The following is a 72089-nucleotide window of genomic DNA, read 5'->3' as shown; positions in this document are numbered from 1 at the left end:
CCTTGTTAGAATTAGTATGTTTGGTCTTTTTGGTTAAGAATAATCATTTGTATTATATTTTGTGTAATATTTTGGTCCACACAACAATGATTTCATGTTTGAAATATTTTTCATTTTCACTTTAACTTTTTTTTTTTTTTTTTATTGTCCAGTTGTCCGATTTTCACATTTACATGTAAGGATGTGAAATGGTACATTTTCACAAGATTATGCATAATCAATCAGTCCAACAAATCTTTGTGTACATAAATCCAAATTCCAGGTCTTTGTTGACATGCATTTTCTGGACCTTTTTTTTTTTTTTTTTTTTTTTTTGGCTACTCAAGGAACCAGGAAAAGGAACTTTTTACATCAAGAGAGAAAGTGATACAGAAGGAGATGAGAAAATAAGTAATTAAAAAGGGGAAAAAAGGAATGAATAATAATAGTCCAATCAAAACAGAAATGGCAGTTTTCATCATCCAATTTGCAAAAGACAACAATCATGTATTAAGAAGAGGAGAAAAAAAACATAAGCACTGACAAAATTGCCGAAGCCTGCGCTCCCTCACTGTGCAATGTTTACAAAATCAGGTCTCAGAGGCCTAACATATTGCACCCACTTTGTCCAATGCAATTTAAATTTTTCCAGTTTTAAATTGTTGTCACATCTATCCAGTTGTTAATTGTGGGTTCAACAAGTGTCATCCATCTTTTAGTAAGAGCCTTCTTACCTGCTGTCAACAAAACAGCAATCAAATAATTATCAATACCTTTTATTTCAGGAGAGATATTATTAAGATATATGGTTTTGAAATCAAAGGGTATTTTGGTCTTTAAAATATCTTGTATTGCTGTATGTATTTCTTTCCAGTACTTCGTATTTTTTGGCATTCCCAAAAAATATGGAAATGATTTGCATTTTGACAACCACATTTCCTCCAACACTGAGAGCTGCCATTGTCATATTTTACTTTAATATGTGGAGTAATAAAGAAACAGATATCATTTGTCCCGCAAAATTCCTTCCATGCATGAGATTTCATACTTTTCCATTGAAAGGAACACATATCCTGCCATTCTGTATCTGTTATCTTCAGAGTGCTTTCTTTCTCCCATCTTTCCTTTACATACTTAGTGGAATTAGTGTTTAGGTTCTGAAGGCTTTTATATAACAGAAATAATACCTCTTTTAACATCAGATTTATATGCATTCACAAACAACTGGATAAAGGGTTTACTGGCTTCTCTAGTCTCTTTCTTTTTGATTTTTTGGTTGTAATAATGTCTTAATTGGAGGTACCTAAAGAAATCTTGCTGTTCCAGAGAGAAGATCTCCTTGAATGTCTGAAAACACATGACTTCTTCTTTCTGTACAATGTTGCATATAGCTGTTATACCTTTACAAATCCAATATTTGTATCTATTATTGAAGTTATTTGGAGAGAAGTCAGAATCATAAGCACACCAACTTATGATTTTAATGTCATCATCTAACTTGTAGTCTTTTATCACTTCTTTCCATAACTTCAAGACAGATTTTACCCAGGGATTTTCTAGTCTCTGTAACTCTGCAGGTTTTTATCTGGTAACACTGCCTGTAAATGAACGTTAGACATTAAATTACATTCTATATCTTTCCATTGTGCATTGTAAACCAGATTGCACCAACACAGTAGTGTGCGGATCTGAGCTGAGATATAATATAATTTCAGGGATGGTAGACCCCATCCTCCTTTGTCTTTTGATAATTGTGGTGTTTTATTTTGTACTCTTGGCCTTTTTCCCTGCCAGATAAATCTTGATATCATCTTGTCCCATTCTGTGAAATGATTTTTATTTACTGTTAATGGGAGGGACTGAAAAAGATATAAAAATCTTTAAAAATTTTAATTTTTTCATGCTTTACACCCAACACTGTTCATGACATGCTGCAGACAGCAGCATGTGAGGGCTGCAAGTCCAAGACATATTGCAGGTAGGACAACACAAAACAGGATGCAAAGAATAATGCTATTAAAGAGGTCATTATTTTTACACAAATATGCAACTGATTTTAGATCTGGCTGAAATGCTTTATGTCATGTAAATATATACCTAGTGAATGTTACCCCCTGACCTGTCATTGCCTGACAATAAGAAGAGGATACTCAAGTTGCATCGGGGGAAGGTATCTTGATAAGCCTTATTGGCTTGTAACTTATGTTGCGTTCCAGGCAACCTGTAACTCGTGTTTTTCCCACCTGTAACTCTTGAATGTGCACTGGAACAGCAGTCGAACTCATAACTTCCCACCCGTGAACTCGTACCAGATCGATGTACTCCGAGTTACAACTTGTGATGTCACATCACTGCCTCTAACGTTAGAAAAATGTTTATCATAGCAAGCTCTAACGTTTTTCATCTGCTAATGTTAACGCATCATTGGCAGCTGCTCTGGCGTTAGCTACTTTTCAGTGCATTAATCAATACAAAATACGTTTCAAAATAACGACAATTACCGTAAAATATAAAGTATAAGCTTCTGTTACCTTATGCGCTGTTTCCCCTCCTCCGTTTCACTCAAATGAGCAAGTTGCAGGATCCTTTGGTGATTGAAATGATTAAGCATAAATCTTATAATGTCTGCCATGTTGGTTTGTTTACATACCAGAATTCCTTGCGCTCAAACCGAAGTCGTAATTTGCCTGGAACGCTTTCAGGTCGGAACTTGGAGATTTCAACTGGGAAATTTCCGGGTTACGAGTTGCCTGGAACACAGCATTACCCTGCATGGTGTCTTTCTGAAAGTATACGTCATTGTTCTTATTTGTTTAACAATATGCAAATAAACCACCTTAAGCCTCATGTCGTGTTCTGGTCAAATTTGACCTTTTTAAAAGTTTTATCTCTGAAAAATGTAGTGAATTTGATCAGACTGACTTAAGATTCCATGACTTTGTCCACAAAGAGGATTTCAACTCACAAGATAAAATATATGTAACTGCATACAACTTTTTGCTTTTTATTCTCATTTTCTACACTCTTGGTGTTCTTGGTCAAAAATGACCTGTCATTAGAAAATGAATGGGGGAACTACAGTTCGTGTAACAAAAAATCTGAGCTCAAGTGCATTCTCATTTGTCAGATGGACACACACACACACACACACACACATCACCTACACATACACACCCCCACACACAACACCAGGGTTCCCTGGAAACCACTACAGGAACCTGTATCCAGTAGAGTCTCTCTCCTACGGGAGCATTACATGTTGGTAGTTCTCACAGACATTTGCAACATTGTTTCTATAATATTGAACTTTTCTCATAGCTTTGGTATTTAAGGCTTTTTTGAGGCCTTGCTCAGTTCATTTTGTGGCATTACCATGTTAAGCTGACATACAGTAAGTGAGGCTCTTGAGTAGATATTTGATCTCCAATTGGTGTTGAGGAGAGAGGACAGGAAACTGGCAGTGAGGATGGATCAGTGGATGAGCGTCTGGTTGCTTTTAGGGGATGCTGCCCTTTCAAACAGTATATGCCAAGCAAGCCGTCTAAATATGGCATAAAGATATGGGCAACATGTGACACCAGGACAAGTTATTGTTACAGATGGAGGTAATCTGTGACCTCCAGCACTCCTAACGAGCCTCTCACTCAGCTCACCTGTCCTCATTGCACTCAGCTGGTGCTCATCAGCCTGGGTAGTCTATAAAAGGAGGTTCTTTCCCTCAGTTTGGTGTGTGATACCAAAGAGCCAACACCTTCAGTTGGTTTCTCTTGGTTTGTGTGATGAGTGTTTTTGAGAGTGGTTATGTGTTGAGGGAAAGAGGGTAAATTCTAGAGTTTTTGTAAGGGTTGAGCTCTAAGGAGATTTTTGCACTTAGTGTTTTCTCCCCAACAAGCGATTCTACCTCTGTTTGAGGCCTTTTTACTTTAGTTTGCCAACGTTTGGCAAAATTAGTGGGTGGCTGTGGAGAAGCATAACTCCACTCCATCTTTTAGACCCCAAAGGCCTTATTTTTGTTTTGTATAAAGGTGCAGATTTTCTTTTTGTTACTTTCCCTGTCCATGACCCCTGTCCTTCACATCATGCGACTTGCAGAAACGTGACATTATGCTTGGAACATGCAGGTTCATACCGGCAAACCTGCCAGTGGTGTCCCTGAAAAGAACCAAGGGAAGCTTGTGGTTCTGGAGATGACAGAAGGTCTCAAGGGACACAACATAATGTGATAATTTCTTCACCTCCTACGCTTTTGGTCACAGAGCTAAACCTCCCCTTTTTTATATATATATATATATATATATATATATATATAAAAATGAACCTAGGCGATGCTTGAACTAGATCCGTTGTGCAGGCGCTCCGTAGAGAAATGCATCCATACCGTCCTAAGCTCTGGCATCGGCATTTTGTGCAAGTGCCACGGCTGAATCAGCTGCAGCTCTTTCTGCCTCCTCAGGCAGAAACAATATTTCTTCACCATTGTTTGACTGACAGTCGCGGTGGCTTGTCTTCCTGCACGTACTCCATTGTTGAAGACTTGATGGATAACAATGTCTCTTCTGTCTCCCGTGATCAATGCAGCGGCTCTTGGATTAAACTCAGATGCAAAGCCCCGCATAAACTCTACCAAGTTTGGGAACTTACCGGCTTGGAACAATGCAGGCTTGGGCAGCTCTAAGAAATGAACGAATGGGCCATAATCTCCTAGTGCTGCATGAGCATATTAGGCCTCTTTATAAAGTGTCAAATCACTGGTAAACAACAGAAAGGTCAGCTCTGGCAGTCGATTGACAACGAGCAGATCCCGAATAAGCAAGTAGACAGCTATACCAGAATCCTGCAGGTAGGTGGACAAGTGCTCTACCATTTTCATCCAGGGCTCAGTGTGTTCTAGCCAGACGCTTAATGAGAGTCCAACGATGAGCCAGCGCAAAGTCATCTGCCCACAGATGAGGTGTGCGATGGTATTCATCATGTGCACTGCAAGATGGTAGCCGGGATCTATGCTACCATCTCGAGAGGTATTTCCATGTATCATGAATCCAGTTCGTGCAAGAGCATGATGTATTACAGCAGCGGGGCATGAGACCGCCTTGCTTGTAATCGCAAACACATAGGCACAGATGGCTGTCAGTACAGCGTTGGTTGTCATCCTAGTAGCGTCAAATGGCCCCATGAGTCGAATGCTTTCCATGTTTCCACCTTGGAAAGCGCAAATGGCAACTGCCATAGCACGGTTTATGGATCCCGCAATGGGGTCATGTGGGTCGGCCAACACAAGGACATTTCTCCTTAACGTTAGGGCAACAGGCCTAGAAGAGCAGCCGATCTTTCGACTGACCCCTTGAAAGAAAGTTCTAAGATTCTCAATTCCCACGGTGATCACCACTTTTTTTTTTTTTTTTTTTTTAAATTGCCTTGTTGGTTTTTGTTGATGTTCTGTAATGTTCTTTTTTGTGTGTTCTGTACTCTTTAAGCTGAAAAGTAAAAATAAAGAATTAAAAAAAAAAAGAAAGTGTCACCACAGAGCTAAACCTCCCCCTCTCCTCCCCCCTTTGACTCCATTAAATGGAAGCTGAAGAGACAGGCTCCAGGGGAGGGAACATGCAGCCAGGACGTGACTCTGACTGCTGAATGTAAATACAGCATACTTCTACATTCATGCAACTGCTCCCCCAGAAAAGATCCAAATCAAGATTCACTATCACTCGCTCAAATGAATGAACTGCAGGGGTAAAACAGGATGGGTTGGTACCTAACACAAGTGGCACTCTGCCTCTGTGCAGGATGTCTGTGCTGATCTCCAGTAAGAAACGAACACAAGGGGTAAGAAAGTAGAAAAAAAAACTGAAGCATTTAGGCTGTTAGCACTCCGCATATTTATATCAGTTTAACTGTTTCCTTTCTTCATTTCTGCAATTCTCTCTGACATAAAATAAATACAGATGCGTATGTATGCAAACTGGTGAGACTGGGTTGAATAAACCACTATTTCTATTCTCTGGTGTCCTCCTTAGCAGGAGGCAGTTGTCAGAGAAGGCCTGAAGAAGACTTTGGACCCCCCTGTTTGGTACTTCTGGCTTGTGGATGCCAGTTCTTAAATAACAATAGATGATTGGCATTAGACAAAGAGAGATTTTATTGTTTGTTCGCTATTTTGTCTGCAAACAAAAGAGGCACTCAGTTTAGTTGAGGCATGATTAGGCTTTTTCCTGAGAAGGCCAGGTAATTCCCACTAATTATGCCCTCAGAGAGAGAGAGAGAGACTTGGGATTGGCTGACTACTGGCTGATGAAGGCCCTAATATGGGAAAATGTCTTAATGCTTGCTTTCAACATTACAGAGTACAGACCCAGCAGATAAATGTTCCAGATGAATAAAAAGAGACATTCATTTGAAACATTGCAAGGAGTATTTTCTTGTAGATGTCATCCAGCATTTCACCGTTCTTTAAATAGTTCTGTTGAATGGCTTAATGCTCCAAAATATTGAATACATTGCACATCAGAGGTTCCAATAATTCTCCAGCAGAGGGCACCATGGAGACCTTCTATTTATAGTAGTTGGGTAAGATTTCTAAAGGGGATTAGAGGCTTCCTGGGGATGCATTGCTCTGTTCTCAGGGAAAAGGCCTTTTTTTATCCTAATCACAGCATTAGATGATGCTGTAATTCAAAAGAGTAACTCTTTGAGTGGATTTCATAATAGCACTAACTGTTTAGTGTTTACATAGCAGCATTATTTTGCATATGATCTTAAAAAACAGTGAGGCTGCATTCTTTAAATACACATTATCTTTAACACTGTAATATTGAGTATTTTAGTTCAATGTGAAGTTGTCTGGATGTAAAATGTAAAAAAAGAATCTTTCACACATGTCACCATTTCTGGAAAGACTTTAACCTAAACCATTTTTGGTAGCACTAAACTTGGCTCAGTTGCTATGGATACAGATGATGTTTTCTTTTTCTCTTTTCAACCATTTTTTTTTCTGTGTCCATGACAACAAAATGTTACAGGAAATTGTATTCATTTTAAGATCATGAAGATGGAGGAGGGATACTGTCCTCTTTAGTTTTTTTAGTCTATGATAGGTGTGGAATGTTTTTTTTTTTTTTTTTTTTTTTTTTGCATAAATGTGCTGTTCATTTTAACTCTGTATGTTGATATGGGTTCTCATCAAATTTAAAAATTGCAATATGTGAGAGATTGAAATAATTCACTATGTATGGGGAATTTCTATTTTTTTTTATTTTGCTTGTTTCTTATCCTCATCTGTGAGACAAACATAAACTGAAGGGGATGAGGTATGCCAGTATATCTCTGATGATTATATATCATTGTTTTGCTCTTTGATTGTTTGTCGGGATTCACAGATAAAGATGTATGTTCATCCAACAAATCACTTACATCATCTTACATCAAATGCCGTGTATTCAACCCTGAAAATAATTCATTTCAAACACACCATTAGTACTTCATACAGATTAAATTAAGCACATTATCCTTCTATCCATTATTACCACTTATCCAATTAGATGTTGCAGGGATCTGGAGCCAAGCCCAGTCGTCACTGTGCAAGAGGTAGGGTACACTCTCAATCACAGGGCTGGTATATAGAGACAAACATTCATGCTCACTCTCACACATATGGGCAATTCCGTCTCCAGTTAACCCAGTCAACATGTCTAGTCAATGGGAGGAAACTGCAGAACCCTGTGTGCGCTGGATGTGAAACATACACTATATTGCCAAAAGTATTCACTTACCCATCCAAATGATTGAAATCAGGTGTTTCAGTCACTTCCATTGCCACAGGTATATTAAATCAAGCACCTAAGTGTTACAGGCCTCAGGATTTCACACAGTTGCTTGTGTAGCTTGTTCTGACATTTTCATTGCCTGCTAGCTCTTTTATCTTTTGCCAGAACTAAGACTTCTTGTTCCTGTGTGTGCAGAGCACCAGCTTCTGGACAAACTGAATATAGCACATAAGCTTCACAGGTATTGGTTAATTCAATGACTTTTCCTTTTATAAAATACACATGAATTTACACAAACAACAACTTTAACATTTTTAAAGACTTTTTAACGAACTTGGTAATTTAAATGAAATGCAATTTCAAGACCTGTACATAGGCATACAGACTGTTTCTACAAACATTTGCGAAAGAATGGCTCGCTCTCAGGAGCTCAGTAAATTCCAGCGTGGTACTGTGATAGGATGCCACCTGTGCAACAAGTCCAGTCGTGAAATTTCCTTGCTCCTAAATATTCCACAGTCAACTGTCAGTGGTATTATAACAAAGTGGAAGCAATTGGGAATGACAGCAACTTAGCCATGAAGTGGTACGCCACGTAAAATGATGGAGTGGGGTCGGTGAATGCTGAGAAGCATAGTGCACAGAGGTTGCCAACTTTCTGCAGAATCAATTGTTACAGACCTCCAAACTTCATGTGTTCTTCAGATTAGCTCAAGAACAGTGCATAGAGAGCTTCATGGAATGGGTCTCCATGGCTGAGCAGCTGCATCCAAGCCATACATCATCACGTGCAATGCAAAGCATCGGATGCAGTGGTGTAAAGTACACTGGACTCCAGAGCAGTGGAGACACATTCTCTGGAGTGACAAATTGCGCATATTTATCTGGCAATCTGATGGATGAGTCTGGGTTTGGCGGTTGGATAACGGTATTTGTCTGACTGCATTGTGCCAAGTGTAAAGTTTGGTGGAGGGCGAATTATGTTGTGGAGTTGTTTTTCAGGAGCTGGGCTTGGCCCCTCAGTTCCAGTGAAAGGAACTCTGAATGCTTCAACATACCAAGAGATTTTGGACAACTCCATGCTCCCAACTTTGTGGGAACAGTTTGGGGATGGCCCCTTCCTGTTCCGACATGACTGTGCACCAGTGAACAAAGTAAGGTCCATAAAGACATGGATGAGAGAGTTTGGTGTGGATGAACCTGACTGGCCTGCACAGAGTCTTGACCTCAACCTGATAGAACACCTTTGGGATGAATTACAGTGGAGACTAAGAGCCAGGCCTTCTCTCCCAACATCAGTGTGTGACCTCACAAATGTACTTGTGGAAGAATGGTCAAAAACTCCCATAAACACACTTCTAAACCACGTGGAAAGCCTTCTCAGAAGAGTTGAAGCTGTTATGGCTGCAAAGGGTGGACCAACGTTATATTAAACCCTATGGATTAAGAATGGACTGTCACTTAAGTTCATATGCAAGTCAAGGCAGGGGACCGAAAACTTTTGGCAATATAGTGTATCTAATGCAATGGATTTTTGAAATAATCTATCTGGCATGTCAGGCTATTGTTATTAGGACTCCAATGAGTATCCTTTTTGTGGTGAGGTCACCATGTAGCCTGGACCAAATTATGTAGCTACCAAGCATTAGGTGTTGCAAAAGAGGGTATAAAGACTTCAGTCAAAAAGAGATTACAGTGTTGATTCTAGATAAAACTAACTCTATAAAGACTATCAGTCTTTTTTTATTATTAAAGGTCAGTTAATAAAAGACCCATAATAAAACATTTTTCATAAAATTATCCTCATAAATGCATGAAAAGTGCTTGTGGGCCCATAAATTTAAAAAAGTGATTACTACTTTGTTGTACCATCCAACAAGCTTTATTTTTATTGTTTCTTTCATGGTTACACATTTTGAAGTTTATTCATAGGGCACATTTAGCAACCTCAGCTGACCATATTGCTGCACATGCCTAAACAATTCAAAAATAGCAATGGAAGCTCCATAAAAAAAAAATAGAACACAGTGAGTAGGAGCATAACAGAAATTTCAATGTCAAGCTCAGCACAAATGGGTGTATCTTAAACAAGGATTTAAAACTTGGATTGAACAGCTTATTTACAGATAAACCGTTCTACCGTTTTGAAGCAGCCACTAAAAATGCTCCATCACCTCTGGTATTAAGTCTGCACCTTGGAAGATATAAAATTCTCTGCTGTGTTGACTGCGTTGCTCTGACTGGAGCATGTCAGTGCAATAACTCAGATAAGAAGGTGCAAACCTGTAAAAAATGTTAATGATAAGGAATAAAATCTTGATCTGGATCCTGAAGCCTTATTTTGCACCAGCTGCAAAAAACAAGGGATGACTGATCTACATAAACAAAAAAATCATCTGAACGTTAAGTGACAAACGTATAAATGAACCTCTCAAAAGGACATTTGGGAGTACGTAAACACATATACTTCCCACTAAAAGTATTAGAACAGTGAGGCCAATTCCTTTATTTTTGCTATAGATTGAAAACATTTGGGTTTGACACAAAAAGATGAATGCGAGACAAGAGATCAACAATTTAGCTTTTATTTCCAGGTATTAAAATCTGGGTCTGACACAACACTAAGATAGCATTATTTGTAACCGAACACCAAATTTTTAGGTGAGCAAAAATATTGGAACGAAGAAACTTAGAATAGATTCAAGTTAATAAGGCTTAATATTGAGTTAAAAATCCTTTGATTGCAATATCTGCATCAAGCCTGTGACCCACTGACATCACCAAACTTTAGCATTCTTCTTTTGTGATGCTTTTCCAGGCCTTTACTGCAGCCTCTTTCAGTTGTTGTTCCTTAAAATCCTTTCAGTCTCCTCTTTAGAAGGTAATATGCTCTATAGGGTTTAAGTCTACAGATTGATTTGGCCAGTCTAAAACCTTCCACTTCCTGCCTCTGATGAACTCCTTTGTTGTTTTGGCAGTGTGTTTTGGGTCGTTAATTTGCTGTATGATGAAAGAACTCCCAATCAGTTTGGTTGCATTTTTCTTTAAATTGGCAGACAAAATGTTTCTGTAGACTTCTGAGTTCATTTCTGCTGCCATTATGTGTTACATCAATTAAAATTAATGAGCCCTTCCCAGAAGAAGCCATACAAGCCCAAGCCATGACATTACCTCCACTGTTTCACAGATGAACTTGTATGTTTGGGATCATAAGCAGATCCTTTCTTTCTACAAACTTTAGCTTTTCCATCACTTTAGTAAAGGTTCATCTTTGTCTCATCAGTCCATAAAACTTTGTCCCAGAATTTTTCACAGTGGTCTCTGTTCTCTTCAACAAATTCCAGCCTGGCCTTTCTGTTCCTCTTGCTAATGAGTGGTTTGCATCTTCTGGTGTAGCCTCTGTACTTTTGTTCATGAAGTCTTCAGTGAATAGTAGATGGTGATACATTCACTCCTGTCCTCTGGAGGTTGTTGCTGATGTCACTAACAGTTGTTTTAGGGTCTTTTTTTACAGCTCTTACAATGTTTTTGTTGTCAACTGCTGCTGTTTTCCTTGGTCTACCCGTTCGACATCTGTTACTGAGTACACCAGTGGTTTCTTTCTTCTTCAGGACATTCCACATGGTTGTACTGGTTATGGCCAATGTTTGTGAAATGGCTCTGATGATTTTACATCTTCTCTCAGCTTCACAATTGCTTGTTTTTCACCCATTGACAGCTCTCTGGTTTTCATGTTGGTTACACCTCTGACTATAAATGCAGTCTGCACTGGCAAAACCCGAATCTGAAACTGAGTGTAGATACTCAGCACTATTTATTGTGTGACTGATAAATGTAATAGGACACACCTGGGCAACAAAACACACCTATCAGTCACATGTTTCAATACTTTTGCTCACATGAAAAATGGGCCAGTTCAATCAAAAGGTGCCATCTTCTAAGTTGTGTATCAGATCCAGATGTAAATACCTGCAAAGAAACGCTGAAATGTTGATCTCCTGTCTCATACTCATCCTTTGATGTCAAATCCAAATGTTTTCAGTCTACAGTAAAAGTAAAGGAATTGGCCTCACCATTCCAATACTTTTAGAGGGGAGTGTAAGGATGTAGAAGGCATATATGGAGAGACTGTTTCTGTCAACCATTTATACCACGAAGACCCTGTAAATGATGAGCATTAACCATTGATATACACTAAAATGTCCTTACACATGTTAACAACCATATCACACAATGCTTTAAATCAATTTTTAATTCAGATTAAAATTAAGTCACATTTTCAGAAAATTTGTCATAGTTATTTCAAGCAACTTTAAGGACCACTAGATGGCAGTGTAAAGTCAACCTTTGGTCAGGTTGGAGCTGTGTGGCCACCTGGCTCATTATTAGCACATGATGAGGCTGCACTTCTTCAGGGAAGCAAAGGCAGTCTACCAGATGAATATTTAGAAGGGATAAAGAGAACGATCCGAGTTGCAGCAGATTCCATAAAACTGGACATCCAAGGTCACAGTGAAATGAGAGCAAATGTTTAGATATTTTCATCTCAGAGCAATAAAAGCCTGGTGTGTAATACAGTTAGTAGTATTTAGAGCATGGACTAAAACATATATTGTAATACTGCCTTTGAAGAAGAAATGTGATAATTTTGGCAAACATGAAAATAATGACGGAGGATGTTCAGGACACATAGACTAATTCCTTTTAAATAGTAAAAGGCTCAGGATGTTTACATTCCTCACAAAAGATTCTGTAACAATATTGTAGAGCTGACATGTAGTTCTTTCATAATAAAAAAAGCAAAGCAATGTCACACTGACTGATAATCATTCTTTCTCCACTGACTAAATAGCCTTTAAGACAATGTTTAGGCATTAAAAAGTTTTCCAGTTGAAGTATCTCAACAAGTATCTGATTAAGGATAATACTGTCAGACTCTTTTGAATTTCAAAGGGATGTTTCTGGAAAAATATCCCCATACAACCAGCACAATATGCAAATTTGATCTCCATGTCGTCATACCATGTGCTTTAAACAGTGTCACATCTGAGGCATCAAAGAAATGAGAGTTGAGAGCAAACAAATGATAAGGTTCCTAAGTATGAGCTTGATTTCAGGCAATTCTTTTACTTGGAGAATCATTTCCATATGACGTATGGAAGACTTATGACAGCAGCGTGTTCATTTTACATGTTGTTTGTGACACATTCACAAGAATGATAAAGGAGCCAAAAAAAGGCACATAGAAGGGCATATTCACAAAATGCTGCAGTAAAAATAGAGAGAAAGGGGGTATTAAGGATCACAACCTCAAATATCAACTCTGCACAGTGTTGCCAAGTCCTGTTGCTATGGAGATTGCATCCTACTGCGGGTGTGAGTAACGACAGAGGAAGTCGACTGTGCTTCCCTTTCTATGTCTCTTTCTGCTCCTCTGTATCTTACATGGTTCTTGCTGCATGTGTGAGCCCATGTGAGTGTATGTGTGAGAGTTCCCAGCGCAGACTCACTAATAAGCAGGCTTGACGACTAACCTTAGGCTATGTGTAAAACGTGCATGTGTTGTCTTTTTTTGTCCTTACTTCCTGTGATCTCTTTGCTCTTTATAGACACCAGTAGATCATAGTTTGAAGCTTCATCATTTGCAAATATGAACATCATTTTCTTTTTCTGCCACTGTGATGGGGAAGTCTCCCAAAAGGCGACAGTGGAAGACCTCTGAACTGTGCAAATGTAATTAGCCCTAAGGCAGGATGTGCATAGTGTAGGCTGAAATAAACAGATTCAGGCATCTGCACACTGCTTGAAGATCTCCAGTGAACCAAGATGGCATTGCTTTGCTTCAGCACTATTGGAGGAAATCCTGTCACAATAGCTGAAAGATCAGACCCAGCAGGATGGGAAATAACTCTTTCCAAAAATCTTTTTTATTCATTTATTTGTTATTCTAAAATGCTGTGGCATCACTGTGCATTAGAAGTTCTATTAAAAAAAATCCTAAATGTAAGTAAAATAGAATAAAAAAAATGGTCTGATCAGCAGCAAAATTCAAGTTTGTGAGGATTTCTACTTCAAATAAATTGACAGATTTTTTATTGTTGTTTGTACAAAGCAATTAAACTGATTATTTCCCCTTGGGCACATGAAATTTTTAAAGATGTGGCCAAAACTTTCCAAGGTTTAATACATCAAAATTAGTCAACCAACCAAAAATAGTGTCAAATTTGAGCTATGAAATGGTTGCAGCCTTCAAGTCCCTGTCTAAATTTTACAATGCATTAAAAACATTCAGTTTAAAGTGGAACTTCTATTTCTTTCCACAAGAATTACACCCTCACATTGACTTGTCCAGTTCTATCAGATTTGGAGCTGTTGTTATGCACTGCAGGCTGCTGCTGCTCGGCCTCCTTGTGGCTTTGTAGCTTTGAGTCTAACTGAGGCGGACTGAGAGAGGCTTATTAGTCCCAGGGCTGTAGCATCATTCTGAAGGCCACAGTCATGGAAAAAAATATATCACTCACTATGTGACATAGAAAGACCTCTAATGATGATCAACCAAACATACAGGATGAAGTACAGATGTTATGGTCCTCCATCCTTGATCCAGGCTTGTTGTTAATAGAGGCTGGCATTTTCTCTGTTCATTGCTCAGTCGCTCTGTGCAAGCTTTGGTGAGCCTGCACATTTGTATCATAATGCATAAAATCTTGTCCAAGTGTCTAAATTTGTTTAGAAATGCGTTTTGAACTAAAGAAAAAAAATAAAGATAACTTTCCATAGTGAAAGAAAAGTGAGATTGTTTCAATACAGGACCAAAGCAACAAGAAGACAATGAAACCAAAGAATAAAGAAAGAAAGATTCAAAAGATTTTATCATCATTATTGGCAAGACTAGAAATACTTTTCCCCTCTTGGAGCTGCCACCTTATCATGGTGGAAGGGTTTGTGTGTCTCAATGGTCCTAGGAGCTAAGTTGGTGGGGGATTCATGCCCCTGGTAGGGTCTCCCAAGGCAAACAGGTCCTAGGTGAGGGACCAGCTGACATGCGGCTCAAAAACCTCATATGGCGGAACAGCGGGGTGGATTCCACTCTCCTCCGCCCAGATGCGGGTCACCGGGGCCCCCTCCTGGAGCCAGGCCTGGGAGTGGGACTCGATGGCGAGTGCCTGGTGGCCAGGCCTGCACCCATGGGGCCCGGCTTGACACAGCCCTAAGAGGCAACATGGCCCCCGCCTCCCATGGACTCACCACCATTAGGAGGGGCTATAGAGGTTGGGTGCAATGTGAGCTGGGTGGCAGCCAAAGGCGGGGGCGCTGGCGGTCTGATCCTTGGCTGCAGAAGCTGACTCTAGGGGCATGGAATATCACCTCTCTGGTGGGGAAAGAGCCTGAGCTTGTGCGTGAGGCTGAGCGGTACCAGCTAGATATAGTTGGTCTCACCTTAACGCACAGTTTGGGCTCTGGAACCAATCCTCTTGAGAGGGGTTGGACTCTCTTCCACTCTGGAGTTGCCCTTGGTGAGAGGCTCCAAGCAGGTGTGGGCATACTGATTGGCCCCGGGCTGGCAGCCTGTACATTGAGGTTTACCCCGGTGGATGAGAGGGTAGCCTCCCTCCACCTTTGGGTGGGGGGACGGGTCCTGACTGTTGTTTATGCGTATGCACCAAATGGCAGCGCAGAGTACCCACCCTTTCTGGAGTCGCTGGAGGGGGTGCTGGAGAGTGCTCCTTCTGGGTACTCCCTCGTTCTGCTGGGAGACTTCAATGCTCACGTGGGCAATGACAGTAAGACCTGGAAGGGGGTGATTGGGAGCAACCACCTCCCTGATTTGAACCTGAGTGGTGTTCTGTTGCTGGACTTTTTTGTTTGTCATAGATTGTCCATAAGGAACACCATGTTCAGGCATAAGGGTGTCCACATGTGCACTTGGCACCAGGACACCCTAGGTCGCAGTTTGATGATTGACTTTGTAGTCGTATCAGCAGACTTGTGGCCACATGTCCTGGACACTTGGGTAAAGAGAGGGGCGGAGCTGTCAACTGATCACCACCTGGTGGTGAGTTGGCTCTGCCGGTTGGGGGAGGATGCTGGTCAGACCTGGCAGGCCCAAACGTATTGTGAGGGTCTGCTGGGAATGTCTGGCGGAGTCCCCTGTCAGAAGGTGCTTCAACTCACAACAACAGAGCTTCAACCATGTTCAGGGGGAGGTGGGGACATTGAGTCCGAGTGGGCCATGTTCCGTACCTCTATTGTCGAGGCGGCTGATAGGAGCTGTGGCTGTAAGGTGGTCAGTGCTTGTCATGGCGGTAACCCCTGAACCCGCTGGTGGGCACTGGTGGTGAGGGATGCCGTCAAGCTGAAGAAGTAGTCTTATCGGGCCTTTTTGGCCTGTGGGACTCCAGAGGCAGCTGACAGGTACCAGCAGGCCAAGCAGTTGGCAGCTTCAGAGGTTGCTTAGGCAAAAAGTCAAACATGGGAGGAGTTCGGAGAGGCTATTGAGAACGGCTTTCATCCGGTGTCTCAGGAGGGGGAAGCAGTGCACTGTCAACACCTTGTATGGTGGGGATGGCATGCTGTTGACCCCGACTCGGGATGTTGTGGGTCTGTGGAAGGAATACTTTGAAGACCTTCTCAATCCCATCGACACGCCTTCCAATGAGGAAGCAGAGTCTGGGGCTTGGGTGTGGGCTCTTCTATCTCTGGGGCTGAGGTTGCCGAGGTGGTCAAAAAGCTCCTTGGTGGCAGGGCCCCGGGGTTGGATGAGATCCTCCTGAGTTCCTCAAGGCTCTGGATGTCGTAGGGCTGTCTTGGTTGACACGCCTTTGTAGCATCGCGTGGACATCAGGGACGGTGCCCCTGGACTGGCAGACTGGGGTGGTGGTTCCCCTCTTTAAGAAGGGGGACCGGAGGGATCCAATTACAGGGGGATCACACTTCTCAGCCTCCCTGGAAAGGTCTGGAGGGGAGGGTCTGTCAGATAGCCAATCCCCAGATCCAGGAGGAGCAATGAGGTTTTCACCCCGGTCGTGGAACAGTGGATCAGCTCTGCACTCTCAGCAGGGTCCTGGAGGGTGCATGGGAGTAGCTACATGTGTTTTGTGGACCTTGAGAAGGCATTCGACTGTGTCCCTCTGGGAATCCTGTGGAGGGTGCTCTGGGAGTATGGGGTACCGGGCCCCCTGATAAGAGCTGTTCAGTCCCTGTATGACCGGTGTCAGAGCTTGGTCCGCATTGCCAGAAGTAAGTCGGACTCGTTTCCGGTGCGAGTTGGAATTTCAGAATTTCTAGGCGCAGCCGGGGCGTTGATGGGGTCTGGTTTGGTGGTCTCGGGATTAGGTCTCTGCTTTTTGTGAATGATGTGGTTCTGTTGGCTTCATCAGGCCGCAACCTTCAGCTCTCACTGGAACAGTTTGCAACTGAGTGTGAAGCTGCTGGGATGAGAATCAGCACCTCCAAATCTGAGGCCATGGTCCTCTGTCGGAAAAGGGTGCAATGCCCCCTCCAGGTTGGGAGTGAGATCCTGCCCCAGAAAAAGCCGAAGAAGATGGATGGATGGATTAAAATACTTTTTCGTGAAAATTGTTGGACATGACCCAAAAAAAGACCCTGACCAAAGAACGTTGATGTGGAAAAAAAATGTATTAGTTTAATCTAATCAGTAGCACATTGAAGAAGAAACAGGTTGATATTTAATTAGATATTGGCTGCCAATGACTGTGGCAGATAACTTAAACTCAGTACAGGTTTGTGTACATAATAACCACAGTCATCCACAATGGTCATTCTACACAGGAGAAACTCAAACAAAATGGATTTATAAGTGAAGTATGTGCATTTATTCTGCATATCTGATGTACAGTATTTAGATGGCTAAGAGCAAAGTTCTCTAATGTACCCCATCAGTAAATATGTTTAAATTCACACTACTGCAATGATCATTATTCCATTTCTGGAGTCACCTGATATCTCAAGACTCTTGTAAACGTCTTGATCTGATTATCTCAAGGGCCATTTGCAGATTATGAAAAGGCTGATAAACACATCAACTGGCAGCCCAAGAGCCACATCAGGCTCCACACAACTTTCCAACGGGACCTCTGAAGATTATTAGATACAGAAAATGTTTGGTGAAGAAACACATTGTGGTATTGAGGGAAACATTTTTAATCCATGTAAAGCTATTAAAGCAACCCCCAGAACGACTGATATTGAAGCAGTTTTATTAAAACATATCATGTTTTTCCATTTTATATGAATCCATCTGTCAGTCATTAGTGTATATGATGCATAATAAATATAAAGTCATCAGTTCATTTGTGATAAAACTGCTGTTCTCCACATCAACTTTCTACTTCAGGCTCTTTGAGAGTACATTTTTCACAGCCTGAGGAAACTTAAGATCTGTTTCCTGCAAAAGTTTTTCCTGAGTCACAACACAATATGTTTGGATCAAACACAGTGATCGGCAACAAGACAACCCGGGAAACTAGGTATCTAAAGTATCTTAACAGCCCCCTTGCAACTGGCTGCATTGTAGGCTGTGTGAAGGGACAGATCTCACTGGTGCATTTGAAAAAAAAAAAAGATCTAAATATTTCAGCTTTAATATAATAATGAGACCAAAATGTTGAATTATTCTAGGTTGTTTGAAAGTCTGGCATCCACAGATAAAGCTGGCCCTTGTACAAAAGTAGTTGATGATCCCTGCTCTAGGGCATGTTTACTGTTTAATCTGGTTTCTCTCATGAGCAGTAGATAGCGATGGGAATTATGGCTCTTTGGTGATCCAGAGCACTTGGCTCCTCTCAGCAAGAGGGGCCATCTCTTTCGGTTCCCAAACTGCTGTTCATTTTGTGCCTTTTTGGCATCACTGAATCAGTTTCTTCTATGTGGTTGAAATGTATGCATGTGTTAATGAAAATCTAATTTTCCTCTGTAAGCTGTCTTTCATAAAGCCAGAGGAATTTCATTTTTGGGTTGTCCAGTCGTTCCCTCTGTCTGTCCAACCAGTTCTTGTGAATGTAATATCACAAGAAACATCCAAGGGATTGTGTTAAAACTTCACACAAATGTCCACTATATCTCAAGCATCATCTGTTTGATTCTAGAGGTCATTGGTCAAAGCTCAAGGTCATTAAGCCTCATGTTTTCTTCATGCAATATTTCAAGAATCCTTGAGGGGTTTCCATTAAGCTTTGCACAAACAACCACCCTGACTCATGGATCCTCATCCACCTCCACTGGCTCCCAGTTACATTACGAATCAAATACAAAATCCTCCTCCTCACTTACAAATCCCTTCATGCCCTTGCCCCTCAGTACCTCTCTGACCTCCTTCAGCCATATACCCCAACCCAGAGCCTCTGGTCCTCAGACGCTGGCCTTCTCACAGTTCCCTCCACCAAACTTCGCACCTATGGAGACAGAACGTTCAGGACTGCAGCCCCCATCCTCTGGAACTCCCTTCCTGAAAACATCCTAAATGCTCCATCCTTGGACATGTTTAAAAAATCCTCAAGCACCACCTATTCACCACAGCTTACAGTCTCTCCAAAACCTGCCCCCTACATACACTCAACTTAGTGTTTGTCTTTTGTGTTGTCTTGTTTTCCACTCTCTGTAAAGTGACCTTGGGTCCCATGAAAGGCTCTCTAGAAGCCCAAGCTATTATTATGGATGAACTCATTAGGTTTTAGGGGTCATTTTTCTCAAGTTTATTGCCTAAGCGAATGATCTCAAGAACACTGAGGGATTTTCTTCAAACCTCACAAAAATATCCACTCTGACTCAAAGATGAACTGGTTAGATTTTAGAGGTCATAGGTCAATGTCACTGGGCATCATGTTCAGTACTTACTTATGACACCACAAAAACCATCCTTGCCTTTGTTGTTTACCCTCACTGTACTTTCACTTTTTTGGCAATGGTATACCTTGTGCAGACATAAACCTCCAGGGGGTAGTTCTAGTTTAATAACAGTAGTACAGAGTGGTCCCAGACTTGGGATGGGTTTGGTGATTCAAGGTGATAAAAACAAAAGGCTAAATTAGCAGCTAACTGTCTGCTAGGTTGCTTCTGTTAAATGTGACTTATTTTGGGGCAAATACTGCATGGGTAGGGAAATTCTTATATTAATATGAATTTGTTATCAGTTGACTGCGGGCCAGTAGGTAGAGTTGGTCATCTCTTTACCACAAGGTGTAGGGGTTTGATCCCCAGCTCCTTCAGTACCCATTGACATGTGAAGTGCTCCTTCACATGTCAATGGGCACTAAACCCCAAATTACTCCCACTGATGTATCAGTGGAGTGTCAATTTTTATAGATGGGTTTTGGGATTAGCAGCCTTTTCCATCATTGTATGAATGTGGAGTAAATGGATAAGTGTAACCTGAAGTGAAAAACTGCCTTGAGTAGTCAGACAACTAGAAAAGCACCATACAACCTCAAGCCTTTTACCATATACAGTGTATTTTGATTGCAAAGGGTGGTAAATGTGAAATTTGATCAAATGAACTACAGTACCCAGGCTCATTTTGGTGAAACATTATGTAATCCAGTGCAGATATGCTGCTTTTTGATTTTTTTTCCAGCAATTTTTTTTTTTTTTTTTTTGGATTGAAGGAAAAGAAACAAACAACCACATCTTGCTTTTATGGTCACAGTTGATTTTGATCATTTAACAGAATAAGTAGCAATAACGACATATCTAGTAACTTCTGTCTTATCTTTTAATCCCAGCAGTCCCGATCAAAGAAATCAACTGAGGAGTTTAAAGATGGGTCTGCTGGGTCTGCTGAGAGATCGTGTTGAGGAGCTGTATACAGCACAACAGCTGAGATAATAGCATTTTTATTGAGAGCGCTCATCAACAGTGGTATAACCTTGTCTGGGCCTGGTGAGCACTGGGCTGTAGTGTAACAGATGGCTCTCTGCCAGGATCTGACCATTAAGGCTCATTAGCCTCTATTGATAGCCCTGATGATAGGCACTCTGAAAGGAGCCAGCCATGGAAAAGGTCAGCGTATGGATCTTAATTTGACCTTACTAACCCATCACTGATTGGCAGCATCTGTCATCCTTGGATTTAATTTAACAGTGATTGAGCACTGCGGAAAATGTATTGGCAATAACCCCTGCAGGTTGCCTCATAGCCTTGTTCTTTCAGATGAAATCTGGACCTGCCACCCTTTGTGGTAAAATGCTCTCCTGTGCCTCCTTAAATTGAACAGTCCGACTGGTGCTGCAGCCATGGACCTGCAGCAGGTTGTCTGTCTTTCATATCACTCACAACTTTATTCATTCAGAATTTCAAAGAGTGAAGAAGAGATTTTAAACTAAAATACAAAGATTTTCTATTATATACAGTGCTTAACAAATTTATTAGACCACCTGTCATATTTGTCTCAGAGACCATCCAGCATCATGAAGTGCTTTTATGTGGACTCTTTCATTTTCACTGAGCTCTCCACGTTTTACCATTTTGAACAGGAATGAGGAATTTCAAACTGAATTCACCTTTTTATACCCAAATTTGAGCCAGCACACTGGGCTTCTCTGAGAAGTCAGAAATTAATCAAGCATAACATTCAACCACTAAAACTCATTTTTCTCTTCAGGAATGCAAGTAAATAACTATAATTTGACATATTAATCAAGAAATATTAATGTGCTTAGGGTTTTTTCAGTTTTTTGTAAATCAGTACATTTGAAAATTCATGGATAACAATAATAAATATATTTTAGCATTAAAAATATCATTTCGGTGAAAGAGCTTCTACATAATGGTGTATTAACCATTGCAGAAACATAAAAAATGTTTTTGGTAATTACCAATGCTGTTAATTTAGGGCAGCAGTGGCATAAACCTTACTTTGAGTGGTGGTCTAATAAATTTGCTAAGCACTGTATATATATATCATAAGTGGTGTCAGGCTGACACTTTTGTCTCAACAGTTTTATTTTCACAGAAACATGTCCATGTGAATGTCACCATTGTCCATGGGCACTGGTTTTTCTATAAACCGCATCCTCATTTCAGTGAGCTAGAGTAACAGGAGTCCATTATCATGCCTGTAGCTCAGTGATGTTTAATCCAAGCACAAAGGGGTTTTAGCTAAAAAAAATAGTACTGACATGTAGACATGCTAAAGAAGACAATGCTTTAAAAGCAGATCATTTTCAGATAATATTTATATAATTTATGAAAAATGTACATCATCTTAGTGAGGCTGTCTCTTTGTCTCTGAGGTAGCGTTACAAAGCCAGACAATTTCAGTCTTTCTTTTCCTCCTTTCTCTCTAGAGCTGGTTGTGAACATGAGGTGTAGCAACTTTGTTGACTGTATGCTAGGAGATCCCTGAGTGAAAACTACAACTCCCAGTGCAGCAGACAGCCACAGTAAAGATGTTACACATGCATGTCAAGAAAGATCATTCTTTCAGATTTAAATGGTGTTACTAGGGTTAGCGATGTCAGCTATACTAATTTAGCACTTCATGAAGTTGACTCCAGATCACTGGATTCTTGCACAATACCTTAAAAAAAGGTACATCACACTTTTTTACTTATGCAAATAATATGCAAGTTTTATATTGAGTATTTTTGTAGTACATTTACAACCTCAAAAATGAAAAGTTTTTTGTTGACAATTTTACTTAATAAATTTTAACAAATTCTGAAATAGGATTCCCTAAAATTTCCATCAAAACTTTCATGTCAAAAATGTATTTTCTTTCTCAAAAATATAAAGATCCTCTTTGCTTCCTCATTTGGTAGTCAAAACACCCCATTGTAAAAGGCCAACAATGCATGGCTACAAAAACCTAAGGTGTATACTCCAACGTACATTTGATGCAAATCCTATATTGCTTGCCTCATGTGTACCCTCCAGCTCTTAGTTTTTTCTTTTTCTCTTTTTACGTTGTTGAGCGCCTGCGGCAACTCTAGGTAAGGGGCTTGTCATAATTGCACCATAACCCTTTTTAAGAACAGGAAAAGAGCTTGAATTAAGGCAGCCATAAGCAAATGTACAAAAAAGCAACAATGCATCCACCATTTATGCAATTCAGCCACACCCCTAGCTATGTTGATTTATATACAACTCTTTGCCTTTTCAAATTCAAATCAGATATAAAATCACCATCTGTACAGATTTTACGAGTAATGAAATGATCTGAGGAGACTAAAATAGTTCATTTAACCAAGATGTAAACACTTTTATTTTATCTGTAAAAAAATTCTTTTAATATTGGACTTAATGGGAATTGCTTTATATCCAGCTTGCCTTAAGCGAGCACTTGATAAACTACTTCCTTTTCTCTTCAACATAGGCTTTATTTCTTAACATTGGAGGCTGCTGCTAACTTACTGGTTCATCAGTTTCATATTTTTGCTTATTCCTCGAAATGAATAGCTGAGGTTATAATGATGAGGCTGAGATGTGTTCCCAGAGGCATTTCTTTATTTTCTTGCAATGTGTCATCCTGATTGTCAGTACTGATGAATGCATGAATTTGAAACATTTCCTTCATTTATAGGGCTTTAGTTATTTATTTATTTCAATTGATAGTCTGCAGATAGAGAGCGTCATATGCCATATTATATGTTACATTATTAAAATTCCTTTTGACAGTAGAAATGCAAAATTTAGCCTCAACCTTACACAATACTCATGATAAGTTCATTTATATCATATACCAACCTTTGGAATATTTGTTAAAATGCCTTGTTGAACAGATAGGGCAGCTACTGGAATACAGGAGGAACTATGGAATTACACATCATCTGTTTCCAGCTTTTACTTCAGCCTGCAGGCAGAGAGAGAACGTGATGAGGAATGGGCGTGTAAAATAAGCGAATATGCTTCAAGGAAAAAGGGGGACGATTATGTAATGGAGGGACTTGTTTATGTGTCCCCTCTGAGTTCATGTTAGCTGAAGGAAGACACCCTGCCTTTGCAGCTCTTCACTTGCTCTGTCATATTGAATTAGTGTCATAATTCATAGTGACTGGTAATTGGCCTACTTTGAGCATGTGCTCGTCTCTTGTAAAGGATTGTACAGTAAGAAAAAAAGGATAAAAACTCATGATTTAGGAGTCTACAAGAGAAAATGCAAAATTGCATGAAAAAGAGTTCGTTATCCTGTGCTGATACTTCAGAAGCTGACTTTGATCATGTAATTGTAAGGCTTTTTTTGCTTGTAATTCAGGTTTGCTTGGTTTTCTAATTTTTCATTTGTAATCACAAATTTTAATGGTGCTGTTTTGTATTAGGGTTGTAAGGAATGAGTTGCGTTGAGACATGAATTTGTGCAGCCCAGACTAAAATGAGCGACTTCTCTGGTTGGTATAACAATAAAGGTTACTCCAATAGGTTACAGCAGCTGCATTAAACCTTTTCTGGTCTAATGGTTTTAAAAGTAGTGTTTTTATTTATATTAATTATGCAAAAGGGGCAATTCAAAGAGACAAACCCACACAGCTTTTATCTAACCTAGCAGTTTACTCCTGCTTTTCAGGCTTTTAATCTGTTTGGGATCATTATTTTGTTTTTGTTATTGGTTGTATTTTCCCAGTTATATTATTTAGGAGCACTATTCTAAAGAGCAAAATCATTCCTCAGCTGTTTGTAGGGGACTATAATAACATGTGAATTCAATATTTCACGACAGGATTCATTATACATTTCAATAATTTACAATGCTTATATTACTGTATACATGATTAAGTACACAAGTTTTTGCTCAAAGGTGTGCCTCAACATTTTACTAGACAGTAAAAATGTTTTTATTAACATATAGCTTTATCATACAGTGCCTACTGTTGTTGAGCATTTAAAGATATTTATCCATATAATAATGTTTCCTGCAAAGCTCGTTCTATAAGGACTTGAGTTGGGTAGCAGAGGGTTAAGTCATAATCTTGAAACAGTCTGGTAACTGCAGAGGTGCCTCTTCACTTCCCGTTTACTGCTGATGTGTCCTTGAGCCAGGTATTCCATCCTAAACTGCTCAGGTGTCACTCCATTGGTGAATGTCTATAGACTTCTGTGCATATATTTTAGTCTGTGTGATGTTCAATAACAAAGTGTAAAACCTTTACTTTCCCTTCAAGGAGTAATGATGAGTATCTGAAAAATTGATATCCATTTGGTGATTGAGTTAATATTTTAAGACAGCTTTAAACAACTGTAGCCATCAGGACGACAGCTAAGAGTTTGGGTATTTTTGATGTGCCAAGCAGGTTTTGGGTGAGCAAAAGAGGATTTCCTTCTCCATAGTCCCACTGTCAAAGGTCAATACTTTGCAGACTACCAATACAAATTTCTAAGACAAAACTTATCTGACAGAGATGGGTTTTTCCATTGTTTGTGTCCTCCCAAAAACTTGGGAAACAGAGTTGGCTTCAGATTATGGAATTTGAATAGCCAACAGAGAATATCGTACATTTTGATGCAAATAAACTAGAGAGTAGGGGTGAGTATTGGCAAGAACCTCACGATATGATACGCATCACGATACTTGGGTCACGATACGATAGTATCACGATATATCAGGATATCATGATATTGCGATATTCTACACAGTTAACTAAGAAAAATGATGTATATGTAAATCACACAAAACATTGGTGGTGTTCCCGCTGTATTTCATGTCAGCAAGACAGAGCTTGCAAACAGCATTTCCTTTCTCTAACTCGCTGTTTGTGCTCCCCGTTTTAACTTTGAAGTCTAAATGCTTCCAAACGTCTGCTTTGAATTGTGCAGGTGTTGTTATTTTGTAAGCCATGTGGAGATGCGGATGTCGTATTTTACTAACAACTCGGCTAAAATATGAGTTTTTACTTTTTACAAAAAAATCGATATTAAGACTTGAAGTATCGATATTGTATCGGATGTCAAAGTATCGCGATATATTGCCGTATCGATATTTTTTCACAGCTCTACTAGAGAGTAGAGTTCCCCTCCTCTGTCTTCAAACATCACAACCAAACACGGAAACATTAAAGCTGTACTGATGTGTTTTTTCACAGTTACTCTGTAAGGCATGGCTAATTAGCCTACTAGAAACAAACATTAACATGTTAGTTACACTTATGACTTTAATGTAACAGTTGAAACTGTGGAAAGTACCTTTAGGGTTAGACATACGTGTCACTAAATTAAAAGGGGGTAACATCACGAGAGGTTAATTTGCTTATATTTGAATTCAATTCAAGCTGCTTTGACCCTGACAAAGGCTACAGGCCGAAACGCATTGGCCTAGTTCTCTTAACTGTAAGTGTTGCTGGAGATTTCTATTTCCTTCAAGACCTTCTTCATCCTCTATTTTGGAAGTTGGTCAGGCTGTGCCAGAAATACCTTCTTCAGAGAGCATAAGTGAGCAAAGAGTGTTCGCACTAAGAAAAATCTGCATTGCAGATTTGGTTGCGCAGTAGGCTACTGTGTAGCAAGTGTACTGCAGTAAATTAAACTAATGTTAGTATGCAGTTTGGACACACTGCATTTTCCCTTTGCCTCTCTGACATATAAATACTGTTTGCTTACGAGCTTTGTAAGGTTGCTGTTGTGTATAAAAACAAACTCCAGACATTTGTGATTATGCACTTCTGGCTTTATTGTATCCACTGCTGTCAAAAACACCATTTACCATTAACCAAGAAACATGGACCCAAATGGTTGAAATAAGTCAGCTTATTTTGTCATAATCTTGCAGTCCAGTGGATTAGGCAGATTTCCTGTATGCCATTGGGCAGATCAGTCTTAAAAAGGTTCATTCTGAAACGTTTGTGCCTGGTCTGAGAATGACCTATCAGCATAATTTAAGGAGAACAAGGTGGTAAGGGTAATCTGTCATGCATGTCATTGCATAAATGTGTTCCACATTTATCAGGGAAAACTCCCACAGAAAGTGTTTGAGAAGGTCAGCTAATGTAGATTGTTGATGGCGGAGCTTCTTGGTGAATAGAATTGTGCTTTTCAGCTTTCAGTGTGGCTCTTTGCTCTTGTTTTAAAAAGAAATAGCCACCAGTTTGCTTTCTTACAGGTACATCCAAGCTAACAGCCACCATGGCAGCTACCAATGGATACAATGGCATATCCCACCTGTCATCATTGTGCAAGAGTATCACTGCAGTTTCCAATTGCGATTTCTAATTTCTTCACATAATGTCAGCTCTCGCCTCCATTATAGCAAAATTATTCAAGAGCGTTTTAATCGATCACTATGGGATAAATAAATAAAAGTTTGATCGATGTATGAAGACTTATTTATTTACTCTTTATTCTGGTGAGTTCAGCATAAACTATGACAGATAATTAGAATATTGTGAGTGGGGGAGATCTCTCCATGCTTCATTTACACACTTTGCTCAAATATAAATTTAAATACAGGTGACCAAAGATTTGCTCAGGGATGAGAAGGTGAAGATAAATGCATATGACCCAGGCACCTGTCTCTGTTTTGTCCGTGCATCTTGCATTAAAATTAAACTTATTCAAACTAAAAATCACAAGGTGATGAATAAAAATATAGATGCAATATTTTTTCACTTAGCAATATTTTCCGTCTAGCTCAATAAAATTTGTATGCAGTTTGCTTACAGGTGCACACTTTTGCCGTTGGTTCTTTTTTTTAACCCGTGTATGGTGTTCGGGTCTGTGGGACCCATTTTCATTTTTTATTAAAAGAAAAATGATATAAGTAATTATTTTTTCAGACTCAGACTCATTGGCCTTGGCTCATTTTCTGTGAAGAACATATATCAGAACACATTTTCAATGACCACACACTTTATACCCCCCCTACACATTTGTATTACATACAGGGTGTTCGGGTCCAGTGGACCCAGAGCAAAAAAAAAAAAGGGGGGAAATTGTAGGTCCTGTGTACCTTCACTCTGTCCACCTCCTTTCTGGGCCTACTGTGTGTGTGTATGTGTGGAGTGTGTGTGTGAGAGAGAGAGAGAGTGTGTGAGTGTAAGTGTGAAATTTGTGTTTCTGCCCCTGCCGTTCCTGCACCAAGTTGCTAACCTTGCAAAGCAGATGGATACGCCCTTTTCCTTGTTTCTAACTGGCGAATCCAACTTGCAAAGCTCCCGTCTGAACCATTTGGGCCCGGTTAGAAAGTGAGAGGACCAATCAACGACGAATGGCAATACTTTCAGGCGCAGTGGAGTTGTGACGTAAGCAAGCAGCAACAAGAGGCCGGTGCAATTATGGTCGAAGAGATTAGCGTGGATGCTGCTAAAGCACTAGTTTTATCAGAGCTTGATGACATTTCTTCATTAAAAGAAGAACATAGAACAGTGGTGAGTTGTTTTCTTTTCAAAAACCACAAAAGTCATGTACTGACATGTCTATAGCCACCTTGGTTGCAGCTACATCATGTGTTTTTTGCTGCTCTGATTGGCCCGTAAAGATGTGACAGACAAAACGTTCATCCAATCACACTCCGAGTTTTTTTGTCAAATTCTCTGCACTTTCCAAAACGCTTAGTATTGAAGGTTTTCCAGATGGATGTGTGTTGTCGAAACTGGCATGGTTACTGTATGCATTCAGTTTCTGTTGTATTAACTAACCTGAATGGGTTAAATTTCTGTTGAAGTTCAAATAAATAAAAATCAAAAGCTATAAAAAATTGGCTTCATTTGTTGAATTTTTTCCACTCATATCTTGATTATTTTACATTTTAATAAAAAACAAATTAAAAACGAGTAGCACTTTAATTCATATAAGTGATCTAACAAAGTCAAAAGGCAAATATTAAGCATAAATGCTTTCATATTGCTTGTAATTGGGATGAAGTAAACAGCTGTTGAGTATTTTAACATAAAATTGTTTGATTACTTTGAATTAAAAACCCACAAATGCAGTGGGTCCACCAGACCCACAACACTGGCTGAATAACAAAAATATGAACACCACACAAGGGTTAAAGATCACAAACTTTGCTTGGAAAGTGGCGCACACCAACTTCCGGCTCCATTATGTGCATCAGTTATAAATGAGACCCCAGATTTCTTCATGGTTCCAGCCAGCCACCTCGATTTTACACAGAGAAAAAGCAGTAGTTCATGAAATTGATCATAGTTTCTTACAGGTAAATAAAAAAAAGGCTACAGAAAATAGATGGTTTTTTTTGTATGATGAAGTGAGGATTGGTGGTTTGCAATGCATTGTAATAACCTAACATTTCTTGAACCTTCCTTAAAACAACAGTTGAAGGTCTGAGAAAGATCAGGAGATGTTGAAGAACAAATGACATTTTACCTGGTAGGCTGTTCATGTACATCATACATACAGTACATGCCGACTCTTGTCCCCTTAGTCTGGACTGGATACAAAAAATTGTACGACACACCTCTACTTCTTCTGCACTTATCATCTTGAATCAGCTACACTGATTATAGCGTTGTTTGTGGGTATAGCACACAGCCTGAGAGAAGGGACCTGTAAGGCCTAGGAAGGGTAAATACACACTAGTAGAGTCTGACTAAAGTTTTGTTGTTGTTGGGTTTTTTTCTTCTTTTTCCTTTTTTGTTTGTTTTGTTTTAGATGATTGAGTCTTTGGTCAAAGATGATAAGAAGGAAAAGATATTAAGTATAGATTTGATATTCTCGTAATGTTTATGAGTTCATAAGTCCTTTGGTGCTAACTTTACAATGTGTGTGTTGTAGCTGCATAGTTAGAAGTGTGCATAGGGGCTGAAGTGTATTTCTTTTCATCTCAGATACTCTCCAGCATATCAAGATTAAATTTTTCAAGCTGCATGCACCTTGCAGAAAACACAGTTAAGCTGACTGTGACATGTGTGAAATTCAATTACAGACCTGCTGTGGATGCACTCTGTGTAACCCAGGAAGATTGGAGGAAGCAGCAGCCAGGTGGCGACCCTGTAGGCAGCAGTGAGCACAAATCACAATGGCCTGGGCTGCTGCCAAGAGCTGGGATTCTGCCATCATACGGCCCACCAACACTCCAAGAGTAGCTCATGGTCACTCATCACAGACACTCTCCATGCGTGTCGCTCTCTCAGTGCACTCAGGTCAGTGAAAAGGGAATGCAATACACATTGTTGGCCACTTCGCTCTATAATTCATATCCTGCACCAAAAATAGAGTACTCAAACAGTACACACTGTATCATCTGTGGCTGCATAAAATAAAAGCATGCATGTGGAGTAAAAAGCTACATATTGTCAGAAGGAAAGGGAATACATCAACACAAATAGAAATCAAAACCTACAGCATTAGGAGTGTGATATATGAGGGGGTATGTTCTTCTATTTCTAGTAAGTGTGCTCCCTATAAAAGAGGAAACTGTAAATAAATCTGAAATAATCCTTGTCAGGGAAGGCTATCCTACTATGTAATCTACATATGTGCAAGCCCAGACTTCCCATGTGTGTCCAAGATTCAGAGTCCCCTGGGGATCCTGGAACATTTCTGTCTGATGTAACACAGTAGTTGTAAGCGTGGGGGTTTCTGAAAATAACACACTGCACGGCCATCTGATAACAAGATAACAAGACCAAAACAGTTCATTTGTCCAAAAAAATGCACTTTTTTTCTTCTAGGAACTACACGGTGCCAGATCCACTAAAACCGTTCATTTGTCCAAAAAATGGCACTTGCTTAATACTTACCACATGTAATTTGAAAGCTACTGACTGTTTGCTATTGCCAGTATCCGTGTACTGCCAGGACGTAATGCAGCCAGTGTCTGGTGGGTCCAGTTTTTCCCACTCCCCCACTCATGAGCTGTGAGTGGCAGGCTGGATAACCAGTCATGACATGGAAGAATCAGCCTGAGTTGAGAGGGAGCAGCCGTGGGAGCAAAGCCCGCCAGCCACATTGGAGACTGTCAGCCAGACATGTCAGCCTCCATTCCAGCTGAAGTCATGAAACCATGCTGCACTGTACTGCAGCTCAGTGAGGCCTGGTTTAACAAACACAAACTTCATCATCATATTTTTCTATGATTTAAATTTGTTGGCAGGTGTCTGTGTACAAATTTTGTGAAACGAATCTCTAAAGTTTTTTTTCCAAGTATTATTAGTCATCAAAATTAACATTTATGCATTCATCATTTATTCAAAAAGAGACTCTACAAGGGATCCTTAAGCTGTTTGAAATGCACTTTCTGTATGCTCATTATGTTTTGTTCAAACTTAAACCACTCCTACTTCAAAACTTTGGACCTTGGAAACTTTTGAGAAGATTGTTATATCTGAAGGCTTTATGAAACATATGGTGTGTAAAATCTAATACCACCAAAACAGTAACAAAAATAAAAAGACAAGTAGAGGACTGAACTCTATGGTGTACTTACAAAAAAGTAAACCGTTATTTTGGTATTATGAATGAATTTCACAAAATGAAGGAGAAAAGCTGTTAAAAGTGCATTTCCTATATGCTTTGTGAGGAGCTCACATGATTGACCAGGAGGACCACTTTGTTTATTAAAGGTTATCTTTGGGACTCTTCACCTTTGTTTGGCACCAGGAGAGTGGCAGGATATATGGGGAGAGAGAGTGGGGGAAAACACCCACCAAACAACACCAGGAATCAGAGTTGAACCCAGGATCAGTGTGTGAAGATTATAGATCTCTACCAACTGAGCTAAACTGGTGCCAAGGAAGACCACTTTTAACAGCTTTTCTCACTCAGTATGTTAAAAATCCTCCATGAAACCAAAATAGTAGAATACTTTGTATTAAATACATCTCATTTGGTGTCTTTTCAAATCAAAGACGTAAGCTGTGGAGAAGGGCAGAGCTGACGGCAGGGGTCTTCTGGACCTGGAAATGCCTATTTGGCATCTGGCTCGAGGTTTTCCCAGCATGCAGTCAAGAGTGACACATATTTCAAAGTCTTTTAAGAGCCCTGGACTTCCCATTTTTGTGCTTTGTCATTCATGAGGATATTACAATCTTTTTTTTTAAACAAAAAGACAGATGGTGATCATTAGCATACAACATGAATGTAGCTCTAGTGGAGCTGATGCTGCAGCATCTTTGAAACAAGTACACTAAAAAGGCTGTCAGCTGACCCTCTGAAGAGGTTGTGTGGTCTCTGACAGCTCTGCTTGTTGTCTCAACATTACTGCATTGCAGATTCCTCTGGCCTCCCCCCTTTTTTTATTCCTCTCCATGGATAATCCAGATTGTTTAACACAGCATCATGCTGTTAAAGGATTTCAGATGTCTGTATGTTTGCTCACTCACTTTCAATCAAATAGGCTGTGACTGCAACAACAGCCAACTTGTTTGTTGCTACATGACAATGAGCATGAGGGAGCTTGGATCAAATCCAGAAAGCAGTTTCTAAAATAGGAAGGAGTAATTAGTAAATGTCATTTCAGAGGAGTATGGCGAATTAGTAGCCTGGTGGATCATGTAATTAGGACGGGAGCCTTTTCACAGGCGGCTCAGGAAAGGCCGAGGACACGGCGGCTGCATCCTCTGCTGAAGCCTGACAGCACCATGAGCTGGAACAGAAAACACCATTTGACAAACACACAAAGACTTACACACTGACAGAAACACAAGAGATCACAACATCAGCCCTGGCTGACAATGATGCATGACTGTTTTAGTTTTTCTCTTTTGGCTCACAAAACAGACCTCAGGTTATAACTATCACATGTAAAATACAACATGTGGACTTATTATTGGCCTTTGGAAAGATCAGCAGGTCCAACCATATTAAACTAACAAATCATTATATCATTACTGTTGTTCACGTTTGACAATGTTAATATACAGATTTTTATTTCACACTTTTCATGTGCCTTTATTATGTTTGAATGAAATACACAATCATATTCTTTTAGGAAAATAAACAAATCCATTAAATAGCTAAAATGTCAAAAACACTTAAAAATCTGTGCTCTAAAATTATCTGTAGTGTGTCTTATTTCAAGTTAAATTCAGCAGACTGATCAATATTTCAAAAAGCATAAAATATGCTTTAAGAGTAAATAACTAGATGGTGCACAAGCATAGGCAGAGCTCAGGGGGTAGCTTACAGGGCTTGAGGCCCGAAGGATTTCAAAAGTCCCTAATATTTTAGGCTGGAGAAAAGTAATTTTTTTTGTCCAGTGTTATGATCAATAAATGTTAAAAGAAATACTTTATAATGTACAAATAGACATGGAAATGTAATTCTTGTAGGCCAACAGAATAAAAGCAGCCTTTTTTATTTTACGTGTAAGATCTTATACAGCAGTATGAAAATACTTAAAGCATATTAGATATCAATAGTTTATCTATTTTTAAAAAAAATATCTAAATCTAGAACCCACATGTTGCTTTGTGTGCTCCTTTATAATGAATGGTGCCAATCGAAATCTTTTACACTAAATTCATACCCTATTCACATTAAGTAAAGTGGTAAAAATAAACATCAGACCGTTTCTGCCCCTTTTAGGTGAGGAAGTAAAAATAAATGATCTTCATTACAGAGTATTATGGTTTTAGGATGATGGGTACACTTTGAGAACAAAAGCATTTCAAATAAATGTTACTGGCTGTAAAGGATGCTTTTAAAGATGAAACAGTATCATGTTTTCATGTATAGATTTGTTAGTGTTTTAAATCTCAGTTTGAGAATTGAGTAAAAATACTACATGTAACTTGCCTGATGGGGAAGCATAAGCTGGATAGCTCAATCCTTGTTGACTTTAGGGGAGATGGGGTGTTCAAATCTTGGCCACGGCATGCAGTGTCTGGTGTGGGCCCTTGGGTCATGGTCCTTACAGCCATGCACACCTGTCTCAGATGTTGTTTTGGACTGATTTTTGGAAATTACATTGTAACATTGTGGTATACCACTGGACCCTCCTGAGTTTGAGCCAACACTTCTGGCTCTGCCCCTGGGCACCAAAACATGAGAGAAAATGATGGCATTGTACAAGAGGTACACCCAGAGAAGTGACGGTATTGATATCTACCATCAGCTAAACTGTTATGTGAGGCATCTAACCAGATTTTTACCATTGGTGCATCTAAAATGTACATCAGTACACCAGCAAAGAAACATTAAAATCTCTAGAAAATATTGCTTTCAGGCCAAGAGCTTCATATTTGCTGCTCTCAGCCAAGAAGGATGAACTGGAGATCCCCACATAAGGTTGAACAGCCCTGTTTTGTTGCACCTTGTCTCATACAGACTAAAACAGTCTTATCAGCCTCTCGCATGTGTGTCCATGCAAAGCTATTCAAACTAGGCAGTATTTATTACCAGCTGTAGCACAAACAGCCACTGTGTGATCAGTGTTACAAAACAAGACAGTATTTCCCTCTTGCCAGCATTGTTTTGTTAAATATTTGGTTAATATCCGACTAGTGAGTGACTAATTAAAAGAAATCTGGAGCACTGTAGGGGAAGACGCTGCAAAGCCTGCAGGGATTTATGGCAGGATAGATCAGAGAGAGCACAGATCACAATGGAGATGGAGTAATAAATAAATCTCCTCTCTGAGAAGTAGCCAGAGGACTGACAGCATCAGATTAGAGTCTGTGCCTTTTAAACAAATTGGGTGCTTAGAGAGGCATATTGGCCGTGTGCTGGAGCATGTTTTATAGTGCTGCTCTGTAACCACTGAGACCCACAAATCCGTCAATTCCCACATGACATCGTGGATTGGTTCAAATAAGCTCACAATGCCAAGTTGTTGTTTTTTTTTCTATAAGCCTTTCTAACTAATTAACTAACTAACCTCTAGCACTGTTTTATAAAGGTTAAAAACAGCAACCAGTATGTAAAGGTATGAAAAAAGGGTCAGACCCATGAGTTTTTATAAAATAAAGGATCTCTGTAAGTCTGGAATAACAACTTGGAAGTAGTAAACATAAAAACTAGTGGTGACAAAACAAGATTTGCCCATGTAACTATAGATATGTGAGATATAGATGTTCTGGATGACCATCAGACATGGTGAACAAGAATCCTGTATCTTAAGTCATATGAGTAATGACAAAGGGTATATCTATATAGGCCAATGCCATCACAAAAGATGTCCCTATAGAATTGCCACAGCCAGATTCCCAGTTAAAATGTAGTTACGTAACGCTTTTTCTTTCACAGTATGGTTGAGGAAACCCAATTAAACAGGAAAAACCTGGGGGTTCAAAGTCATAATAGTTTTGATCATAGAGTACTTGAGTCTTAGTGATGGTCCATGACCCCAGGGTTAATATGCGTGCCTGCAGGCATTCCAGGCATGAATACAAGACTAGACCCCCAGATATGACAGAAGGTCTCTTCAGGTGCCATGGAGCCCCATCCAGAAGCCTGTGCACTACTAGAAAACAGGGCCTTCCAAGACAGTTTGGCATAACCAGCAGGAGTCAGGCTGCCTCCCTGTCAAGGGTATTAATGAAAAGTGTGGGATGGTATGTAAGAGACCACCAGACCATGGGTTAACATCCCAGTCCTATCCCAGTGAGCTGGCTTTCTGTACCAAGAAGAGGGAGAAGGACTGATTAGAGGAGTATGAAACAAAAAGATCCACCTCAGGTGTGTTGTGTTTGCACCAAAATTCTTCCCAGAGAGGGGGATTGCTTAACTGACTGCATCGCTCATTCAACACTCCTCCCTATATTCTGCACTCTTAAAAACAGAGCAGCAGCCATGCACAACAGCAAGTCGAAGAACCATAATGGTGCATGCGAATACAATGCATACTGTAGTTCACATTATCTTCAAACATACTGTTATACTCTGGCCTTGATTTACGCATAGGCTTAACAGGGCCACTGCTGAGGGGTCCCACCTATACAAGGGCCCCTGGACTGGCCACATAATACATAATGTAAAGTTATTTCAGAGGGAAATAACGCTATTGAGCCATACTGTCCATGTGAAACACGATTTTTTTTAATTAGCATCCGATTGGTTAGAGATAATGGACCACAATTAGCCTACCAAATCAGCAGCTGGCCTTTTGTCAGTTCAGGTTCACATGTTGCCGTGTCAGTCTTTGCCCTGCACTGCTACAGCCTGCTGATGGCCTTCGTTTGGGCCTGTGCCAGGCCCATGGCCCAAACCGGTGGTCGTAGCTTGAGCACCACCAGCAATATTAAGCCTATGTTTGCCACACAGGAATTTCCCCTTAGTCTGGCGATGAGATTTCTGTGGGCTTTGTACCTGCCTTGCCACTTTCATACATGGCATGCCTCAGCTAGCAGCATGCAATATATGAAGATTCTTATGTGGGTCTTTCAATCATAGGTGTCTGTTTGCAGTGCAGTTTAAGGGTGAGGGGGTGCAAACCCTGCACCCCAAGTCAGGGCAGGGCAAGTGACAATGACCCTCTTTTAGCTCCATAAGCAATTTCAGCAACTGTCTTCTTCTGTGCCCATGTTCTGCTTTCAGATAGAATCATCACTCTTACCGTGACAGAATGTCAGCAGACAAAATATGAATACTAAAACCTGCATTTAAAATGTTTCCCAGTAACATTGTTTTTATACTAAAGCCCTCCTTATTAGTTATGTAACGCCCATATTGCCCTGAGAGTATGCTGACATGTTATATACGTTGCATGATTTTACACAAGGTTACCTTTCTTGGTGAAACATGACGAATAAGTTGGGCCCCACAAAAATGATAGCCAGGGGGGCCATGACCACCTTAATCTGACTCCTCTTCTGTTGAAAAATCTGGTTGTTTTTATGGATCATTCAGTGAAAACACTTTTTCATGTTATAAAAACAAATGGACTTGCAAGTTTGGTGCAAGTTTAAAAATTTGGGCTGTCAAACAATTTTCAAAATCACAATTAATCTCACACTTTCTGTAGTTAATTGTGGTATTAATCTCCCACTTCTCTTGCATTTCCAAATTCCAACATTTTTATTAAAAGCCAAAATGAAGCTAATAAAGCATACGATTAATGAGATATTTAAAAGATTAATGTACTAGTTATGGACCTTAATTGATGACGGTGGCACCATGCATTAATGACAAAAGCCTTAACTAAAATACATAACGGCTGAGTTCAGTTGCTCTGGTTTTGTTTTCACTCTTTTCACTGTCATGCCTTACTGGAGCTCTCAGAGAGAATGCAGCACTTTTCAGTGTTACACCTGTGTGAACTCTGCAATCATATGAAAATGGCCTTTGGATTTCAAATAAAAAATAATAATTATAAATCCCATTAATTTGAGCTCATGGTGGGAGAGACAGACAGTTCTGAAACAGATGGGAAGTAAACCCCAGGCACACACACATGAGCTTTTTAGCTAAGAAATGTGTAAAGTTTTTGTTTAAGTTTTAAGACCAAACATTTGATCTGGAAGCTACATCTCACCAAAGATAACTTCTGTTGGCCATTGAACATATTAATAATGTTGCATGTAACTCCGAAACTTTAGATAACTGTATTTGAGAGGTTGCTTTTCAATGAAAACAGTTTTACAAAAGCCTGGGTTCTTCTTTTAAGATAGACTCCAAATGCAAAGTGAAAACTGTGCGAGAAAGAACAGAAGGAAAATTTGTCATGGAGAAATAAACATCTGTTCGCCTAGTTGCTTGTCTTCTTTTAAAAGTGGATTTTGAAGGTCTGTCATCCCATCTCTTCTTCTTTTACACCACCTTTTATCGCTCCTGACTGAGTGGAAACTCAACTTATGCGGCATCTTGTAGAAACGTCTCTGTCCAAGGTCCTGCTTTCCCAAGCATGCGTCATGTGACTTCACTCAGCAGTGCCTAGCTCAGCACCGAGCCTGCTGGTTTCTGGAGATTTCAAGTGAGAAAGGGACAAGCCTCGAACCCCTTCCCCTCTCATCTTGCGTTGTTTAGATTGTTTTTTTTCCTCCTTTGTTTTTTTTCTTTTAACCTTCCCTTTCCGCTCTTGTTTTTTTATTACGCACAATCGGAAGATGTCGCCCATAAAAGCGCTCGGAGTATGACAAAAGATTTAAGGATGCTGGACTTGTGCTGCTCGTTTTGTTCCTCTCTTTTTACCTAAATGCCAACACGGTGAATGCGTCGGGCAGAGTGGACGAGCCTGCAGCCAGTGGTCCGCATTCTGAACATCTCGTCTTTCTTGATTTGATTTTTCTCTGGAGCGCCTTTAACAAGGATGTAACAAGCGATCCACCTTGCGCAGCTGAAGTCTCCTCATCAAAATGCAGAAGGGAATACGACTTAATGATGGTCATGTCACCTACCTAGGGCTTTTGGCGAAAAAGGATGGTACAAGACGAGGATGCTTGAGCAAAAAGAGCTCAGACAACACAAAATGGCACACAAAGTGGTTCGCTTTGTTACAGAATATGCTCTTTTATTTTGAGAACGAATCCAGCTCTCGACCCGCGGGATTATACCTGTTGGAGGGATGCATATGCGACAGAGCGCCTTCACCGAAACCTTCACTGTCAGCCAAGGAGTGTTTGGAAAAGCAGGTATGAAGATTGCGCGCACACACGCGCGCGCTCTCTCACCAACTGCTTTATTGTTTTGTAGGCTTCATGTTCAAATATCAAGGGGCAAGGCTGAATGTATCATTTTAACCCTATCGTAGGTCAGAAAAAAGCCTTTTGTTACGCTTATATGCATGATGACCTCAAATCCATCGCCGCAGAAAAGCACGAGGTTTCAGATTGCTGTATTGCTAGTTATGTAATCCATGCATGGCATTAATGATGAGGTAACAATATTAACACCTAATGGTATTACAGCAGCCCTGGTAATGAGCTCTGCAGGGTTTTCATGCAGGTTGCAGCAAACCCGAGGTTGATCCCCTTTTTTCTCTCTCTGTTTTTGATTACATAGTTTTTATTGGCGCGTGGAGTTTAAATAGTTCAGTTCTCACTGGGAAGAGTCTGCAATTTGGTTTGTCACATTTTTTTTTAATTTTGACTTTAGGCCGTTATATTTTTTGACGTTTTAGGGCGGAGAGTGATATACCTATTGCTGCTTCCACTAAAACATGAAAAAGTTGTTGCCTCAGGGTTTCCATCGTGTGGAGAAATGATGGTATGACAGCTAAAGGTCGAGAAACAGCAGGGAGCCAGTGATCAGTCAGCTCTGATTCAAATGATTGGAATAAGACGATTCATTCTAATAGGGGGAATTTAATTTAAACTAGTCTGCATGTCCTTTGTTGAAATTGACCCATGGCATACTGGTTAAGTGATGTATTTACATATTTGAACAATCTATATTGCATTTTAAAATATCTCCAATCACCGCTCCCTAAATCAAAAAAATGTGACAACCAGAAGGAGGAATGTTGCTGAGTATCATTGTGACAAACAGTAGAGGGATGTAATGCCTTCATGCCATCAGCTCTCCTCTCTCCAGGCTCAGTGCCTGACTCTGTAGGTAGGGCTGTAATCCAAAGTGAGTCCAGGCTCTTCCTGTGAACAGCTGCCTTTGTGCTGACAAGGCATAATGCAACACACTTGCTAATGCTGTGCTCACGCTCTTGTTTTAAACGCTCAAAAACAAACAAACAAAAATACCCCCTTAAACAATCCCAATTATTTTTCTTTTTCTGTCAGCAGTGCTACTTCTTCTGCATTGTGCTGTTTTTTTGTTGTTGTTTTTTTAAATAAGAGCATGCTGAGAAAAGCATGGAAAATAAGTTCCTGCAATCTTGGTGTAAACAAACAGAGTAGATTTTTGCTTCTCTTTGTATTCCTGAATTGTGTTTACCGAGCATGAAAGCACTGAGATCTGCACAAATGAAAAACAAGTGATGTGAGTGATATGATGGTGCACTAAAAAAAAACTGCCTCTGATTGTAAACAAACACCATTAATAAGCGTAAAAATCTCCTCTATCTCCCATCTCCACCTGGATTCATGCTTATGTGGCGATGTTTTCCTAATCCACTATAATCCTTACATTATATTTATCCTCAAATGCAGTTAGTGTGAAAATGATTATGCGTTTGAGCCTGTGGTTTCTATGGCAACCCTTATTTGCATCCCAAAGAATGATGCAGTTAAAAGAGGAGGGGTAACAGAGAGGAGTTTGTCGCAGCTCTCCTATTAATACGAGCGCTTTCTGGGCTAAATTTGTTTCTTGCAGCACCTTGGAGGGGTCAGAGTCCATTTATAGAAAACACAGTCAGCTCACACTAGGAAACAGCAGCACTTCAGCCAATAACATAAGAGGCTATCAAAGCAAGAGGTGCTTCATTTGGCACAAAACGTGTTACAAATCTAAAAAGATCAGGCCAATAAATAGGTTAAACTGCACGTTTTAACATAGCTGATCAAGAAAACTCATTAAAAATCAAAGTGTATGCATGTGTAGTGATTACCAACACAAACAGCATCTCTCCAGGGAATCTATCACTGTATAGATCTCATGCTATGATTCAGGAAAGTCTGTTAACTGTACTGCTGCAAGACAATGGAGCTACTTTTCAGTGGAAGGCATTTACATAAGGAATTTCTTTAATGATATAATTTACAATCACTCAAAAAAATCCCAAATGGTCATTTACTGCCGGCTCATGTCTGCAGCAAAGAGGGACGAACAAGACTGTTTTGTTCCAACACCAAAACAAGTGTTTCATAGATTAAAGAGCAAATAATACACATGCATGTTATTTTTTACCCATGCTGAATCAATCTGGCATCTCTGCTGAGATCAGTGATGATTTTTTTAAGGTGACTCAGCCATAAATATAAAGCAGGAAGCAGACAGTGTGCTTAACATCGCCTCAACCTAGACACTCACTGCGCTCTCACAGAGATCATGAGGGAAAACTACAACAACATGCATGCCTCTCTGCCAGAAATAGATTTTCTTTGACGGTAGGATGAATACCTAATGAATGTGAAGATGGAGGAGCGGTGAGCCATGAATAATGATCAGTCGTAGGTTGATAGGTGCCTGTTGAACATCTGCAGGCCAAAGATTAGGGCCTGGTCTCCCTAAACATGGCCAGACAATCAACAGAAAAGACAACATTTCTCTTCAGGGAGTTTCAGAGTTCTTCCTTTGTTTTCAACAACAATAAATGCTATATTGAGTTCTTGCAAAAGAGGGCCTCATAAGACAAAATCCAACAAGTCATGGGTGTAACATCCAAAATTAAAGGAAAAATTGCTTTAATGCAATTAAAAGTTAAATAATTGATGTACTATTATTCTTGGACTAGTGGTTTATAGCATACTTTTTTACTTAGCAAACCAACTCACATCATATTTTATTAAAAAAAGCCTTTTGACTTTTTTATCTGAGTAGTTGCACCAGTGTGTGTTTAATGACTGATGGAGTCAATCCATTACCTTTATTGACATAGTTTAAGATTTTAAATTCAAATGTTTTAATACCTTGGCAAATCAAAAATATTTGATTTGCCAAGGAGTGAAACATGTGATTTATAAAAGTATGCTGATGCTTTCACACAGTTGACTAAAGTAGCTTTATAACTTTGATTGGAACATGTGTACAAAAACCTCTGTGTTTTTAATTTCTTTAAATCTATGGATAAAATCCACATTCTTCAGACTGATACCATATTAGACTGACTAGTAAGTGGACAATCTGTACCTGGTCTCCACTTCTTCTGTTTCAGAAGCTAATAAAAATTTTGATGCCATTCAGAAGCCCTTCTGTTTGTTTTGTTACTATTTTTATGAAATCTACCATTCAATCTCTCTCAAATTATTAAACATGTGCGATTAATTACGATTTATTAATTACAAATCCTATAATTAGGATTAATTAGATTGATTTAAATGACACTAAAATCCATCATCATAATAATAATGATAATAATAATAATAATAACAGAGGTTCAGTTGCTAGGAAACAGCTATGGCAGTTATGTAATTGCCTAAAGCTGCAGTCTCCATGTCTTATGGGATTACCTTCTGGGAACTAGAGACATACCAGGAACTGGGGGAGGCCCCCTTGGTGTGCTCCATCAATTGCAGTGGTGGGCGAGGACGATATGGCTTCCCCAGGCCCTATGTTGTTTTAAATCACCTGCTTGATGTCCACGGCAGCAGGCAGAGAGGCACAGACACACACACAGATAGAAGAAGAATCCTCAGTTGAGACACAATATGATAGTTTTATCTAAAGAGTGTGCAATAATGAATGGCCCTTTTTTGTGTCAGGTTAATGGCAGTCCTGTTGTTTCTAATTAGAACCCCCCAACCCCACCCCCTTAATTTGTTTCAGTACTATTTCACTGTCAGCTTTACCCATGAAAACCAAAAGGCACTGGAGTTACGCACCGAGGATGTAAAGGACTGCGATGAATGGGTGGCTGCAATATCACATGCCAGGTAAAAGCACACATCAGTGAAATGTAAAGACATGACTGTTAGAAGCAAAAATAGTCATTAGAAGGATGGGGAGGATGTTCCTATGGTTTTATAACTGGTGTTTAAATATGAGGAATGATATAAAACTGCTTTGTTCAGCAAGAAAAAACAAGTTGTTTTTGTTGCAAAATAACAGAACATACAACAAAATAAATGGCAGTACATACACTTCAGAAATATGTGTGTCTATGTGTGTTTGCTTACGTTACAGTTACAGAAACTTGGCCACCGAGCATGAGACTCTCATGCAAAAGTATCTTCATCTACTTCAGATTGTGGAGACAGAGAAAACAGTTGCTAAGCAACTTCGACAACAGATAGAAGATGGGGAAATAGAGATTGAAAGGCTCAAATCAGAGGTAATATTCACCATGATGCCTTTACACTGAGGAGAAGAGATGTAAACATGCATGAATACACTACCACATATGACCAGATAATGTGCCCTGAACATAAACCTCAAGAGTCTGAATTTTGCAGTGATATTTGCTCCCCCTGTATCTCCACAATGACTGAAATGGAAACAAACATCACACCACTTCAGTAAGATCTGAACCCTGCGATCAGCTGGACTCAGTCTTTCCATGCATGTCAGGATCTCATATTTTGAAGAGCAGGTTTACAAAGAACAAAACACAGAGAGGGACACAGTTGTTTTGTATTCATATGTTCTGGTTTATTTCAGAACGTTCTGCTTTTCCTCTCCCTATTTGTGGAGCAGCTTGGCATAAAGCTTTATAAATGTCTCACAGCTCTTATTGTTCTCATGATCCCAATGAAGCCTGCCAACCTAAGGGATTTCACAGTAGACGGGAAACATTTGTAATACAAGTCAGACACCTTTTTAAGTTAAAGTGAATAATTTTCTGTCTTGAATCTTTCTTCAAGACTCAGTGTATGACTCAGTGTAGCTTTTAAAAAGATGTCTGGGTAAAATGTGTTATTTTAGGTAAGTCAGCTTAGTGGGAGAGTCAAAAGTCATCTGAACCCTGTGATACCAAATATTCCACGTTTACTTTTCTCATTCTTTTGCAATCCATAAAAAGTTCCTTTCCCCACAGTGAAGTTGACGTTATAATCTTAAATCAACTTGGAATTCCTTATTTTCTTTCAAAATAGAAGCATGTCTGTCACTTAAGTAACACCTTATTTCAAGACTGACATGACACAATCATAATCATGACACGACACCTGTCGCTCACATGAAAGAGGCTTTACGAATGTTTATAAATGTTTTTATAGGTGTCATTTGGTCAATTACGTCACCTTTAATGCAATAAATTAAAGAGATACCCACTTCTACAAACACTGCTACACCACTGGACAGCCCAAATCAAGATTGGAAGTGTTCAGTGTACCATGCACTCTGTCTGGTTGCCCTGCAGCTTTTTTCCTTTCACGGAAAGCCACATAAGCAAAAAATGGATCTTACCCCACTCTCCCCTGTTGTTTCCAGCCTTTATGCTAGGCAAAGGCAGTTGGTTACAGCCTTACCTTACACACATGATAGCCCTGCACCAGGCTTCTAATCCACAGTATTTCAGACTGAGTTTTTGTGATGGTTAATATTTTGCTGTACTGTTCTCCCTGTCTGCAACATAATAATGAAGGATCACCAGAAATTAATTATGTAGTCAAAACTGCTATAAAAAAGACACCCTAGTCGGGCACAATAATACTTTGCCATCACTTTTTCCTGGATTGCACAGTCATTTAAGGAAAAAAAAATCCCATGCTAAACTTAGCCTGCCAGAACAAATATTTTCTGGACCAATGGGAAACTGATGACCTTAGCTAACTATTGTTATGTTTGTTCTATATGTGTTTAAAGTAATGAAATGGATAAGGATGCACTGCTCAGTCACACAGAGAGATTTGTTCACCCAAACCATTCTCCTTGTATGTCCTCTGAGAAACAATGCCTCTAACTAGGCTGTATTCTTCAGATCAAATAGCCATTTCACTTTAATGTGCAAATGTGTTGCTCGAAATCAAATTATGTGCTGAATATGCATGAACGCAGCTTTAAATTGCATCCCTTCAATGAAATGTAGTGACAATTAACTCTCAGGCCATCTACGGAGTAAATAGAGACACTTAGCTTCAAACAGTTCAGGGCAGCTCTAGTCTATGTTTTTTTCACTGCCTGTTTACCTTGTTGTCTGTCTGGTACATACTGTGTTTAAATAACCAATGTAGATAAACATTAATGCAGCGATAGCAGCCAAGTGAGCAGCCAGTTTAGTCAGGCTCATGCCTCAGTGCTGACAGGTCTTGTCTTGTTTACTGAGTCTTTTTGTTTACATGCTGGTACAGTAAGTGTGAAGAAGACAAGTGTGGAAGTGGTAATGATTAGTCTTTTTTCTGGATGCTTCCCTGGCAGATTGCTGGGCTACTCAAAGACAATGAGAAGATTCATGCAAGTCCTGCGGCCGCTCCATCTGATGATGACTCTGAAATCAAGAAAATCAAAAAAGTAAAACCAATAAAATAAGCTCGGTGCCGTATTTTCAGTGTGCACTCCAGGTAGAAACTGACCTCAGTGTGTTGACATCCCAGGTCCAGAGCTTCCTGCGAGGCTGGATCTGCAGGAGGAAGTGGAAGACAATCATCCAGGATTACATCCGTTCACCACATGCAGAGAGCATGAGGAAGAGGAACCAGGTGGTGTTCAGCATGTTGGATTCCGAGGCTGAGTATGTGCAGCAGCTTCATATATTAGTGAACAACTTCCTGAGGCCGCTCCGCATGGCAGCCAGCTCCAAGAAACCACCCATCACCCATGATGACGTCAGCAGCATATTCCTCAACAGGTTGGATGCTCTTTTCTCACAAAGCACTTCCATGTATTGCATTAGATAATATGACTTGTGGAGTTTTTTTTACTATTAGTGACATGGAGTAGTGTTGTGGGGGGAAACTTTGATAAGTCAATGCACCATAGATGCAAGCTATACATATTTGTTAGCTATTATCCAATCATGAGGCCAAGACAGAACAACATAAACCAAGGAGATCATAGGTAATATCTGGTACTTTAAACAGGTTAAATGATATCCAAATGTTTAATTTTTCTAATTATTACAGTTGGTTCATTCCTTCATATCTTCAACCTTTAGATTTTATTTAAACTTTGGAGGTTTTCAGACTTCAACCTCATTGTCTGTTACCACATCTTCCTATGGTCCTACTCCTCCTTACCATCTTCCCCTTTTTACCTCCGCCAAGGAGGTTATGTGATCGGGTGGGTTTGTTCGTTTGTTCGTTTGTTCGTTTGTTAGCAACATAACTCAAAAAGTTATGAACGGATTTTCATGAATTTTTCAGGAAATGTCAAAAATGGCATAAGGAAAAACTAATTAGATTTTGGGACTGATCCAGATCACCGTCTGGATCCAGGATTTTTTTTAAAAGATTCTGTACTATTGGGAGATAGGGCTAATAGCAGAAGTCTGCGCTGTTACCACTTCACACCAGGAGATGGCGAATATGAGTAACTTCAATCCCATTAGCAGTTTTTGGGTGTGTTTCTATCCAAAGTTTTGGAGTTTATCGAGTTTGACAGAAGCACGCCTGGTCGAGGAGATGAGTCGGAGCATAACAGAGAGAAAGACAGCAAATTGCAGCGAGAATACTCACAATGCTGGGAGGAATAGAGGAATATTCACCCTCTGCCACGACTTCCAGTAGTCAAGTGGGATCATGGGTGAGACTGTCAGTGCATCTGTTGGCACCAGCAGGCAATGCTTCCACCATCATAGTCCACATGTAGCAAAGCCAGTGCTTTGCCTCACCGTGTGTCCACCCCACTGGGGAGGGAGTAATTGGCAAATCCCGTGGTGGGGGGCACATGGGGACAGATCCAGGAATTTTTTAAAGGATTTGAGAGATAGGGCTAATGGCGGAGGTCTGCGCTCCCCGAGTGCTTTTCTAGTTTATCTAATGAGACTCCATCTCTTCCTCCTCTTTCTTCCCAACCAATGCTCCCCTCTCCATCAAGTGTTTTTTTTTAAGCCTTTATACATCCATGACACCTTCTTTCTGTTGTCTCACATTGTCTGTCTATCATAATACATCCAAACTTCATTCATACATGTCGCTTATACTATAATGGTTTTAAAACTGTAAACAATATCTCCACCTCTTTAGCACCATCTCACACACCATCAGCTTTTACACTCGATAGGCTACTCCATCAGTGAAGCAGTGGCCAACTTTTGTTTTTTTTTTTTTGTTTTGTTTTTTTTTTGTTTTGTTTTGTTTGTTTTTTTTTTTGTTTTTGTTACTGGTTTCGGTATTTTGATTTTTTGAGCAATGTTTTCACATTTTTCACAAATTGGGTATCACATTCTTCAGCTTTTATACTATTTTTAGCTATTTTTATGCTTTTTTTCAGCTATTTTCAGCAGTTCTTCCACAGTTCAGCTCTCAGCATCTCCACTCAATATCAGCTTGAAATCGCATTTTTATCTAGTTGAAATAATTAAGATGATTCCCCAATGATAAATCATCGTACTGTAACTGACTAAAGAAGGAAAACTGCCTCAAAAAATTCAAATTCAAATTGATGCTGAATGAATGATTAAATTTTGTACTGTTTAACATGTTTTCTATTCTTTGTTCTTTCAGTGAAACTATTATGTTCCTACATCAGATATTTTACCAGGGTCTCAAAGCCAGAATAGCCAGCTGGCCAACATTAGTGCTTGGTAAGAAAACCTCTGATTTAGTTCTTTTTCAAACCTTCAGCATTGCTGGTGTCATTGTAACAGTCTTGGTGTCCATTTCTATCCAGCCGACCTCTTCGACATCCTTCTTCCCATGCTGAATATCTACCAGGAGTTTGTGAGGAACCATCAGTACAGCTTGCAGATCCTGGCCCACTGCAAGCAGAACCGAGACTTTGACAAGCTGCTGAAGCAGTATGAGGCCAAGCCTGACTGTGAGGAGAGGACTCTGGAGACCTTCCTCACCTACCCCATGTTCCAGGTTGGCTCATTTGTCTCACTGATATACACAAGAAATAAAGGCAGACCAATTTGTTTGCTGCAGAGCTGCCGCCTGAAGCGGGATTTTGTTGTTAATTCTGATCTCACAGCCACTCTGGGCCAAGTTGTTCTCCTCACATAAAAATGTTACCCTCGAGCCATATAATTCAACAACTTAATAGCTACTAGCTGGATATGGCTATGCCAATGAAACCAAAGTGTAGCTGTCTGTAAAGCAGTTTGATGATTTGTTCTGTAAATATTCATGGCTGGTTGTTCCTTAAATCAATTATCACAAAGGTAAATGAAATTAAAGACCCCAGTAAATGCAAATCGAAAGTCTGAACTGGAGTAGTTTAATTGACCTCATCCTAAATTTCACATATTCCTGATTGTTGATAATGAAGTGCTATTTTATCAGCTTTACCTATGGGGTCCCTTTCTTTTTCAGTATTCCTTCATGTTCTTTTTTAATTCAAGGCTATTTTTATCAGTTTTCACCCACTGGCACTGTTATTTCAACCAACAGGTGTTTGAATTTAATGATTAAGACTATTTGTTCAACTGTTTATGGCTGTCATGTTTCTAAACATTAAATTATGAATCTGTTGTACTGTAAATGTGAAGAGTAAGAGAGTGTAAGAAAAATATATCCTACCATCATAACAAAACTTCTCAAAGTTTTAGTGTATTAGTTGGTCTCTTGTCCATAAGCTAAGTTTACCTTATATGATCAGTGTTTCTTCTGCTTGGGTTTTTTGCTGCTAAAAATTAAAAACACAACATAGGATTAATTTAAACCCATTCCCTAATTTCCAATTATCAATACTATCATGAATGTGTTTAGGACTTGGCCATGATGCCTTAGTCAGACTTGGCTTAAAGAGCTCGCCCCCGACGTTGGCTCTTTGAGCAATGTCCCATATTGCAGCAGCACTGATCAAGAACAGAAACAGCAGGCATTTGTCTGCTATGGCCCAGAATATCCCTGTAGTGTTTTTCATGTCTATAAAAAGCAGTTGCTTTTGGAGCTCAGGCTTTAATAACGGACCCTTTCTGATGATGCAAGCAGTTTCCTGATGGCTCTCTCTGCTGGGGCCTACAGCAGGCTGTGCTGATGGTATATTTTTGCTGATGAGCGTAGATTGTGCTCTCAATTGATCTACTACTCATTAGTTTACATGCACGTGTATACTCCTCTGTGCACATCTTTGTGCTCATGCATGCATATAAGCTTATACTTGAGTGTGAACCCCCTGTTTCTTTTTTCTCTGTAGATTCCTCGCTACATCCTCACACTCCATGAACTCTTGGCCCACACACCTCATGAACATATCGAAAGAAACAGTCTGGACTATGCCAAATCCAAGCTAGAGGAGCTCTCCAGGTAAATCCTGGTTTCATCTAAAATCCCTTCATGACTTTACATGACAACTGCAAGGCTGGTTTTAGGAGCTGCATGGGAAACTGAAAATGAAGTGGAAATACAGCATGTTTCACCTTTAGCCTCTTTAGCAAGTGAATCTACAAAATGGGTTGTTAATGTCAACGTCATTTTCAGTGGGTGATGGATTATTTCTTACAACCGAAACAATACAGTTGTGTTTATTCACCAGAAACTTAAAACAAACTACATTTGAACTTGTCATGCCTCAGTTGCACAAGAATATTTATCTTGATAAATCAGTGCATATTTGCATTTATTAATACTGTGTTAACTTTGTCTACTGAAAATGTTTCTAAAAATGTTTGTCAGCATCCTTTATTTTCAATGAGAAAGACTAGCTAACATATAAAAATTAAAAATGGGACTAAAATTTTAGTGCTGGACTGTTGGACATTTAAAATGTCAACCAACTGAATGTGAAATGGAGAACTGCCATAGTTTCATCACTTTATTTTGAATTGATCAAAGCATTGACAATGTGTTTTGCATCTATATTGATTTTACAGTGTAGCTAATAAAGTCATTCAAAAGACTGTTGACCCTATCTGAACAAATCATGACAACAAAAGAAGAAAAAGAAGCATACAGTGCCGGTTACACCCAGGCTTTTTTGATTTGCAGATTTTCATGGGATACGTAGCCAGCCAGATGGTGTTTGAAGGACAACACATAAAAACTTGTGAGGGGAAAGCAGGATTAGAGGGAAGGACACACCTTGCAGTGAATGAAAATAGCACTTCTTGTTTAATTAGATTTATTGATTAAAAATAAAATGCAGACACAAATAATCAGCCAAATGACAAATATTTGCCTTAATAATTGGCCTGGCTGATTATCTATTGACCCCTTATTGTCAATGTGGTGAAATTGTACGCTCAAGATTTTAAAACTCTGAGTACAGTAGACTTCTTAACACATTGGCACAGACTTACAAAAAGAGTATCACTAAGGGATTAAAATTTGATTGTGGCTTTATTCTCAAGCCTCATACATAGTCGCACAAAGTTTTTAGAACAACATTTACCTACCTCACAGTGTATACACCTAATGATTTGTAGACAGGTGTGTAATCACATTATGACTTTAGTATGCCAAAACAATTCAGACAAAATGTTTTAAAAGTATAAATGCAACCAAATTGTTCTTTTAAATCCATGTTATAAACAATGAACAATGTAAAGTGCTTGCAAGACAGTCATCGCAAATACTGACATTCACATTTTTAAAGACTTTATTTGTGTGTTTTACTTTCTGGTGGAATTTATGCACTTCTGCTCTCCTCAAATGATTATTGTGTGATTTCTCTTTTTCCTAGAATTATGCACGATGAAGTGAGTGAGACTGAAAACATACGGAAGAACCTGGCAATAGAGCGCATGATCGTGGAGGGCTGTGAAATCCTCCTGGACACCAGCCAGACTTTTGTGAGACAAGGTAAGACCCACACTCGGGTGTTCAAGTCCTGTTGAAGATAGACGTAGTTCCACTGAAGAAGCGATTATCTGTCTATCCTTAGCTGTCTGACAGATTCATTTTACAGCTTCAACCCTGTGCTGCAGAGTGAGAATTTTATCTAAATCGTGTCTTATTAGATCCTCTTCTTGTTCTATTTTTGAATAAATCTCACCTTCTCTTGCATCTTCTCCTCTTATATATATATATATATATATATATATATGTATCTTCCTTCTTGTTTCTTTGCCCTCCTTTTATTTGCACAATATACAGGGTCTCTCATCCAAGTGCCGATGAGTGAGAAGGGAAAGATCACCCGTGGGCGACTGGGCTCTCTGTCCCTGAAGAAGGAAGGGGAAAGGCAGTGCTTTCTCTTCTCCAAGCACTTAATCATCTGTACCAGAGGTTCTGGGGGAAAGCTTCATCTCACCAAGGTGGGTAAATGCTGGCTAGCTTGGAGGAGTTGCGTATAAATACCCTCCTCTTCATAAACTGAACAGAGGAATAAAGAGGGGATGAAGAGTGCAAAATTAGAAATATGTGTCTTTTATCCACAAACATTGTGAGTGATCAACAATTCAGCATTTATTTCCAGGTATTTACATCTGGATCTGATACACAACTTAGGAGGTAGCATTATTTGTAATGGAACACCAAATTTTTAGGTGAGCAAAAATATTTGAACAGATAGACTTAAAACACATTAAAGTGAATAAGACTTAATATTTAGTTGGAAATCCTTTTCTTGCAGTAACTGCATCAAGCCTGTGATCCACTGACATCGCCAAACTTTAGCATTCTTCTTGTGTGATGCTTTTCCAGGCTTTCACCGCAGCCTCTTTCAGTTGTTGTTTGTTTTGGGGGGTTACTCCCTTTAATCTCCTCTTTGGGAGGTAAAATGCATGCTCTATAGGGTTTAAGTCTGGAGATTGATTTGGGCAGTCTAAAACCTTCCACTTCCTACCTCTGATGAATATCTGTGTTGTTTTGGCAGTGTGTTTTGGGTCGTTATTTTGCTATATGATGGAAGAACTCCCAATCAGTTTGGTTGCATTTTTCTTTAAATTGGCAGACAAAATGTTTCTGAAGACTTCTGAGTTCATTTCTGCTGCCATCATGTGTTACATCATAAATAAATATTAATGAGCCCGTCCCAGATGAAGCCATGCAAGCCCAAGCCATGACATTACATACACTGTGTTTCACAGATGAGCTTTTATGTTTGGGATCATGAGCAGATCCTTTCTTTCTACAAACTTTTGCTTTTCCATCACTTTGAAAAGGTTCATCTTTGTCTCATCAGTCCATAAAACTTTGTCCCAGAATGTTTGAGGCTCTTCTCTGTACTCTTTGGCAAATTCCAGCCTGGCCTTTCTGTTAATCATGCTAATGTTTTACAGTTGTTTGTTTTTCACCCATAGACAGCTCACTGGTTTTCATGTTGGTCACACCTCTCAACTATAAATGCAGTCTGCACTGACAAAACCCAAATCTGAAACTGAGTGTAGACATTTATTACTGTTTATTGTGTGAATAATCAATGTCATTGGGCAACAAAACACACTTATCAGTCACATTTTCCAATACTTTTGCTCACATGAACAATGGGTGTGTTCAAACAAGAGTGCTTTTCGAAGTGGTGTATCAGATCCAGACGTAAGTACTTGGAAATAAAAGCTGAAATGTTGATTTATTGTCTCATATTCATCTTTTGATGTCAAACCCAACTGTTTTAAGTCTACATCAAAAATAAAGGGATTGGGCCCACCGTTCCAATACTTTTGGAGGGGACTGTACATATGATCCAGACTGCACTGCATTTTGTGACGTGAAGTGCAAGGCTTTCCACTTCAATACATCAAATCTGAGGATGCAGTGAGATGAGTGATGATTCAAAACAGTGGCTACTCCTTCCTCATCCCTCCCCCGAAACCTCACTTTGAACACCGTAATTTTCTCATTTATCATGGGGATATCAACCACGAAAATATACCAGATAAGGCACAAGTTTGTTCTCTCAGCCAACTAACAGACACTCAGTTAAGCCCAAATGTGCCCAGGCACGGTATGGATTGCCTAGTTTGAGTGTATCCTAAAAGTCCATCTCTCCAAATGGGCACAGCTGGTGCCGTATGAAGATCTCTGTCAGGATGAATGAATCCAGAGGGATTTTCAAGGAGTGACAGAGCCACATCTGCTTATTTCATCACAGTATGAAACAATTTGCCACATTCTACAAATGTTAGCAGTGAATACAAATAGAACCCAAAAGACTTAGTGTGCTAGGTTCAGGTGCATGATGTTTTTTTGGGTTAAGGCTTGGTTGTGCTTTCTGCGTGGTCACAATTGATTGATCAGTGTGTGAGCCGGACTTTGCTCTTACCCAAGACAGTTTACATGTTAGTGTTGTTGAAAAAGAACTGCTCTAGGAAAGAAGATGTGCAGTACATGTAGTTCATGCAAGAAGTAGTTTGTTTCCTCTCATGTGTAGTTAGTAATACTTTAATTTGTAAAATTATATACTTTTATTTTGACTCCATCCTCAATTTTTTATTTGTTTAAAACGTATTCAGCCTCCATGTACCCCAACACACATGGTAGATCTCTTCACGACAACAGACAGACAGAAATCTTGTGGAGCGTCATCTTAGTAACATCATCATGCTCACATCTCTCCAACACACCAACATACTGCTGTAAGAACTGCAAATGTATCAAAAGGACATCCAAGTATTTACAAAGTGTAAGATTTCAATTTTTGTGCAAACATAAAATAAAACTGTATATAAAACAAAATACCTTGTTGCACTGCTTGTCCTGAACAGAGATTCTTTAGTTGTTTGGAGTCCTTCATCTTCTTCATTCATTCCAGATGTGAGTGGTAACAGTCCTCATACATGTCTCATACAAATTCGCGGCGGTAATGTGCTTATGCTGCAATCCATTTACCTCGTAAGTTGAAAGTGGGAATGACGTCACATTCATCTGAAAAAAATGGATTTCTTGTTGTTTGTGTTCCTTTTGTCACAACCCCGAGTTGGAAGAATGATGGATGCTGTTCTTGTGTTACCCATTCATTGTTTTTAGCAAAATTGACCAGTTGCTAGCTGATGAGCCATTAAAACAACACATTGCACAGTACTTCATGCATTGCAAGACAGTTGCTTCACACTGCATGCAACTGCAGGTAGTGCTGTGTCTACCGTTTCTAAAAATGCACTGAGAAACATCAAAAGATTCTGAAAACAGGTCAAAATCCCAGCTCTTACTACACTTAATGCTTTGTGCCACTATATTGTGTCGTCGAGGTTGGAGTGCTCTGTGAAAAACGAGCGCATGAGTTGTAAATACGACTTTGGGAGACGTTCCATCTGCCACTTCTGGTCAGAAGTCGGAAAAACAAGTCAGAATACAAGTTAGGACAACAAAAGGAATGCAGCATCAGCGTCAGTGTGGCCCGTCACTTAATTGTGTAGTAACGGAACCAAAACTCGGAACATTAGTTCTACATACAAACAGGATTATTTTAACAGTTTTTAACCCTTTTCACCTTACAGACATTCTCAGACTCTTCACATGAAATTGTGAACTTTTGAAATCATTTATGACCCATGCAGTTTTAACATAGCAGCATCTACACACAATTTTCCAAGAGGGGATAGAAGAGGAGTAGGAGGTAGTAGGGCTGAGTTTTATTACATGTAATATAAAGAAAAACCACTGGGTAGTTACAATAGTTTAGGTTTTTCATGTTGGTAAAAACACTTGTGATGTTACATTACAAAACGGTGTTGTTGTTTTGATGTATTTGGTATTTGATAGTGTTTGATATTGAGAAATGAATATTTAAAATTCTAAGGTTGTGAGATTTTTAAATAAACTAAATAACATTTATTATTGCATATACACACGCAAAAATGCCATAATAGTGTACCACTGCATACCGGTACTGATTTGCAGGTGTTGGGCATTGATAAGGTATCGATTCAGATGTGAAAGGTACCCATCCCTAGTTCTGATATCTATGCAATGTCTAGGTGGAGTGAAATTACAATGTATTATTAAACATTATAAAGAGATGGTTGATATTTAAAGTCCAAGAAAAGGCTACAGCTCCACTAACACCTCAGGATACACCAAAAAACTTACTATGATGCTAACTCAGAGGCACTAAGACCAATTGCACATAATATACACACATTTTTTTGACATTTGTGCAGGGCCAATTCTCTTTGAGCTGTATGTTTTATCTCTGTGGTTTTCTGGGAGAAAACTCCTCGGTTTTAGCTGCGTCATGCTAAGCTATTTTTACCAGCTGGTCTTTAACTATGTCTATCTACTAGGTGGTTCTTAGTTTTCAGCTCTATTTAATTGTTTTTTAAATCCCTCTTACTAAAACAAAATTGCCTGCTGTGCCAAAATTGAAACTCTGAGAGATAACAAAAAACCTCTGTGTAAAGATAAATGACTAAACAATGAGCTCAAACTGACTAAAAAGTTAAGTGCTAAGGGAGCATCAGATTCAGTAATAGTGCTCTTGAAGTTCTTTAATTTGGGAAACCACATTGCATATGGTACGTAACCATTTAAAAAAAATCTACCCCTTTAGCATTAGCATACATGTTAAACAATAAATACATGAGGTATTTATTAATCATCACCTGTCTGAGACACCACTTAATGTCTGGGTTTTTTTCTGATTTTATGTAGTATTAACTTTACATTCAGTATTTCCTCTCTATGACGAAATTGAGTCATCACTGTTGGCTGCAGGATCTACCATTTCCACATAAGATGCAAATTACCCTCACAGGCACATGGGATTCACTGGAAATGATGCATGCGTGTAATCCAGTCATTGCCGTTTCTAATTTTACTTCTCTGATTTCAGCCTTATTGTTAAGTCAGATGGCTCCAATATTAGAGCTGTGTTATAAGAAGAAAATGAGCTGAAAGACAGCAGGTTCATGGCAATGCCAAAATCTTAGCAGGCCACTTATGATGGTGGAACCTAAGAGATCTCATACAGGACATTTGTTGAGTTATAATATTTTCATTTTGAACTAGAGTTAAGAGAAATAACTTGCATTCATCTATTGCCTTTGACTTATAAATTATGAATGGCATAGAAATTAAATGGCAGAGGAGAGGTTGCTTGGTCTTTTTTGAAAATGCAGTTATTTCTTTTTCAAACTCATTCAAAAGTATTTTTAGTTATTTGATGTCCTGTGATGTATTTGGTGATATAATAGAAAGCTGAGTGAAATGGGTCTTGTATGAAGAATTTATTATGTATTGTTTGCAGAATGGAGTCGTCTCTCTCATAGACTGTACTCTCATGGAGGACCCTGAGGGAACAGATGATGAGTGTGAGTGTTTTATTCATATAGATGCTTTCAGAAAAATGCATCTTATGTGCCATTTGTGATGTTTTTTATAATGTTTGAGTGTGGCAGGATTTATTTATCTTTATAACTATTATTTAAAAGAACTGAAAGATGTTCTCTCTCAATTACAGATTCAGATAACACAGACTAAAATTAACAATCGAATCTTTGTGTGTGTGTGTGTGTTTGACTAAAAGCTAAATCAGACAAAAGCGGTCAGGATATGGAGCACCTGGACTTCAAGATTGTGGTTGAGCCAAAGGACAGCCAGTCATTCACAGTCATCCTGGTTGCCTCCTCGAGGCAAGAGAAGTCTGCATGGACCAGTGACATCAGCCAGGCACGTCAGCGAGAATCATAAGTTCCAGCAGTCTGTTGAAAAAGCCGAGGATGTCTGCAGAAATCCTGCACGTAACAGAACTCACTAACATTTCCTCTGTCCTTTCTGTTTACTTCAACTACATATGTCCTGCAGTGCATAGACAACATCCGCTGCAATGGGCTGATGATGAACGCCTTTGAGGACAACTCCAAAGTCACAGTGCCACAAATGATCAAGTAAGCTATGTTTGTTTTTATATACTGTATGCCACTCTGTATCTTCTCAGTTGTTTTGGCACTTATTTCCATGCTCTTTTTTCCGAGCAGGTCTGATTCAAGTTTGTACTGTGATGACGTGGACATCCGCTTCAGTAAAATGATGAACTCCTGCAAGGTGCTGCAGATCCGCTATGCCAGTGTGGAGCGCCTGCTGGAAAGGCTGACTGACCTTCGTTTTCTCTCCATCGACTTCCTCAACACCTTCCTGCACTCCTATCGTGTCTTCACCACTGCCGATGTGGTTCTAGACAAACTCATCACCATCTACAAGAAGCCCATCAGTGCCATTCCTGCACGGTGAGTCACACTGCATTTGGACAGATGGGAAGGTAGTCAGCAGCTTTAACAATAGACAAACAAATCTTATTTGATATGTTTGGCATCTGTGGAGCATAAAGATGAGACTAATGTAACGTGATGTGAAGCTTTGCTGTCCTCTAATAGATGCAGAGCATGTGTTGGAGTTAAGGAGCTGGCCTGCTTTAGCTGAAACTGCAGCTGTATAAGTGCTTTGTTCCTCTTTTTGCAATGAGCTAGCTGTGAGTAGTTTCATTTGAGGATCTCAGCTCAAGCTTTCCAGCAGCTCAAAAGATGCTCCCTGGGTTAGTCAAGCAGCATGCTTTGACTTTACAGGGAGGGCATGGCTAGAAACCGCCATAAGAACAAATACACTTATGACAATGTGTATTGAACACAATAACATTAGTTAAATGCAATTAAAACATAGTAGCATGAATCTGAATGAGGGTACAACAAACTTTATGCTATGAAGGAGGCTGGGGTGGAGGAGGCTAAGCTTTACCAGCAGCATGGTGCATCAGCATTAATGCAAGCAGGGATTAGTGAGAAGTATGTCATATTTAAATACACCGATGTGTTAAGAGAAAGAGCTGTGATTGGCTGTGGGAGTTGGGAGGTGGTACGTAGGATCAGCTGGCTGTCAGCTGATCATGGTTTGGCGTGTGACTAGTGTGTCCTGCATGAACTAGCGCTAAGGTTCAGATTGAGAGGGTACAGGACTGCCACCTTGAAGAGTGACTGATAGACAGTTACAGTTTTTGGAATCAATATAATTCAGCAGCAGCTTATTTGTGTTCAATTTGTGGTATTTTTGAGGATTCGACGGGTTTCTTTTTTTGATGATTTTGGCTAGCAGGTGAAGCAACAGAGGAAAGCTCTATGATACTTTCACACTTACTGTGTATCACAGAGAACATGCCTATATTCTGTGGTCAAAGGCAGTGGATGGGTCCAGTGTCTAAACTGGGCTCTGTCGCTCTATGGCAACCAACCTTGGTGCTGCAGGATCCCTCCCTCTCCTCCCTCTCCCTCTTTCCTTCTTTCTCACTCATTCTCTCCTCTGCAAAAGACGCTTAGTGTGAAAATTGACAGTGTTGGAGTGAGGGCTAACTGGTTAATTCACAGGCCTTGAGCATGGGGGCCTCACTGTGGGGTTGAGATCACGGGGAGCTCCCCATGCCCACGCCCTGCAGCATGCGCTCCCATGGTGCTTGTCATGTCACTGTGAGACACCTACACTCGGCTGCTTGTGTCAGCAGTGGCCATGCGCACTATCACTCGCTGTGCTATTTATGGGAACCCGTGAGGTCGCCAGGAGGGTGGCAGGGAGTGGGAGAGGTTTTCTGCAACACTGCAGCTTGTATTCTGCTCTAAAACGATAAGAAACAGCTGCATAGAGACTTCTAGTTGCTGGGCTGACTCAGTTTGGATTAATTATTTAGGAGGTGTTATGTATTTAGTGGAGCTCTTGAAACACAGACATTAGGTATTAAATATCAAAAGAAATATATTCCTGTGTCCTAAATTCAAATGCATACATCCTCCCTTGATGCAGGTCCCTGGAGTTATTCTTTGCGAGCAGTCAGAACAGTAAACTGCTTTATGGAGAGCCTCCAAGTTCCCCCAGGGCCAGCAGGAAGTTCTCCTCCCCTCCTCCTCTTGCGATCGCTAAGAATTCATCCCCAAACCGTCGGCGAAAGCTCTCCCTCAACATCCCCATCATCACTGGGGGCAAAGCTCTTGACCTGGCTGCCCTCAGCTGCTCCTCAAACGGCTATGCAAGCATGTACTCATCCATGTCCCCATTCAGCAAGACCACCTTGGATATCAACAAACTGTATGTGTCCAGCCCGATCACCAGCAAAATCCCTGATGAGGGCGAGGACAAGAAGGACAAGACAGAGGAGACATCAATGTGCAAACAAGGTCAGACAGCGGGAGTCAGTCTTCGGGGATTATTCTCATTATTAATTGCTGCAATTATCTTTTTAATGACCCGTGTATTTTTGTTATAATACAGATCTTTCTGTACGAGAAGAAAGTGACAATGATCAAAATCAGAGTGATGAGGGGGAAGCAGAGGCTTCACCAACCAAGTCACCAACGACCCCAAAGAACATCAAATGCAAAAACTCCTCAGGTACAGCATGTTCTCATAATGTGCACTAACATTTTTATTCCTTCATACAGATATCCAAGCAAGATGCCTGTCAGTTCCTCCCTGAGTCCTCCAGACTGTTTTCTTCTCTCTTTCACAGACCAGTTACAGATCACATAATAAAAACAAAAGCCTGAGGCTATAAATAGTCTTAGCCTAGGAATAAAGGCGTTTTACCCTGTGTAGGTAGTTTATGGGCTGCTCTGGATGTAAACTAAGCTTTCTTTTTGTGCTTAACTGCCACAGCCATTCTTTTAGATATTTTTGTGTAAAAGAGGACAAAAAGGAAGTGTGATAAACAATTTATGTAAAATATGATTGGTAAATGGTTATAATCATGTGAGGAAAGCCAATGCTTGGCTTCAGTAGGTGTTAGGGAAACTTGTGTCATAGCAACTGCATCAAGAGCGTGTTTTCCTTTCCGCCCCCAGCAATAAGGCTTTTTCACTGGAGCCAAGATTATCTATGCCTTTTAAATCTTATGACAAGACACACATTTATAGTGTGAGACAAAGAATTAACTGAAATTGTAGAGCAGAGACCGTTTCTCTGCTAGCTGCTCATTGTGGAGCTGCTCTGTCTACAATTCCAGGATTTAAGCACAGCAGACTGCAGAGAATCTGTTGATTCCTCTGTTATGCTGATATTTGGTGGCTATATTTAGCTGCAACCATCTTGAATATCAAAGCCTCTTGGAAAGGAAAGTCTAGAGGGAGACAGTCATGTTGTCCTACAGAGCCCCCTAGTGGAGGTTTGTGCAACAACAAGTAGGTCATTTTGCAGTCAATACAGACAGTTATATAAATCGTACTTTTTTTTTATAAATTATGAGTCAAATTAAATAAAATTGCTCTATTGATTATGTTGTTCTTCAAACAGGAAACCCATTCAAATTGCAAACAATAAAAGTCGATCTGTTGCCACTTTCTGGAGGGTTATTTTCTCTTATATTGCTTCTTTGTAGAGTTCTCTTTGTTTTCCTACAACAATGGCATGGTGATGTCCTCATGTCGAGAGCTGGACAACAACCGCAGTGCCCTCTCTGCTGCCTCTGCATTTGCTATTGCTACAGCTGGAGCCAATGAGGGAACACCTACCAAGGAAAAATATCGGCGGATGTCCCTTGCCAGTACTGGTACATACATCTCTCCATTATTCTAACCCACAGTGCCAACAACAGTAAAAACTGCAGGTCCCATTAGCATTGAATTTAGATTTAAGGATTCATAAACTTGTTAGTATTTGTCTATAATAAAAGTATCATAGAGAGGTAAGATTAATAAAAAGACTAATTTTACACTTTCTTCTGTAGGCTTCCCAACAGATCAGAGAAATGGGGACAAGGAGTTTGTGATCAGACGAGCCGCGACCAACAGAGTCCTAAATGTTCTGAGGCACTGGGTGTCCAAACACTCTCCGGTAAAATATTCCCTCACAATTTATCCATAGGCCCAAGTCAATAGATTTCCAACTGAAAATATTTTAGTCTTTTGATAGATAAACCCTTTAAAGCATGTATTTGGTTGATTATACATGTTTATTGATTTATTTTCATATGCAGTAGGGATCCTGACTTCATTCTTTAAATTGGCACAAAGTTTACAAAATGGTGTTAGATGTAAGGAGCTAAAGCATCTGGCTCTAAAAAAAAGTGGCTTCATTCAAATTTGTGATTACTAAAACTATCTCACAGTTGCTAAACTCTTTGTAAATCAACTGATTTGTCTTTGGCAAGTTCTGACAAGAAAAAAATGCAACGTGATTAACTTAAAATGATAATTTATTCTATTTTTTCCTAAAGCAGCAGGCATAAGAAACATCATTTAACCAGTAACATCAAATCATTTTGTTGTTCTAAAGTCGCCTTTTGTTCATATTTTTCCAGGACTTTGAAAGCAACAATGAGCTAAAAACAAAAGTTATTGCCTTCCTGGATGAAGTAATGCACGACCCTGAGCTGCTGACACAGGAGAGGAAAGCAGCCGCAAACATCATCAGGTACGGTTTGACTGAAGAGTTACATTTGTGTGTGTTAAAACTTAGCTCCAGTAAGATGTCACATACTCTACATTCAGAGCTTGGCCTCTTCTTTACTTTCTGTCAGGACCCTTACTCAGGAAGACCACGGTGACAACCAGATATCCCTGGAAGATGTGACACTTCTGGTGAGTAGACTCCATGATTGTTAATTTTATTGTGAATAACCTGACACACCAGATAGTCTGTTTCAGATATCCATGGCATGGGATATATTTCACATCCATATGGGTAACAGCCCATAGATGGTGTTAGGGGAGAGCAGGACCTCTAAAAAAAAAATCCATGATATTCATCATGAGTCAGTCATGGCAACAAAATAACGTAGTATGTTTCACACTAGGGAACAAGATACTGAATGTAAGTTTAACAGGCAGCCATTATCGTCGTTCACCCTCAGTGGAGCCAGTTGGTAAATCAAACTCACACTGAAGCTGGTCTATCTTTTCCACCAAGAAAAGCTTTCAGTGAGAGTCTTTTCTTTTCTTTTGATTTGATTTAGAGGTTCTGATTAAGCTATCACTATAGCTGCATCCACACTAATCTGTTCAGCCAAGTGTACCGGTTTGCAGTACAACAACACCATAGATTTAGCTACAGCCTGGCTCTCCTAAATGATCCTGATTGGTCAGGCCATCATCCAACTGGAAACAAGGATTTCAGCCTGAAGCTTTGCAAGATAGACAGAATCTGGCCAATCCATAAGTTTTGCAAGGTTAAGAAAAACTGTGATCATAAAATAAAAAGCAACATCACTAAGTACTTAATTTCCATTAGAAATTATTAGAATTATGTTTTTATTAATGTGTAGATTGGCTCATAAAAGCTGAGTTCACTGAGCAACATTTGCTATTTCCTACTGCCTTTTTTTCCAATTAATAGTCCTCGATTTAAAAAAATTGTGATACGCTATCTTGAAATACTAAAAAAATAATGCTGAGGTACTGAAGTCTGCTATTACTGAAAGGTAGCTTGACAGGGCAAATCACAGAATTGCTGTTGTCATCACTAACGCACAGTAAACAGTTCTTTGGGGGTTTGGCAAGTACTTAGTCCACATGCTTAATTTGCCCACCTTAGCCGGTGTGCGTGAATTCCAGTCATTTACTGGGACAGGTGAGGTGAGTTACAGCTTTATTCCTATGGAGCTAAGCAGCCAATGCTGTACTCTTGCCTGAACAGAAACTACTAGAACTGCCCCCACAAAAGCTAATCATCAACCACACTGATGGAAAGGGTGGCTGTTTACAAATGTTTCATTCACACACTATTTATGTGCTGTTTTTACTAGCTGCTGCTTTTTTTTAATGGCTCCCTGCTACAATCCTAATCATTTTTGTATGGTTTTGTGAATTCCAGGTGGGAGGAGGGAGGGCTGAACCCTTTGAGAGTCACTCTGCATTAGAGATTGCAGAACAGCTCACTCTTTTGGACCACCTGGTGTTTAAGGTCATCCCATATGAGTGAGTGCCGTCACACTGGAGCTGCAAAAAGCAACAAATACATCAACTCAGCATCCACCTGATCATTTTATCAATCTGTAAACCTTACAGGGAATTCTTTGGGCAAGGCTGGATGAAGAATGACAAAAATGAGAAGACGCCATACATCATGAGAACGACAAAGCACTTCAATGATGTATGTGTGAGTCAAGACAATTCATCTCCTCTTATTGGTTGTCAACATAAAATTGATTTAAACCATTTGTTTTCTCTTTCTCCTGAAAGATAAGCAACCTGATTGCCACAGAGATCCTGCGCTGTGAGGATGTGGTCACTCGTGTATCGGTTATAGAGAAATGGGTTGCTGTAGCCGACATCTGTCGCTGTCTCCACAACTACAACGCTGTGCTTGAGATCACCTCCTCCCTCAACCGCAGCTCTGTCTTTCGCCTCAAGAAGACCTGGCTCAAAGTTTCAAAGCAGGTGCGTGTCCTCCTATTAACTGTTTGTCTTTTTTTTTTCTAATGTGATTGGTGCAAGTGATATCTGTTGTTTTTTTTTCTAGACAAAAGCACTGATTGACAAACTGCAGAAGCTGGTGTCATCCGAAGGCAGGTTCAAAAACCTGAGAGAGGCTTTGAAGAAGTGAGTTCCCTTTTAGGACCTAGTTTAGGACTTGTTTACCAATGAAAAAATGCACTACAAATGATTAATTTTTTGTTTTTTCCCCTGCATTAGTTGTGATCCACCCTGCGTGCCCTATCTAGGGATGTACCTCACTGACTTGGCTTTCATCGAGGAGGGAACACCAAACTACACGGAAGACAACTTGGTCAACTTCTCCAAGATGAGAATGGTAAGATGTTTGGTGTATTGTCACATTGGCACAAAATCACATTTTAAAGTCAGAGTAAAATGTTATATTCCCTGTTTTCCAGATTTCTCACATCATCAGAGAGATCAGACAGTTTCAGCAAACAGCATACAAGATTGACATGCAACCAAAGGTAAATCATAGTAAAAACTGTAGGTTAGTGGGGTGCAGTCTTTTTGCTACATGAGATATGGCACTGCAACACGAGTAGAGACACGTGCAAAAATTGAGTTATAAATACCTGTGGAAACTGAAGTGAATTCACATTAGTCACCTTTATTTTTCAGACATGTTGGGTTTACATATACTCCAAATTTCCTTTAACAAGGACTACTAGGCTAAAAAAAACAAAAAAAAAAGAATCAGTGTGTACTCGCCACCCCTCACACAGGAAATCTGTGATGACTCGTTTTGTGGTTAGTTCAACCAAATACCTAAATACCAGGGGTGTCCAACCTGTGGCCCATCGGTCAACTGCTGCACATGGTTCATTTTCCAAGTGTCAGCTCCCCCAGATTCTTAAAATGAAATAAAATATGGCCCACTTTAGGACATATAACTTGTGCTTGTCATTGGTGGTGACACTAGGCAGAAATGCTGTGTTAATTCTATAAACAAACATTTTGACAAAAGGTATTTGTTGAAATGTTCATTTTCATGACTAAATCATGACAACAATGAAAACTGTAAACATGCTAACCACCATAACAATACCCATATCCCAATAACACATTATGCCCTAATGAGAAGAGACAGATTACAACACTAAACAGCACAGATTTACTTCTCTGTCTGCTCCATCTTAAGGTCCAATTTACAAACCATGTCATGCTTATCATCTTAGAGAACCAACACTCTAATTAAGTTAGTCAGCTTTGTGCAGTTTGCTCTTAGTTTGTGTGTGATGTGTTAATGAGTCTTCAGAATTTACCCTCTCTGCTGCATCATCCTGACCAGGGGCGGATCCAGTAGTAGCTGGGGCAAACCAATGGCCATTGACTTGAGATGTTCTGATTGTACAACTCAGATCCAATGGCTCCCAGTTGGTCAGAGTTTGTACAATAGGTCACATCTTCTCAAAATAAATCTCTTTTCTGCATCAGTTTATAGATGTGCTAAATTCTAGTGATGTTTTCAGGCATATAATTTCCCATCTGATTTTGACACACAAAATATAAAATATAATTGCATTTACCCACCTAGTCTAAAGTTAAGCTAATAAATTCTGTAAACCAACTTCACACTGCACCAGTAAAAACGTCACACAATAAAAATGCAAAGTTGGTTTGCAGAATGGGGCTAACGTTAGCAATGCTGGCACTGCAGACTGAGTTAGGGCTGGGCAATGAATCGATATTTGGATTAAATCCCAATCTGGCTTCTTTAAGTTTCAAACCGCAGAAGGTGCAATATTTCTTTGACTTAAAATGTGTGTCAAAATGCCAGTTTAAAACTTTTTTTTTTTTTGCAGCAAAGATGTTATGCTTTGCACATAATGCAAACATTTAAGTGTCATTTTTTTCAAAATCTTTCAGCCCTAGTTAAATTTAACATTGTGTTGTTTATTGTATAGAATTATTCATGGGTTGTCTTAGTTGAAAAATACATAAGATGAGGAACTTAAAAATAATTGAATGTTAAATTGCAATTGCAATATTGGGGAAAATGGCAGTTAGATTTTTTTCCATATTGTGGATAAATGCAAATAATTATTTTAGCTGACTTACGATTCTGGTGCGGACCAAAAGTGATCTGAATTTAATCGTTTAGTCAGCTATCTGTGTGCATCTCCCACTATTGATAGGAAACAACAGACAAGCATCTGCTACACACATTGGTTCATTCCCACATTATTTACAAATGGCTTGGGGCCAATCTTGCTGATGACGATGTTCAAAGAGTTGATTCAAAAGTAAAAAAAAGAGCCAATGCATCTGCGCATCGTTAACATTGGCTATTTGCCTTATCAGCCATTAATAAAATATGTCTGTTATCAATTAACCTGTCATTACCTTCATGCTGTGAGTCGCAACTAGTCATTCCTTTATTTTACAAGGTTCATCACGGAAACCCCAGGTTTAATGGATGGTATTTAGTGCTATAGCTTTTTTTGCAGTTTTTCAGAGCATGAAGGTGTATTAAACTCTATATAAACGTCATCTCTTCTGTTTCTGTTTCAGGTAGCCCAGTATTTACTGGATATGAGCTCTGTTCTGGATGAAGAAAGCATGTACGAATCCTCACTCAGAATTGAGCCCAAAGTGCCCAACTAATATTGAAGTTGGACCACCACATTATTTTCCCTGCTAATACTTCACATGAGTTGACCAACACATCCATTTGTATAGTTGTACATGTTTAATATTTACTCTTCTGTACAGTAGATGTTTGAGGTTGTTTGAAACCACAAAACCTTACAGTAGATTTTTTTTCTTACTGCCGCAATGGCGCAACCTGCTTGAGTTTAATTTTCTCTTTGTGTTTTACAGCATAATAACAGAGGTCACTAAATGAACACAACAATGTTGTCTCTGTGACCAATGACATTATTTTGCATCATCTCATACTGTGTCAACTTTGCACTTTCTGAGCATTTGTGCTGCCAGCTGTCATTCTCTTTGCTTGAGTTTTATTGATGACTGAGTTTCTCTGCAACCAATGTAGCACTGTAAAAATGTAACTGCATCAAATCAGGTAAAAGAGCACAGAGAATTTAACTCCATTAAAAGACAAGGAACGATAATGGGTGGAGATAATGACAGCAAGGTTTCTGAAGCATAGCTGTCAGTGAGCTTCCTAGACCAAAAAAAAAGGCATTTCTGTCTTCATTTCATCTCAAAACTCTAATGTCAGGGGTTCATAGCTGACTTTTACACCACAAACCATTTTTATACGGTCAATTGTGTTGTATAATACCCTTATTTAAAAACATACAGCTAGCACAAGCATGCTAAAATTTTCAAAAAGGAAATGTAAAAAATGTTGAGTTTACCATTTCGGCAATCTTTGTTAATCGAAGATCTAACTAAAAAATAGTGCTTGATAAGAAGCAAGCAATCATCTGATATTATAATAAAATCAACCTAAGGGGGAGATAAATGCCTAACCCATTGGTCTTGACAGCCATTCAACAGCTGGAAGGACATTTCAGTGAAAAAACCATTAATGCAAAGCTTAAGGTGGCACCAGAGGGAAAAAAAGGAGGGGTCAGCAAAGTTAGGGTTAGGGTTAACCCTCTAGGAACCAAATTTCAGTAAAGTCCATCGAGTATTTGCAATATTTCAGTCCAGATCCTATAAGTAATTCTCGTTAACCAGCAGACTGGAATCACATTCACCCAAGCTATACTGCAAGCATGGCTAAAATCAGTATCTTTTTACTGAGAGCATGACACACATAGTAATAATGCAGATTTTAAAAATCACTTCACAGCTATTCTAGATATAATGCAGAGTTATTCAGTTTTTCTTTGCCAGCAGCAAACAAAACTTTGAAAAGTAACATACAATGATGGTCTGGAACCTCTGCACTGAAATACACATCTTCATTAACCTGAGAATGATTTTCTGTAAAGCAACACACTTTTTAGTCTTAAACAGTTCATTTATATTCACCAATTCATAACAGATGTTATCTTTAAGACATGTAACGAAAAGAACAGATCTAGACCACAGTCTTTGCTGAATGTCTTTTTTCTTATCTTATCACATGTGGAGCCCAAACCCACCTTAGACATACAGTAAGTTACGTTTCTCTTTAGATTTTGGTTTGTTCAATACTTGCATAAAAGTACGATTTCTCTGAAAGACTGCTAAGATTTGAGGTGTTAGAAATCTCACCTTATCGTTACAATTAAAATTACAGCACAACGAGATCTCCTAATGCTCAAATTTCTTGGTTTTGGTTCACCTTATGAGAAAAGTGGAAAATGTTGTATCTTCAGGTTTGGCGATACTTCTGTAGAGTAAAAGGTTGTTGCTCTTCTGTAATTAAATGACAATCTGTCCTTTTTGCTGTTCCAGTGATTGTGGAACGTGACTGTATATCACTCTGTTATATGCATTGCTGTTTAAATTATGATCAAAATGTATGTGAATGACCTCTGCCTGCAGCATTCAAACACTATTTTTGTAGTAGTATAAGAGAGTAACCTGCTCTTTCTATGTACATGGGAAAGTATTTTGTACTTTGTTGTTAATTCACCTCACTGAGATGTGCTGTACATTTTGTACATGCAGCCCTGCATATTTCTCAATGTGGAACCGTGTACTCCTTTTAAAAAAACAAACAAAAAAGTTGTAGCTCAAGCTTAAACAAAAAACGCTACAATAGTGTGGTCCTGAAATCATGACTTGGAGGTAGGAGACAACTTTAAAGTGTTTTGCATTTATACTGTAATCCTGTCTATAACCATTTCTGTTAGCAGGAATATAGTAATGTAGTGCTTATTCTGTGAATATTTGTATGTATTTTTACTATGTATGTACAGTACACTTTTGAAGCTCATATGGCAGGCATGCAACACCTTCACAGACAGAATATTACTATATACTTATACTGTATACACTTATACATGCACATACTCTTATAAGATATATAAACAAATAAACATTTTGCTGTTAGCAATACCCAGTGGTATGAAAATTATCTTTCAACCCTCATGTTTCCACACCTCAAGAAATATTATCACTTTTGTAAGAAAAAAATTAAAAGACAACTAAAGAAAAGATATGATGATGATAATGAATAAACAAAAAATATTGTTTCCCAGTTACCTCTTGCTAATAAATCCATTTTATATCAGGGGCCTTTTGTCTCAAGTGTTTTTGTAAATCATCTATCGCTTTAAAGGGCTGAACAAGACTGTGCATGCCCAGTTCATGCTGCCATTTTTAATGCTACTTTTCTAAGTACACACAGTAACTGCAACAGTACATTTGGCCTGCTGGGTAACCAGAGTAGACGTCTGGCCTCTTTAAAAAGAAGGAACCATGCCCTCCTAGTCCAGGCCGTCATTCCATAGAAATTCATGCAGGAGGCAGGGTCCTCCTGGCCAGAGTTTTCCTTTTTGTCTTTAATTTCATAGAAGGACTACACATCCAGAGGAGGCTTACAGATCTGAGTGTGTCAACATCTTAGATCACCACTCCATTCTCCTCTTCAAAAGAACCTAATAAGGGGAAAATAAATTAATCAAAATAAATTAGAATTAAGAAAACTTTTCAGTTTTATTACTAATATCTTGAAGTTAAATGCAACTTCTAACCTGGTATTTCTTCAAGGTTCAAATCACAAGGTTCTTCGTCGTCACATGAAGTCCATCACACACAGCAGAGTGCTAAAAAGAGAGAAAACAGGAGTTAATTACTGCAACTTTACCTTGGTAACAGTCTAAACTTATTCAGCCATGAGTATGCTACACTCCTGGTCAAAATTTTAAGACCAGTTGAATAATTGCAAAAATTTACATTTTGCACTGTTGGAGCTTAAGAAGGTCATAAGTAGAGCTTCAAAATATAAAAAGAAGAAATGGGAGTGAGACAAAATGAAATTTGAGTAAGCAATTTATTAAAAACAACAATTAAACTAAAATAGGGTGTTCATCATCTAATCAAAAGTTTAAGACTATAGCTCAAAACACCCAGAAAACCCCTTCAAAACTGAAATAAAAGTTTCAAAAAAAGACTCAGTAATGAGTAGCTCCACCGTTCTTGTTGATCACTTCAAAAATTCGTTTTGGCATGCTTAATATGGATGTTTCCAGGAGGCTAGTGGGAACTTTACTCCAAGTGGTGAAGATGGCATCACGAAGGGCATCCACTGTCTGGAACTGACGTCCATTTTTGTAAACTTCCCTTGCCATCCATCCCCAAATGTTCTCAGTTGGATTTAGATCAGGGGAACACGCAGGATGGTCCAGAAGAGTGACTTATTCTCCTGGAAGAAGTCCTTTGTCAGGCGGGCATTGTGAACTGCAACGTTGTCCTGTTGAAAAACCCAGTCGTTACCACACAGACGAGGGCCCTCAGTCATGAGGGATGCCTGCTGCAACATCTCCAATTAGCCAGCTGTAGTTTGATGCCCCTGTACAACCTGAAGCTCCATTGTTCCATTGAAGGAAAAAGCACCACAGATCATGATGGCGTCCCCGCCGCTGTGCCGCGTAGAAAACATCTCAAGTGCGATCTCCTTGTCATGCCAGTAATGTTGGAAGTCATCAGGATCATCAAGCTATATTTTTTTTCTCATCAGAGAATCAAACTTTCTTCCACCTATCAATGTCCCATGTTTGGTGCTCCCTTGCAAAGTCCAAAAGGGGAATTTTGTGGCACTGCAAGAAATGAGGCTTTTGAAGAGGTTTTTTGTTTTTTAAGCCCTTTCCTCGCAGATGCCATCTGTTGGTTATTGGGCTGCAGTCAGCACCAGTAACCACCTTAATTTGGGTCAAGGATCATCCCGTGTCTTGACGGACAGCCAGTTGGATCCTCCGGCTCAGCGCTGGTGAAATTTTTTTGGGTCTACCACTTGACTTTCTGACCCACAACCCTCAGGATCTTTGAAGAAATTCAAAATAACTGTCTTACTGCATCCAACCTCAGCAGCAATGGCTTGTTGCAAAAAGTCTTGCTTATGCTGCTCAACAATCCAACCACGTACAAAGACATAAAGCTTTTTTGCCTTTGCCATCAGGTCATGACAGTGTGAATACCTAACAGAAAATGACACTGAATCCACATTTTTGCACAGATTTTGGCTTTCAGAGGCTGTGGTCTTAAACTTTTGATCAGCTGATGAATAATTGTTGTTTTCAATAAATTGCATTTTGAAGCTCTACTTATAACCTTCTTAAGATCCATCAGTGCAAAATGTAAATTCTTGCAATTTTTCAACTGGTCTTAAAATTTTGATCAGGAGTGTATAACCTGCCCGTACTCAATTTGTTCATCAGAAACTCCCACATGTTTATACACCTGCACCTATACCCAAATACACCTGCAGATGTTTAGCACCTACACTGTAAAAAAAATTCCGTTAAATTTACGGTAAAACGCTGGCAGCTGTGGTTACCAGAGATTTACTGTAAAAATTACGGTGAGAATGTATGAGAAAAAACGGTGTTTTTGTTCTACAACTGTAAATATTACAGTTCAAACCTGTTTTTTTTTAACTGTAAATTTCTGTTAAAAAAATACAATATTGTAACCGTTTATACAAGGATTTGCTGTAAAAATAACAGTTATACTGTAACCATATTTACGGTAATTTGCTGTACAACTTACTGTAATTTGATGTAGAAGTTACAGCTCTATTACAACATTTTCTACAGGGATTGGCTGTAAAAATAACGATAATGAAACAAACCTGTTTACGGTAAATTACTGTAAAAACACCAGAAATCCTGTAAACCTAAATACAATCTATCTCAGTAATAAAAACAGTAGACCCGTATAATGTTAAACGGTATTTTATTATAACTACTTAAATTTTACAGTAAATTACTGGCAGCTGTGGTTACCAGAAATTTACTGTAAAAAATACAGGACAAAACATGTGAAATTTCAGCTAATTTGCTAGATTTTTGCAGTAGTGCCCTAATACTCCTACTTTTAACAAAAGATTCAAGCTCTCTGATAAACAATAAGAAACTCTGCAGTTATATGTTTGCAATAAAAAACCTTTCAACACATCTGATAACTTTTCTGTATACTCACAAAGCAGTTTAGATCTTGGAAGAAAAAGCTTGTGTCCATATGTATGACAGGTAGTCCTTGGTGTAATGCATGAAGATGAAACAAAGTCACTTGCCCCTAAATGATTCAAGAGTAATGAGTCCAGTCTTGACTGAAGAAGGCCTTCCACTTGGGAAGCTTCACATGGCCAAGAAACTTCATCTTCTTGAAGACTCGAGCACAGTTCATCAGGTGTTCTACTTTGGACTGGCTCCATCCTCTCTGCAGCAAGTACATATACAAAACAAAGTTAGAGTGATTCAGTGCTTCAGTTTAATGCCTACACAGATGTAAATTTGAGAAAACTAGGCTCTAATAAGCCATGCTAACAATCAGCACAACAGAATAAAATAAACAGTGTGTACAGTACATACAGATCATTTCTATAATAGAATATGGTGAAGAAACGCAAATGTACCCACAAGTGCCAGCTATTAAGTCAGCAATCACCTAACAACAGCCAATTACTTTTTCCGTTATTGATTATAATGAGACAGTTATGACATATTAATTGCAATTTGCTTTTCCTTTATAGTTTAGAGCTGTGGTGCCCAGGCTTGTATCCACTGAGCTCCCCCCTCCTTCACATATCCAAGAAGATACGGAACCACAAAAAAAAGTGACATAGCTATTGCTGTAAAAACTAAACATAAATTTGAATTGATTTCATTGTTTAAAGAAGTTTTAATTTTGGCAGATATTTTTAATTTTAGTCTTAGTTTTAGTCTTTAAGTGAAATGAATTTTAGTTTCAGTCACATTTTAGTCATTTCTGTCCATTTAGTTTTAGTCCCTAAAAGTCCTCACATTTTAGGTTTTACTTTTAGTCCAAGCATTTATTGTCTTGCTTAAATCTGGTACCAAGTCATAGTGGGATGTTCTCTGCACCCTGCCAAACCTGGGGTCCCTGCTTTCTATAGCTGAGAGACAGAAGAGCTACAGCTGCATTGTTTTTGACAGAATTACCCACAGTGGAGAGATATCATGGATTTTGAATGTCCAACGAAAACTACATTACATTCTAGTCAAAAACTAAACTTAGTTTTTGTCAGTTTTAGTCATCACAGATCTATTTTTGTTAGTCTAGTTTTTGTCATGGAAAACAAAGCTGTCGATGAACATTTTTAGTCATAGTTTTAGTCGACGAAATTAACACTGGTTTAAAGCTACACACAATAGCCCAAACCACAAGTGTTAGCAAAAGACCTTGGTATGAACCATTCATAAGGGTTATATTGTGATTTTAGGTAGTTGAACCACAAGATAAATATTTGCAAACTATGCTCTTTATTTATATATTTACTTGTAAGACCACCCAAATAAATATAGAATTTGCTTTTACATGTAAATATAATATATAATTTTATATATAATTTCTATATAATTTCCCTTCGGGGATGAATAAAGTTATTATTGTATTGTATTAGGGTAAGCCTACCCATTAAGCCCAGGCACCATTTAAGCCCACTTGTGACTTTGAAGTCAATTTAAAAAAAAAAAAAAAGAGGGGCCTGTCTTATGCTATACATTATTTTGTCCAATCACACAATTTCTTAATTATATGTCAGTTTTTGTTTGACACCAATCACATTTGTAGATATTGAAAAAGGCCCGCCTACATTTGTGCAG

The 72089-nt window shown here is 39.3% G+C and overlaps 1 protein-coding gene across 1 annotated transcript; it reads left to right on the top strand.

Moving 5' to 3' along the window:
* The first annotated feature begins 37473 nt into the window (after positions 1–37473).
* rasgrf1 (Ras protein specific guanine nucleotide releasing factor 1) lies at positions 37474–67589 on the top strand. Its single transcript, XM_041794887.1, has 27 exons — positions 37474–38152; positions 41898–42004; positions 42255–42402; positions 44427–44519; positions 44603–44856; positions 46673–46752; positions 46839–47032; positions 48309–48418; positions 49794–49912; positions 50207–50367; positions 55239–55302; positions 55518–55660; positions 55796–55878; positions 55969–56217; positions 57776–58146; positions 58241–58360; positions 59343–59513; positions 59691–59797; positions 60264–60376; positions 60483–60543; positions 61775–61878; positions 61969–62053; positions 62143–62340; positions 62423–62502; positions 62596–62713; positions 62796–62864; positions 64912–67589. The coding sequence occupies exons 1-27, from the start codon at positions 37877–37879 to the stop codon at positions 65002–65004; spliced, it is 3771 nt and encodes a 1256-aa protein (XP_041650821.1). The 5' UTR covers positions 37474–37876; the 3' UTR covers positions 65005–67589.
* The last annotated feature ends 4500 nt before the right edge of the window (positions 67590–72089 follow it).

This window comes from Cheilinus undulatus, linkage group 9 (assembly GCF_018320785.1).
Source record: "Cheilinus undulatus linkage group 9, ASM1832078v1, whole genome shotgun sequence".
NCBI classification, from domain to species: domain Eukaryota; kingdom Metazoa; phylum Chordata; class Actinopteri; order Labriformes; family Labridae; genus Cheilinus; species Cheilinus undulatus.
The sequence above is the reverse complement of the archived record's forward strand: the minus strand, read 5'-3'. Positions and strand labels throughout refer to the sequence as shown.

Excerpts from the sequence above, each read along its gene's own strand:
- rasgrf1 (XM_041794887.1), top strand. The coding sequence starts at position 37,877 with ATGCAGAAGGGAATACGACTTAATGATGGTCATGTCACCTACCTAGGG. Across the intron at positions 47,033-48,308 it reads TCACCTACCCCATGTTCCAG|ATTCCTCGCTACATCCTCAC; the intron begins GTTGGCTCATTT and ends TTTTCTCTGTAG. Across the intron at positions 60,544-61,774 it reads TGGAAGATGTGACACTTCTG|GTGGGAGGAGGGAGGGCTGA; the intron begins GTGAGTAGACTC and ends TGTGAATTCCAG.